The sequence below is a fragment of the Quercus robur genome, chromosome 10 (genome assembly GCF_932294415.1).
Source record: "Quercus robur chromosome 10, dhQueRobu3.1, whole genome shotgun sequence".
Taxonomy (NCBI): domain Eukaryota; kingdom Viridiplantae; phylum Streptophyta; class Magnoliopsida; order Fagales; family Fagaceae; genus Quercus; species Quercus robur.
The window spans coordinates 37,664,175-37,736,263 of record NC_065543.1 but is presented as its reverse complement, the minus strand read 5'-3'; the positions used below and the strand labels follow the sequence as shown (position 1 = coordinate 37,736,263).

The following is a 72,089-nucleotide window of genomic DNA, read 5'->3' as shown; positions in this document are numbered from 1 at the left end:
GGTGCGTTTGGTTTAATGTAAATCGAATTCCGAGTAAAAAATGAATGCAGGAAAAAGTGAATTTCTGTAAGGAAAATAAAATCCGGATGTTTGGTTGTGCAATGGAAAATAGTCTGGAAAACGATTTTTGGTGTTTGGTAACATTCTAAAAATGCTATTTTCTTACAAATTTTTCACATATTCTCAGCCATTTTCTTAGCATCCAAACAAATTTTATTACAGAAAATTTCAATATATACACTTAACACAACCAAAAATCAAAATAAAAACATTGAGTAAGAGGAAGAAAGAGTGAGATCGGAGGGAGAAAGAGTGACAGATTGAGGGAAAGAGAGATAGATCAAAAAGAGAGATCAGGGTGGATGGAGGATGGCGGCACCGATGAGCTTTGGGTGGATCTAGATGGCGGTCGAGAACGAGAACGATGGCGAGAACGAGAATGAGAACGGCAGCGCCGATGAGCTTTGGGTGGATGTAGATGACAGTTGAGAACAAGAACGATGGCGAGAACGAGAATGAGAACGGCAGCGCCGATGAGCTTTGGGTGGATGTAGATGACAGTTGAGAACAAGAACGATGGCGAGAACGAGAATGAGAATGGCGAGAACGAGAATGAGAACGGCAGCGCCGATGAGCTTTGGGTGGATGTAGATGACAGTTGAGAACAAGAACGATGGCGAGAACGAGAATGAGAACGGCAGCGCCGATGAGCTTTGGGTGGATGTAGATGACAGTTGAGAACAAGAACGATGGCGAGAACGAGAATGAGAACGGTGGTGTCGATGAGCTTTGGGTCGAGAACGAGATCGGTTTTGGGTGGTGACGATCTAGATGGCGGTGCCGATGAGCTTCCAGCAGTGACTATGATGGCGACTCCGATCTTAGGTGGTGACGATCTGGATGGTGCTGCCAATAAGCTTCCAGCGGCGACTCTCTCTCTCTCTCCACTTTTTCAGTCTGTAAAATGTTGTTTGAAGGTAAAACAACTATGGTAATGGTTTTACGGGTGTGAGGGGGTATTTTACGGTTAAAGTGTAAAACATTTTCAGTTTGACCATATTTTTAGTTAGTGCCAAACACACACAATGGTGTAAAATGCTTTCCGGAATTGGTTTTCATGTGAAACAAATGCAACCCAAATTACAAAACACTCATTATAAATATCGAGAAACTTGGAATTGCTCAACCTTTTCCCTTGTCTTTAGTACAATTATACATGTAGCCCTTATGCAAGTTGGATGGCGATGACATGTCCTTTTTTTTTGTGTGTTAAACGTGTTTTTTTTTTTTAATAAATTTTTTATTAATATATTATTATTATTATTATTATAAGTAATTGGAAAAGAAAGTACTCAAAAATTTTAGAAAATGAAAGTCTTCAAACATAGGTTGAATCCTGGCTCTCCCATTTGTTTGTATAGACTTTAAAGAAATGAAAACTCACTTTGGATATAAAACTTTTAAGTATTTAGAGATGCTTATTTTAGGATAGATTACATTGACCTCCTTTGAAGAAATGACATTCTTCTCAATATTTCAAGAAATGACACTCCCATCCTTGAAATTTCAACTCTTAGTTAGAGACCACTAAAAAATTCAGCACTTAATTTGTAGTTGTACACTTGATCAACCAAGTTTGAAAACACATACAACATCTTTGTCATGAGCATATTGTCGACATAAAAACTTGTGTTGTGTGTGATAAAAAATCAGCGTGTGAAAGTTTAAGACCTTAAATTTAGGAAGGGGCAAGGCGGTATAGGTATACATATGAAACCAATCAAGCAAGTAGCATAGCTAGTGAACACAATGCCTCGAAATTGATACTATCCTCCAAAGAGGTACTTAACACATAACAAACACACCACCGCGCGCGCCCCCCGCCCCCCAAAAAAAACTACATCACGTCAAGTGCAATGTGTTTGATGATCACCTTTTGTAAATTCATGATCATTATCTTTTTATTTATTTATTTATAATCAACAAGAAAATACCCTATTGCTCGGTACAATAGTAGCAGCTCTTTCTATCAAGCAAATGAGAATGCTATCTACAATCATAAGAGTACGCTAAGTCCTCTTTAGAGTTTCTAGTGAATGAGTTTTGACTCGAGTTGCAAATACTTTAGTCACATGGCTAATTGCCTACCAAACACTCACACATGTGGCCAACTTCAACTTAAATTAATTGTGGATATAACATATAAGTGCAAGTCTAAATCACAACATGTGTACTAACAAAGACTAGTGTAGTGTGGCCAAACAAGGTTTCTTTCTCTCTAAAATACTCTCTTTTTGGATTTTTCATTTTCTATGTTGTTGTTTATGTAGTTTTAACAAAAGCAAAAACACACACCAAACTAAGGTAAATGGAAAACATTAAATGAAATTAAAGCATACAATAATATACATAGACTCCAAGGATGATTAATACAGAATGAAGTGCAACCTAAAGAGTCAATGAAAATATTTCCAACTTTAGATAGGAAGTATTAAAATAGTAGACATGAAGAATGATACTCAATTCTTTGGACTCTTTTCTCACCCACCTAGTGTTGGGTGTACACGTGTGAGTAAAGTCCCATATTAAATAATGATAAGAAAAATGAGTGGTTAATATAACATATCTGAGCACATACCCATTGAACTTAGGCATTTTGGGTTAAAGTGGATCTCTATATGTTATATTAATTATTAAAGGAAGCTTCTCAAGATGTTTATCTCTCCAACAACTAGCGTAGGTTGCGCAGGTCTTGACCTGTGAAGGTGGGGATGCATTGGTCCTAGAACGTCTATGTACTAACTAAGATGAATTAACATTCCTTCAAATTGAGTTAACAACCTTTAATTGCTTTTAACCACTCACCTAATAGAGGCACATGATCTCATGCCCTAAGTCGAGTGACTCTATTCTTAGACTTCACTTGAAGAAATTTGGACAAGGGTGTCTGTTAGGGTCATTTGTATCTAGTGTTGGCAATTGCGTTTCCAAAACCTTACTTTTGTGTATTTGAGTTGTAAAATTTAGTGTCTTAGAATGTGTTTGAAGACCAACATTGAAGACACAAGAAACTACTCAAGATTTGCTGAATCTACTGCCTTGACTGCAGCTCAAAAAATAGAAACTTGACTCTAGTCAACCAGTCAAGTTTCTATTTTTTGGACTTTTCATTCTACTACCCATGATGACCTAGTGACCTAGGAATTTGTGCACTAGGGTTCCAGAACATTCAAAAAGCCTATTTAGGTCATCGTATTATAAATGAGAATACTATGCAAGTTGGAGAAGTTGTTGTGACATCTGTGGCTGTGCACCAAGTTGCATCTCTAGTCTTCATTGAAGATCCAGGGTGTTATGAAGACATCTTCACCAAGACTGCTACATCAAAGAGTTGATGTGGTGTGTTAGGCATGAATTGGGTATCCGTGCATTGAAGAGATTTATGAAGTAGAAAAATCAAACTGGGTTGAAGTTGCGTGTGGTCACGAGTAAGTTATTACTGTAAGCAGCAATACTAGGATTGAATTATATTCTTGTATTGTAACAACTTCCATCTACATAGTGAATTTATTAAGCTGGTGGTAAGCTTCAAACCACAAGTTGAGATTTTTCTCGTCAACGTTTTCCCCATCGTAACTATATTATTGTGTTAAATTATTTTCTATTGCACTAAGATTTTTGTGATATGATTGTGCCATCATAAACTAAATTGGACCTTTACATAATTAACGTAATTAATTAATTTGGGTAATTGGTTACTTTAATTGGGGTATAAAAATTTTCCAGTAGTGTCCAACAACACTGGCCACAATGGTGGAAAACTACGTAGTCTTAGGACTACTTTACTTCCTGGTGGAGGTCCTAGAGAGGGTTGGTAATTGATATCTAAGCTTAAAGTAATTCCGTTTATTATTACTAACACTATAATGGTGACAAGTAGGCATAAAGTTAGATTTATCTTGTTTACTAGGAGGGGATCTAGATATGGGTTTTGTAATTTGAACTTCATTTATAGGTCTTTTACTCTTGTATATCCTAACTAGATTAGCCATGACTTCCTTACTCCTATTAGCTATGGATATGTCTTTAGGAGTGGAAAACTTTGAGGTTGATAGGGTAGATGATCCTACCTCAATATATCCTAGTCCAGACTTATTAAAACTAGGGTTTTGAGAATTAAGTAGTTTATCAAGTTTAGCACCAGACTGCTCTCCAATTTAGTCCTAGGCTTATCAAGCTTACTCTATAATAATTCAACCTTATCTACAAGAGAGGCATTTTGATTTTTATAATTTTCAGATAACTTCTTAGCAACTTTACCACTAATGCCTCTTTTTAACGTTTGACCTCATTTGATTTTTCAAAAAATTTCTTAGATAATAAAAGTTAAATATATGCAGTTTGAAGGACATTATCTTCATCTAATTCTTCATTAGAAGATTCGCCATAGTTATTTTCAATAAAGAATTATTCTCATTCCAAATGGAGATAATAAAAGCCAGAAACTTTTTGTGATACCCCAATTTGATTGATTGTATGATGTGTGTGTGATGAGTCCCACATTGGGTATGTACTGGGTAGATCTGAGCTTTATTAACAACTATAAGGAGCTTCAATTGTGACTAGTCCTTTTGAGAAATAGCACATATGTGGCTAGTGCTTTTTCTTCAATAATTACATATGGTATCAGAGCCGGCTCGGTAACCCCGTGTGGGCTCGGAGACACTACCCTACAAAGTGGGCCCTAACAAGGACGTTAGAGATTTAAGCAGGGGAGATTGTGATGCCCCAATTTGATTGATTGTGTGATGTGTGTGGGTGTGTGATGAGTAAATTACGCAAAATAAAATCAATTAGGATAAGGTTACTTACCTCAACCCAAAGCCTATGATTGTGTGATGTGTGTGGGTGTGTGATGAGTAAATTACGCAAAATAAAATCAATTAGGATAAGATTACTTACCTCAATCCAAAGCCTATTCAAAAATCCTTGCAGTTTCCCAAGACCAATCCAATGTAAACCTTTTAGCAAACTAAATAAAGAATTTACTCCAAACAAGTTTGTCACTTAGATCCTTGGACCCCAAATCTCAATGCCATCCAACACCACAGAGACAACAAGGCAAATATGCTTTACACGTGAAAAGACTAAATCCTTGGAAACCTTCAAATAATTGGTATTGGCTTTATCTTTTATTTATCAATAAGGAACCTTAATGACAAGTCAGTACTGCCCATAGTGGCCAACACACATCTAGTTACATTGCCCTCAATAAGAATCATGGAATAAAAGTGATGTGCTTTTAGTGGTGAAATTTTGCTTGATTGGACATATACTGGTTGGCTTCTTAGATAGGAGAAAAGATGAGGAAGGGGGGGGGGGGGGGGGTGGACGGCAACTCCTCTTAGAAAATCTTTAGGCGTAAAAAGCAAAATCCATAGGGTGGCTAGGGTTTACATGATACAATTAGGGTATAAATATTGCTAACTTCAATATCAGAAATTACTAAATTACCCCTAAAATAAATCTCCTTTTTATTTATTTTTTGGAACCGGGTATTACAATAGATAAATTATGGTTAAGATAGAGGTTCTATGAAAGACCTTATATCAATGCTCAATTGATTATTTATGGAGATTTTGAAATTTCTTTTTTGTACAAAACTTGAGGAAGAAAAGATATAGTGATATACGCATATGTTGTAAATTAGTTTTGAACTTACGAAGGATTGGAACTTTGGATGCACTACTTAATTTTGATGTATAGAATTAAATGGATGCTAGCATTCAATGGTCTATGGTGAATCTCAAAATTGTAATTTTTGGAGACTAATTAGGCCTTGGACTTTTGTTGAAATTAATAATTGATGGAAAATCAGTTATTGGGGTTAATCTAAATGAATGGGCCTTGGAACTTTTATTCATATTGAAAGGAACTTAGAGAGCTATTTAGACTAGAGATATGTATATCTTTAAAGAATCTTATATTGTTCGTAATATGGTTGTTCTTAAACTATGGGTAATTGAGTAAGAGATTTTATAGTAGTATTGTATTATGCAGTGGAAGCATCATGGCTCCATTTGCTTTGGAAAATTTTTTTTTTCCTTAAAAATCTTGGGAAGGAAAAGTCTATGCATATGTTGTGAAATAGTTTTGAACTATGGTGATGAGTGATAAATTTGTATAGATTGATACAATTGTGGCTTTAGAGTAGCGCAGTGGAAGTGTGATAAATTGGTTCAATTTAAGATGAATTCAGAGTACTGAATTCTTATACGTGGGGGAGATTGTAATACCTGGTTCCAAAAAATAAAAAATAAAAAGGAGATTTATTTTAGGGGTAATTTAGTAATTTCTGATATTGAAGTTAGCAATATTTATACTCTAATTGTATCATGTAAACCCTAGCCACCCTATGGATTTTGCTTTTTACGCCTAAAGATTTTCTAAGAGGAGTTGCCATCCACCCGCCCCCCCCCCCTCCTCCTCATCTTTTCTCCTATCTAAGAAGCCAACCAGTATATGTCTAGTCAAGCAAAATTTCACCACTAAAAGCACATCACTTTTATTCCATGATTCTTATTGAGGGCAATGAAACTAGATGTGTGTTGGCCACTATGGGCAGTACTGACTTGTCATTAAGGTTCCTTATTGATAGATAAAAGATGAAGCCAATACCAGTTATTTGAAGGTTTCCAAGGATTTAGTCTTTTCACGTGTAAAGCATATTTGCCTTGTTGTCTCTGTGGTGTTGGATGGCATTGAGATTTGAGGTCCAAGGATCTAAGTGACAAACTTGTTTGGAGTAAATTCTTTATTTAGTTTGCTAAAAGATTTACACTGAATTGGTCTTGGGAAATTGCAAGGATTTTTGAATAGGCTTTGGATTGAGGTAAGTAATCTTATCCTAATTGATTTTATTTTGCGTAATTTTAACTACTGAAAATTGTTTATAGTTGTTACAATTTTATTTCTATTGTATACTGATTTCAAGTAAAGAATTATCACAAATATATCTGATTACTGAATATATGACGTATTTTATTTAATTGTTTTTTAGCTATATTAATTTAAAGTAAAGAATATAGAAATATCACAAATAGATTTTGTAGGAACACGATTTTTAACGACCCAAGAATGACATTGGGCTCGTATGTAATGGGCCCGAACAATATAATTTATAGAGAGTGGGCTTGAAAGACTGGACATTGGTTGCCGGACAGCGGTCTGGTCATGATTTTTATGGGAGCTCATACGAAGGTAAGTTTGGCCTAAATAACTAAGCCTTACATCGATGTAGCTTAGAGGGTTTGAGTCCTCGGACTTCGTCCGAGGAGCATTATATCCTTCCCATTCTCCTTTTTGTAGGATTTTTTATCCTCCTCCCCCCCCCCCCCTCGGGGGATCCCTCTCCCTTGGCTTTCTTTCCCTTTTATACTAGTGTTTACTTCCCATTTAGTGTCCACGTGTAAGTTTTGCTTTTTGAGGTATAGACTCGTCCTATCAATCCATACATTCGAGTGGTTGGGGGTGGTTGGGAAAGGTTAAATAGCATGGTCTGGAGTATGGGCCTGTCAGATGCAGGGCTCCATACTGCGGTGTTTGCAGCTTTCTCCCTTGTCTTGTCCCTGTACTGAGTTTGTCCTTTTCTTTAGGCGTTTTGTGAGGTGTTGAGCGTGAGATCGTCCTCGGCAATAGGGCTCCTCGGCCTGGGCTTTGGGTCCTGAATGTAAAGTGGGCTGGGACCTCAGATTTCGGACCCCACAATAGCCCCTCAAAATCCTATTGCCCGACTTTGTGGTTAGGAAGGAGGGTTTTGGTGATGTTAGGCCCAAACCATGACTTGCCCAGCTCTACATTTCATTAATGTCGGGGTTTCTTCGTTTGCATGGGGGGCGCGCCAAATTGTGAGACATCCCTCTAGGTTTTCTCACGCGGCGTCCTCGACGTTTCAGTGTCCGAGGCGCGCCATTAATATGTTTCCTTCACGAGGTTATTCAAACCTTACGGTTGCAGATGGTGTTGGAAATTGTACTAAGACCGTCTTGTCTGTAGCACTTCTTGGAAACCTGCATGGATTAAATGCCACCAGTTTGCCCTCTATATAAGTAGGATAGGGGGTTACTCCCCTTACATATAAACCCTTCGGCCCCATCCCAATTCATAATTCTTCAGCCATACTCACAATCTCCATCTCCAGTGCCATCCACCCTTAGAGCAATATGTTTGAGGCACGGGTGGGGGTGAAGGATCTACACCCGCTTCAGAGGCACCGAATCCTTCCAAGACTCAAGGTGGTGCGGTCTGGACAGGGAAGACACAGACTCAAGATAATCCTCCGTTTGGTCAAGGTGGGGATGATATCTCTACCTCTTTCAGTCAAAATCCGAAAGCAGGGACTGGTTGCATCAGATTCTTGGTGCAACAGCAGTAAGGTTTTCCGTCATCAGCGCCATCTGCTCTATCGCGAGCGTGGCTAACATTGAGGCTCATCAACTTTCTACTCCCTGCACCTTTTCTTCAAAGGTGCTAGCCCCATGTTAGGTTCTTTTGCTGCCTGAGTTATGGGCATGTAAAAGTATTGAGGAATGGTTTCCTTAGACAACATTTTGGAACGGCTGCATCCCTCTTCTCTGCACCTCTTCTTCTTCTTTTTCTTCACTCCCTTGTATCTTTTCTTTTCGCTTATGTAGTTAGTTTTTAGTATAAGCTTATTCAAGCTCTTTCATTGTACGTTGTACTATTTTTTTGTCTTAATAAAAGATGAATTTGTTTCCTTCTAAATACTATTTTTTTTCTGCAGCAATTACTTTGTGAATGGGTGTGCTACATGTGTATTTTCCTTTAATGATACTTAGGACAGGAAACCTTGTAACAAAAAGCTATTAATTTGAACCTATTGAAACTATCAAATATAATAATACCAATCAATAGCAGATTAAACTTATGAGACTAACCGAGATAACAGCTGAGTGTACCGTAACGCGCGTGAGGTAGTTGTCCGAGAATAAGAAACCCAAAATAAACCATCCGAGAGGGTTGCCGAGTAGTGTGGAATTTTGGTTGTGTTTTCGATAACACCTGGCCTCTGATCCGAGGATCGAGGTATGATTGTATCGGGTTGTGTTCAAAACTTGTATTTTTTCTTTTAAGTAGTTGGTTTCCCCATAGGCTTGAGTCCGAGGACCATACAAGGCCTTGGTTCTGTCCAAAACTTGTATTTTTTCTTTTAAGTAGTTGGTTTCCCCGTAAGCTTGAGTCCGAGGACCATACAAGACCTTGGTTCTGTCCAAAACTTGTATTTTTTCTTTTAAGTAGTTGGTTTCCCCATAGGCTTGAGTCCGAGGACCATACAAGGCCTTGGTTCTGTCCAAAACTTGTATTTTTTCTTTTAAGTAGTTGGTTTCCTCATAGGCTTGAGTCCGAGGACCATACAAGGCCTTGATTCTGTCCAAAACTTGTATCTTTTCCTTTATTGGCCCCTCGACCAAGGTAGGGAGAGTTAGCTTGAGGTTGGAAGCCCCTAGGGCTGCCCGTGCCATTGGCACTGCGAGGTGTAGCCCCTAGCGGGAATTTATGTCGGAACAACAACAGCGTGTTGCTGGAAATGAAGGAACCTTCGCAGACCCTTGCTTGACAGAGGCTTGATCCCACCGCCACTTGTGCCAATGCGCAAGCCTTCCCACAGACAGCACCAATTGTAGGGACACGATTTTTAACGACCCAAGAATGACATTGGGCTCATATGTAATGGGCCCGAACAATATAAATTATAGAGAGTAGGCTTGAAAGGCTGGACATTGGTCGTCGGACAGCGGTCTGGTCATGATTTTTATGGGAGCTCATACGAAGGTAGGTTTGGCCTGAATAACTAAGCCTTACATCGATGTAGTTTGGAGGGTTTGAGTCCTCGGACTTCGTCCGAGGAGCATCATATCCTTCCCACTCTCCTTTTTGTAGGATTTTTTATCCTCCTCCCCCCCCCCCGGAGGATCCCTCTCCCTTGGCTTTCTTTCCCTTTTATATTAGTGTTTACTTCCCATTTAGTGTCCACGTGTAAGTTTTGCTTTTTGAGGTATAGACTCGTCCTATCAATCCATACATCCGAGTGGTTGGGGGTGGTTGGGAAAGGTTAAATAGCATGGTCTGGAGTATGGGCCTGTCAGATGCAGGGCTCCATACTGCGGTGTTGGCAGCTTTCTCCCTTGTCCTGCCCCTGTACTGAGTTTGTCCTTTTCTTCAGGTGTTTTGTGAGGTGTTGAGCGTGAGATTGTCCTCGGCCCGGGCTTTGGGCCCTGAATGTAAAGTGGGCTGGGACCTCAGATTTCAGGCCCCACAGATTTGAATATTGAATATTGAATATATGATTATATATATATATATTTATTTATTTATTTGAATAAGATATATTTTTGGTAGAAACTATGATTTCTTATATATGATTATGGATAATTTGACTATGAATTAACTCTGATACCTAACCAATGGGGGTTATTCATTGGTACTCTGATACCCAGCCAATGGGGGTTATTCATTGGTACTTTGATGCCCAGTCACGGGGAGATAGTGTGACCATAGTCATAAGATTGTTAAGAATATGAATTACGTTTAAACATTTGAACTATTTTGAGTCTTTAAAACTACATATGTGATTTTGAAAATGTTTGAGTATTTGAACTATTTTGAGTCATTAAATCTGCTTATGTATTTTTAGAACCTATTGTAAGTTATAGCTTTTGATATCTAAAAAAAACTGACTACTTTCTAAACCATCTATGATATATTTGTAAGATTAAAGTATGTGATCTATTTGTAACTTATTATTTTAAGACTATGAAACTTCTTTAGTTATTTCTGAAAACCCATAGCATATTATAACTTTTGAAGGCTCATATTACATCTTATTACTTTGCAAATCTATTGCTTGATAGAACTTATTAGGATTTTGGGTTACTTATTGAGTTGTCAGCTCACCCCCCCTTTTTCCCTTCCAATTTCAGATTATGAAGAATAACAAGTTTTGGGAGTTTTGATGATTGTGTTGTGAGCGAAAAAAGAAGTTTAGTGATTTTGGGATTGGATGGTCTTCTAATAGTTTTATATTTATTGGCCAATTGGCATTATGTACGTAAGGTTTGGATTTTATTCCTATTAAATTATTGGAAATCTATTCATAAAGAAATTGTTGAGGTATTTCGGATTTAATTGATTTAATTTTTGAGGATAAATTTTAGTTGTTAAGAAGGCCTTGCACACTTGTAGGATGCTTACTTTATAAGTGTGCGGCAGTTGTCACATGCCTATCTTTATAGTTGGGTTTGGGGCGTGACAATTTAATGGTATTAGAGCCAGCCCAGTAATCCCATGTGGGCTCAGAGGCACTACTCCACAAAGTGAGCCCTAACGAGGACGTTAAGGATTTAAGTGAGGGAGATTGTGATACCCCAATTTGATTGATTGTATAATGTGTGTGGGTGTATGATGAGTCCCACATCGGGTATTTACTGGGTAGATCTTGGATTTATTAACAACTACAAGGAGCTTCAATTGTTACTAATCCTTTTGAGGTATAGTGCAGATGTGGCTAGCACTTTTCTTGGGTCGTTACACTTTTCTTTCTCATTACTAATTAGTACATTTTTAAGATCTTTTATTCAGGATTACCTTAATGATTTTACACTTGAACCTTTTATAATTGGGAGTTTGGGACGATCTACCCGAAAGGGTCTATAATTTGAGTACTCATGGCATTTAATAGCCAAAGCATTTTTCTTTACCTTTATTTATTTATTTATTTCTAGAGTCTTTTCTAGCTATAGAATTATCAATGACAATATGGGTCAAAAATCATACTTTAGAAAATATTCCTAATTAAGTGTACCTAGGCTCTGATACCACTTATTAGGTTTGGTTAAAATCCCAATTTATTATGCAGCCTAAATCTTTAATTAATTACTAATTAGCTCAATTATGAGTGGGTTCCAGTTAACTTAGAGAGTAAAGTCTTTTGTAGTCAAATAGAAGATTTAGGGTTCAATCCTCGCTTACAACAAAAACCAATTGGTATCTTGGTCTGGTGATAAAGAACAATTATTAGGAGTAGGAAAAAATCACAAGGGTAACCTACCCCAACTAAGGTAGTCCGCTATATGAGAAGGAGTTCACAATCAATAACAAACCTTTGTTACCTAGCTAGACTCTACAACCTAGTAGATAAACTCATTATCACAAACCACAACAACTTTAGAACTTTGAACTTCTAGTACATGGATCCCTTCATTAACGACTGAACTCATTGGGTTGAAAGCTCTGTAATTTTAAGAGGAAATCTCTCTTCTAAATAGGATAGAGGCTGTATTTTTCTCTATGTAGCACTAAATTTCTGCCTCTCTTACCTCTTGGAAGCTATGAAGCACGGGTGCATTTCCGGATTCGGGTGCGGGTGTGGGTGTGGGACTCGGCAATTTTTGAAAAATTAGGGTGCGGGTGCGGGGATTAAAAATTATTAAAAATATTTTATTTATATTTTCTATATATTTTTACTATTAAAATATTCTTAAAAAACACATTACTATGCCTTGATTCAAAAAACAAAGAAAGAAGAAGGCAAGAAACACAACAAAACACCAAACAAAAAAGAAAACACAAAAGAAGCAACAAATATTTAGAATAAAATTGAGGAAGGATAGATTTAGAATGTTTGGGTCTCATTCAAAGCCGATTTCGGCTGTTCCGACATGATTCAAGGTTGATTTTGGCTTGTTTCAATCGTTTCGGTCGTCGGCTGATACGACCTGATTCGGCCGATATGGCTTGATTTTGGCCGAATCAGCCCGATTTGGCTTGAATAGAAGCTGAGTTGGCGCGAATCGAGCTAAGTCGACGTGAATCCGTGAAAAAATAAAATAAAAAAAGCATTGATGCGCGGGTAGCCGCGTCGGACGCCGCACCCTCCCAGCTGCGTCTGTGCTTCATAGCTTGGAAGTTGTATTTATGAGGCTTTACATAGGTGTTTTAATTTTAAGTAGGCTTAAACTAATAGCCAAATCCTGTTTAGATATGGAATCGCAAAAAATAGAGTCTACGAATCTTGATCAATCAAGGATCAATAGATATAATTGAGGGATAGTTGGGCTTGCACATAAATGACTTCATCGAGCTGCTTCAAGAAAAAAAAAAAATTATATTTTACAATGAGATAAATACTTCAATAATCTTGAAATTGATTACGTGGAAATTGCCATGGAATGAACCAAAACTAAAAATCTAACACCAAAAAAAAAGGGGGATTTGACTAACCAAAATTTTTTAAAAGGCAGACTTATTGAGCTCATTGTGAATACTTGCCCTCAAAATACAACATGATGCTATTTTGATGTGCAGCAGCCAATCTAAGAGGAACTTGTTTTAGGTTCTATTTATGGGCGGATAATTTTTATTTTTATTATTTTTTTTAACAAGCATGCTGCATGTGTCAACTGCTTTAGCATTTTTAAAATTCTTTTCTTACCATAATTGCAATTCTCATTTTTTCTTGGACCAATTTCTAATCTTTGATTATTCATATATCAAATAGAGTAATGCTATAGTTACAAACTATTTTACAACATCTTTACAAACTTTTGATGTGGCTAGCTTTTTTATTAATTTTTATCTAGACCCACCATTAGTATCACTTTTTCATTTACCAATAACTATTCACCACATTAGCTGTTTGTAAAACTTTTTGTAAAAAAGTTTTTATCTCTAGCATTACTCCATCAAATATATCTATCATTCTAGTGAAATTTTTTTCCAAACAATATAGAAAATTTTACTACTTCAATTATCAACTATGTTTAGTTATGGTTTTTCACACAACATTTATGTTGGCTTTATTTCATGACAAAAAGGGTTGTAGTTGCATTAATTTATTTCCTTATATTTTGTGGGATTTAATTGTAATGAATTTAGTCTTAAGTGGTGAAGATTTGATCAAGATAGTTGAAGGTCACATGAGGAGCACATGTCGGAAGCTTAAAAGTCAGAGTGTTTCATGATTGATCTTGCGACATGGCCAACTCGCAAGATGACCTGCGAAATGCACTGATAGCTGGGATTTTAAGGGGGACTCTTATACCCTTCACCTATACTATATATACATTCATTATCCACAAAATTGAAAGGAGGCTATTCAGAAGAAAACACTAGAAAGGTTTTTACAACACTCACCTTGTTGGAGAGAGTTACTCATCCTCAAGAGAGAAATTCTTGTACTCTTTTCTCTCCCCTTTCCCATTGTTATACCTTAAGAGGAGATTTGTATCTAAACACAATCCACACCTTTTTAGAGTACTGTAGAGAGTGTTTTGGAGCTTGGAAAGCATTGGGTGTTTGCCAAAAGAAACTGGTGAGAGGCTTGGCGGTGCAATCGAGCGGTATTGCAGAATCCTGATAACTAGTGAAGACAAGACTCCGATAAGTCCGTTGGTATCTGGAGCTTGGAAGGCTCAAGTATTTTGGGTAGATTAGGCTTGAAGGGTCTTTTTGGTATCCTAGTACTCCAACTTATTCACTAGTGGATCATTTCGACTTGGAGGGTTGCAGAGAAGTTTTTCGCTGAGTTCTTTGGTTTCTTTTTCAAAAACATATCGTCATATTATCTTGAGTTTGCTATTCTTTTACCCATTGCCTTTTCCATTTTAGCATTGCACTTATTTGTTCATCCATGCAATTGTTGAATACTTTGATTGATTAATTTGCTAATCACGTATATTCCGCATTAAGTTTGTTAAGTATAAAATTAATCAAGCTGTAATTAAAATTGGGGGTCTAAACAAGTAATAATAGTTTTACACTATTTGAGCTTTCACAAATCATAACAAACTACATTAATCAGCCTTTTAGCCAAGCGTTGGGAAGAGTGAAATTTCACACCAAATAATAATAAAAAGAGTGAGTGTTAACATTATGTAGTTGAGTCCAAATTCAATAGATTGAATTTTTGAATTAAATAGCGTTCCTATATATTATATTAAAAAAAGATGAGAGTCTCCCTAATGTGATCTCTCCCCTAAGTTAACAAATAAGCAATTAGCAAATAGTAAGTACTCCTTGGGGCCATGCCAAGTACAATGCAAATAAAATGTAAGGTTGTAATCTCTATATATACCTTGCAATGCATACATATACAAAGTTGTATTTGCTTCTTTTCTGAGATTCAAGTTAGTATTTGCTAGTTTCTCAAAAAAAAAAAAAAAAGTTAGTATTTGCTAAGTAGATGATACAATCTTGGACCATCACGGTTGACGTACTTTGATGTGGGTTGCAGAAACTTTTATTGAAATGGACTTTCAAGAGTTGTCAACATCACAAGGCCCAGTGTAGTGCATTTAGCACAGAGAAAGTTCATATTATTGGACAGACTACACATGTCTATGAGAATGATATTTGTTTCAATGTACCAATGCCAGATTAGCTACTTAATTTTCTTTCTTTTTTTTTTTGGTAGAAAACTTAATTTTCTTTCGTCTCATAGGAGGATGTCACTTCATTATTTGTTATCATAGGACCCCCAGTACTTAATTTCGCTGTTATAGCTGAACTGTCTATTCCAAATCCAAGTCTTATATGAAATTATGCATTTTTTGGGCCCAATGCTAGTAAAAAAATATAAATATCAGACTAGTTTGTAATTGTACAATCATGCACAATATTGCTGAGGACATGGTTTTTTCTTCCCCCCCCCCCCCCCCCCCCCCCACACTTTATTTAATGTGATAAAAAGTAAGATAGCGATTACTGCACTTGTTGTCATAATTGTTAGATCCACATTCCCAACGCTATTACACGTGAATAATTTATTTCCTATTGGCAAATTGAATAATACCATCCTATGGTACACTCTTAAATCGTAGAACTATCTTGTGGTATTAAAAAAAAATAAAAAAAATACCATCCTTTAATTATCTCTCAAAAAAATAAAAAAGTTATAGAACTATTTTGTATTTTATTTCGTGACACTTTCCTCTATTATTTGTTTTGCGAGATATTTTTACTAACATTATTTGATAATGTAATAAATTCAACAACATCTAGTACATAAGAATTAAAGAAAAAAAAATTTCTACCTCAAAACTTAAGCCTTGTGAAAAAAACAAACCCAAATGAGGACCTGATGAAAAAGGAGGGAGATCTTATCCCATTGTGGGTTGATGGTCAATGTGATCAGTAAACAATTAAAATGGGTAATAAAAGACATTAAACTACCAACTTTTATTATTATTTGTAGTGAATCATGTAATTTGGTTGGATGTATTTAATTTTAATATAAATTTTGATCATGTAAGGCGGGATAGAGTGTAGTGGCTATTAACTCCTCCCTAGGTCTCAACTGCGAGTGCCGCTCTGATGTTGAGGAATTTATAGGAATTTGGGCACTCTAGAACTCTCAGGAGACTAACCTGGATATCCTCTCAGTCATTACTCAGAATATCCATGCATTAGTGTATTTCACTTATCCAGCGTTTTGAGGTGTGAATGGAAAGTTTACGTAATTCTTTTGGTGAAGTCATGAAGTATACGTAGGGATTATTCTTTTGAATTGTATTTGAACCCTTCTTTTATTTTTTATTTTTTATTGTTAGTCAATTATTGGCTGATGCATGGGGTGTTTAATTACTACCCTAGACTCTGTTATTTCAATTTATACAATTAAATTTCCTTGTTTCAAAAGAAAAAGAGTACTCAAAATGCTTTTATAGGCTCCATCAATCTTTTAACAAGAATATAATCGATGCCACAAGTCATATCATATGGTGTTTAATTATTGCTTTGACATTTTTATTCTCTTTCATATCCATTAGAGTGATTTATTCTTTTATTCTCGTAGCTATAGCTACAACCAATAGCACTAAAAAGCGACAAACATAAGGTACAGAATATGAACAAACACAAGGTGTTACAACCTAAAAATTATCCTAATAAAACATCAAAAGAGTTTATATATATGAGACACAGCGTGAAAGTGGAGGAAGGATTAGTTAACAATTAGATCTTAAAACAAATTAAATATTAAAGTAGAAATGCGGCTGTAGACACCCCATTTTTTCACCTTCATTTAACCTCTTAAGTCTTACCAAGTGCAAAATAGCTGTCATCAAAAAAAAAAAAAAAAAAAAAAAAAGTGCAAAATAGTTATCTTATAACATAGGGGCAAAACTGTAATTTTGACCGTTATATCTTCCAATGCATAATTGAAAACAAATATCAGAATTCTAACTATTAAAGCAATATATTGTGTGCTTAAATCGGATCATTGAATTAAACATTATAGTCGGATAAAGAGACACATGCGGTTATCACTAATTATTTTTTTTAAGGGAAATGTTAGAATCACTAATTAATTATGATTGGTCTATAAAAAATTTAAAGAAATTAATTACATGGCGTAAGTTGATTGGATTTCCATGGTAATAATTGTTAGTTGATTGCATGCATGCTATAAGATAAAGCCAATGAGATTTAAACAAAAGATAAATTATTTCTAATTAATTAAGTGTTTAAAAGCGAAAAATATTATACAAAATGAATATGCACTTTAAGTGATAAAATTTAGAATTTAAAGTAAAAAGAACTCTAAGAACTCATCTAAAAAAGTCAAAGCCTTCAAATTAAAACTTAAAGGATCAAATGAGGGGGGATCAATCGAGTTCAAGTGCTAAATCAGCACTTGAACTTCCAGATTCCCCCCAGATTTCATTTTTCATAGTGAATTTTACGATTCTAGATTGCATTACACAATCCTATCTGCAAATGTGCATAAAAAATAGGCCATATAGAGTCCCAGACTCATCATGACTCATCCCCAAGGCCCTTTACTCCCATGACTAGAGAAGACCTCATCATTCACAAAGCATACTAAAATCCTTTGGTGATATTGAAATGAGCCACTCAGGTGATAATTTGTATATGTTCAAGGTTTTTGGGGCCTTTTGGAGGGTTATAGAGCTTCCTAAAGATCTAGGTGGCACCCCTACTGACAATTGAAGTGTTTGGGACTCACATATGTAAGTTTAGGGTCTCTGAGGTGAAGCCTGTATACACAGCTTTGAGCTTGTGCACGCAGCCTCGCCTAGAACCCTACTTTTTTGACATCATTGTTATATTGATTTCAAGTGGATATAATTCACTCTTTTTAAATTGAAATTAGGTAAAATTTATGCCCATGTTGAAGCCCTAGAAGTATAATTTCCAATGAAAAAAAAAAATCTCATTAAAAAAGATATTGTAGTGAGCAAATATTATTTTTCGACATCATTTCCAAAACACTTTTGAGTTGTGAGTATCTCCGAACTATTGAGAATACTTCAATTACCTTTGATTGACATATGTCAATTTCCTCATTGGCACCTTAACCAATACAAAATGAGGTGTATACATATACAAATATGTTTATGCTTTGATTGTTTTGGCATTGATCAATTTTGTTGGCAAAGAACCTTACATAATTTTGAATTACTTGGCTTCCTGGAATTGGAACTTAATGACATTAGATTTCACTTGGAATTTAGTTCTAGAACTTGTTAACTTAGAATTTTAATTCACTTTCCTTCCGTAGTTCACAATTACTAGCATATTAATCAATACTGAACCACAATTATTTTGGAAACAACGTCATATAACTCATCCAAATCCATAACTAAGGTTGTCCATGGGTTGGGTCAGATAGGGTTTGTCGATTGACCCGCACTCGACCTAATTGGATCGATCGAGTGAATAGAAAATGGACCCACAACTGACCAAATGTTTGGGTTAGACTCGGTTGCTTGAGTCATTGGTTGAGTGGGTCTGAGTTGTCGTGTAATTTAGGGTCTAAAGCAAGAGAAGAAAACTGAGAAATCAACCCAAAGAATAATATAGAAATCAAAACCCAAAAGGAAACAGTGACACAGAGAAATCAATCCAAAGAAAGTAGAGAATCAAAACCCAAAAGAACATAGAAATCAAAACCCAAAGGACACAAACCTAAACAAAACCTACATAAATCAAATAGCACAAACAAGACTTCCAATCTATGAGACTGCAGTCCCTTCCCTTGCCATCACAAGATTAGTTTGAAAGAGAGAGATAACACTAAACCGGCACTACCACCACTCTCCTCCCCCACCATCACAAGATTAGTTCTTTTTTTTTTTCTAAAAAAAACTTTTTTTTACTAACCCACCATCAGATCAAAATGACATTTCAAGCAGATTAGAGGAGGCTTCAAGAGTGGGGTTTAAGCGAGTCGACGATGGCAGTGGCAATATGGCCAACTTGACGATAGAGGTAGTAAGAAGAGGGTTAGGGTTAGGGATTTGAGAAAGAGAGAGAGAGAGAGTGAAAATTTTGTTCTAAAAGGCTGAAACTGAATGGGTGAATTTTTTATTTACTTCTCATGGGTTGGGTCGGTTTCTACAAGTTAGAAGTTGTGGAACTCAAACTTGAACTGAAAACTCAAACTTTTAACACTAATAGACCCATACTTGATATGTTTGGTCATTTCGATCCACCTGTGGGTCTTCGGTTTGGATTGGATCTGATGGATGGGTCGGGTCTGATGGGTCGATGAACAGCCCTATTGATAACCCACCAAATCGAAGCTTGACAAAACTCTTGTTAACTGATGCATCCAAATTTATGAGCACGTGAACCAACTTCTCATTGACATAATTCTTCGGTTAGTTACCATTGTCTATGATGATTTGCACAAAATATATTCCCATTCCCATTAATTTTCACTTGGAGTTTTGAATTTTTGGTAAATAATACTGATAGGCCAAGAATGTATTGATCCTTTGTGATGAATTATCCAATTAATTAGCCAAGTTAATTAATTAATTCAATTAGCATGCAATATGCATGGTAGCACAAACAAATCACCAACTAAGTTAAATGCAAGGAAAAATAAATTTGACATGGGTGATTTGTTTACGAATTAGGAAAACCACCGAGGCAAAACCTCACTGAATGAATTTAAGGTCACCACTCCCGAGAATCCACTATTATCACAATAAGCGGTTACAAGTAAAGGAATCTCAGTACCTTATACCAACCTACAGTTGAACCCTTATCCCAATACCCAATTGGACTTGTTCTGTAGTGACAATCTCTCCTTTTGAATACATGGCTCCCAATACGTGACTAACTCCACAGCAACCCTTTGATTGTTGTAATTGATTTGCAGTAGCTTCACATAGAAATACTAATAAGATTTTCAATGTTGGTGCAAAAGGCTTTGATTGGTTACAGAACCTAAAGGCGTACAAGAAACGCAGTAAGAACTCTTTATTTTGTAGGAGGAGGCTAGGGTTTCAAAAAGTAAACCTTATGAAGCTTTCTAGGGTTAGGTTTTTCTTTTTCTACCTCCTTTAAATAGGAGCTTAATGGGCTCTCCTATTCCAAATAGGTTTACACAAACTTTGGGTTTTCCTAGTCCGATAAGGATTATATAAACTCACAAATCTTGAGTTTTCCTAGTCTTATAAGAATTATACAAACCCATAAACAAATAGTCTTGTAGAATAAAAATGTTGCTGGCTATAGTCTAGATCCTGTAAGCTCGATAGATCGAGACATCTGTCGAGTTTTAATAAATCTTGACACATCGAGCTTCTATCAAGGAGGTATAGAGATCTGTAGATTGTACTTTTCTTGAGCGGTTTTTGAGTAATATTCACGTCTTCAATTTAACCACTTGTAATGATCATCTTGAACCTACTTAGATTTACCCAAATACAAGTAAAGTGCATTTTGTCAAAGGATATGCCAAGTATATAAAAATATGTCCCTAACAATCTCCCCCTTTGACAATCCGTGACAAAACCACAAGAGTACATTGAACGTCCTAGAATACATTCTACTCAAAATTACAAAATAAATAAGCCTAATCTAAAAGATCTGAACCTTAGAAGTTGCTACAAGAAGAAGGTTCAGAATCTTGACTTGGCTTTAACTTGTCTTTCCTAAAAGTCACTAAACAAAACACATCAAGGTACCATGTGAAAAATAATGACAAGTTAAATAAACAAGAAACATGTGTATAAAGAGAGAAAAGAAACAACACATGTGAGATAAAGAGTGAAACACATACATCATCATCAAATATAGAAATAACACATGATGTATGTAAATGGTTACAAAACCAAGAGATACATAACACAAAATATATATCAATATCAAAGTGTATCAAACTAACTCTCCCCCTAAGTTAGTTACGTCAAAAACTTTCTTCCCTTTAACATGAAGTTCTCCCTCTAAGTCTATTACTCCCCCTGAGGAAAGACATTCAATTCTCAAATTTCTCTCCCTTTTTGACACGATTGTCAAAGGGCATAAAAAGCCAAAAGACTTGACCTAAGACAGACAGAAAATTGAAATAGAGGGAACGAGGAGAACAAGGAAAAATAGACTTACAAGAAAAAAGAAAAACAAGATGCTATGGACACAAAGAAAAAAAATGCAAGACAAAGAAAAATGAAATGCATGCAATGGTATCTCGATTGATCTAGGAGGTGTAAAGAATCTATCGAGCAACCAGAAGATTTCTTGATGGATCGAAGTAGCTATTGAGAGGTATCGAGAATGCGATAAAAAGCAACTAAAGAGTCTCGATAGATGACTAGTTGTCGAGAGGTGTCCAACAGCTGTCGAGATTGCTTAAAAACAGTTTTTCAAGAAGAGAAAAACACAGATATGAATGCAATCAAGCATGCTATACAACCAAGGATCCAAAAACATTTTAATCTCTCAAAAACATCTTGCAATAAGAAAAATGATAAGCATAGAGATCCAAAACACACACACACACACACACACACACACACACACACACACAACAAGTCTAACTAATTTTATATTTCAAAAACAAGTTAAGACAGTTTAGTGAGTATACATTAACACATGTATTTCTTGTGATGGCCAAATCACATTATACCTGCACATGTATCAAGAGTAGTACAAAATATTGTGTGTTGTGTGTGAAAAACATCGCAAGATTGCATAATTGTCTACATGTTATGATGATTTGAGATATAAGAAAATCACTTTAACTCACACACAATCATAGCTGTTTGATGGGGACTATCACCTTTGAGGTACATCTTATAACTCCCACATTTCCTAGAATACATGCTTGCAATCATATATAAAGCATTTTGATCTTTTTGCTTTTTATTTTTTTTTTGCATATTTTTCTTTTAAACAAATCATGCATGAGCATATAAGAGAGGGAAAAGAAATACCCAATTATGTTAAGTATTTGACATTCCACTTTTGCTATGCCAAAGCATACAAATGTCATTTCATGATTGGCAAGCAACAATGGTGAGATGATTATTTATGCCTTTCTCTTAGGATTTTCTAGTTCTTCTCGTCAAAAAGAGTGATACGAGTGTTAAGTATAAGAGATTCCTTTACCTTACTCATCACAAACACAAGTCACAAAACTCACTTGCTTAGTTGTGCATAGAGATACTCATCTAAGTTACAAATGATACAAAATTTATAAAACTTTATTTCAATGGCCGTCCAAGATACACAAGTACCAATGTACACATAGCACACACTGTTTTTGTATTTTTCTAATTTTTCAATTTTTTATTTTTATTTTTAAGAGAAACAAAATAAATAAAAAACTAAAAACAAATAAACAAAAATATTTTAAACAAAGCAAAGCATAAAACTAGATGCAAATGCATGAAAGCATGATTTCAAAAACAAATAAGAAATCAAGAAAGAAAGTCCAACTTCAGATAGAAAGAATTAAAGTAAAGGACAAGCAAAAAGATAATTAAGTCTTAGGATCCTTTATCACCCACACAGTACGAGTCCTTAGCCGTGAAGATGAAAAGACACGTGTCCTAGTATGACTACTAAAGGACATAGAGGAATTAGAATTCCCCTGAAATTGAGTCAAAAAGCTCAAAGTTTTTAGTAACTCACCAAGAATAGGTACAGAGCCTTTAGACAAAGGATGAGACCTATTTGACACTGGCTTATGAGGAAACAACTTAAAACAATTAGGACGAGTGTGACCAAAAACACTACAATGGTGACAAACATGAGTAGTTTTCGAACTACTATGCATTCTAGAAGGAGGTCTAACCTTAGAGGTTGACAAAGACCTTAATTTAGGACAATTTGGCCTAATATGACCAACAATATGATAATGATGATAAGTGGGGACAAATTCAGAATTTTTATTCAACTTAGGAGGAGTTTTAGACATAGGTTTAGAAATTTTAACGTTAACATCAGAATTTTTACCCTTGTCTATCCTAGCAAAATTAGTCTTAAACTCTTCATTATTCTTTTTAAATGGAGGAATATAAAAATCTTTTTCTTTTGAGTTAGGCTCAACAACAAGTTTGACACTAGTTAATTTTTCAACTTCAGTTTTAAATTCAACTAGTTGCTTTTCCAAACTTTTAATTTTGTCCACCTGAGATGAAATTTGATTTTTAAAATTCTCATTGAAATTATTGGCTTCATCCAATTTTGCAATCAAATCATCTTTTTCAAGTTTGACCTTTTTAAATTTAGCTTTTAATTTTGTAGAACATTCAAGAGATTTAATACAAAAATTATAAAGCTTGCAGTAGGCATCTTGAATATCATCATCATCATTCAACATAAGATCATGCAAATCAAAACAATCAAGAGTTTTCATGACAACGGGGGTCAATGGATCACGCAACAAAGATTAACCGTAATTAGAGTGTGCTTGCTCTGATACCACTTGATAGGCCAAGAATGTATTGACCCCTTGTGATGAATTAACCAATTAATTAACCAAGTTAATTAATTAATTCAATTAGCATCAATACATGTGGTAGCACAAGCAAATCACTAACTACGTTAAATGTAGCGGAAAATAAATTTGACACAGATGATTTGTTTACGAATGGAGAAAATCATCGAGACAAAACCCCATCGGGTGAATTTAAGGTCACTACTCTCGAAAATCCACTATTATCACAACAAGTGGTTACAAGTAAAGGAATCTCAATACCTTATACCAAACTACAGTTGAACCCTTACCCCAATACTGAATTGGACTTGTTCTGTAGTGATAATATCTCCTTTTGAATGCATAGTTCCTAGTATGTGACTAACCAATGATGTATGGATCCCAATATGTGACTAACTCCACAGCAACCCTTTGATTGTTGTAGTTGATTTGCAGCAGCTTCACGTAGAAACACCAATAAGATCTTTAATGTTGGTGCAAGAGGCTTTGCTTGGTTACAGAACCCAAAGGCATACAAGAAATGCAGCAAGAACTTTTTATTCTGTAGGAGGAGGTTAGGGTTTCAAAAAGAAAACTTTATGAAGCTTTATAGGGTTGGGCTTTTCTTTTTCCACCTCCTTTAAATAGGAGCTTAATGGGCTCTCCTATTCCAAATAGGTTTATACAAACCTTGTGTTTTCCTAGTCTAATAAGGATTATACAAACCCACAAACCTTGGGTTTTCCTAGTTCTATAAGGATTATACAAACCCATAAACAAATAGCCTTTTAGAATAAAAATGTTGCTGACTATAGTCTGAATCCCGTAAGCTTGATAGATCGAGACATTTGTCGAGCTTTAATAAATCTCGACAAATTGAGCTTCTGTCGAGGAGGTATCAAAACCTACAGATTGCACTTTTCTTTAGCAGTTCTTGAATAATCTCCATGTCTTCAATTTAATCACTTGTAATGATTATCTTGAACCTATTTAGATTTACTCAAATTCAAGTAAAGTGTGTTTTGTCAAAGGATATGTCAATTACATAAAAATATGTCCCTAACAAATACCAAAAATGGATGAAATGTATACTTGCCATTAAAAATAATGCTAATACCACGAATGGTCAACTGGTTTGCAGTGTTTTACATCCTATGGGTATTATGTTGCAAAAGCAATGGCCACTTTCACCTTGCGGGTGTTTATCATGAAATGACACTTCCCAAAGAGAAGAAAATGGCAAAATTTGGACTTTTTTTTTTTTTAAAGTGAGTAGGAAAAGAAATTAATAACACTGTTAAATAATAGAGTCTCATCATATTGTTGTTTTTATTCATTTTTCCCAAAACTTGCGAAAATATTGACCAATTATTGGTGCATATGGCTTTTTTAAGGCATGAAACCCGACATATCGCCACCCCAGATTTGACACATGGTTGCACAAAAGAGTAGCTTGATTGGCTAATCCTTTGTGACCATTCATAAACTTCCACAGTTCCACTCAAGCATGACTTTAACAAAACTCAAATAGGAAACCATACAATCCAAGCAATTGTTTAATTTGCAGAAACCGATAAAAATGCAGTGTAGATTGTGATATGAAAGTGGAAGAAAGGTGTATTTGTATTTCAAATAGACTAGTCAGACATCAGAAAGTTTACAAAACTTTTTTGGTGAGAATATGATGTAAAAGAAACACTAACAAACAAATATGAGAAAGAAATAATGGACATGGGTGATCAAAATCAAACGATGATCTTTTTATTTTACTGAGATGAGATATAATGAATCATAATCCAAAAAAGGTTATTTTTTCCATAGAGAAATAACTAACTTTTAAAATATAACTGTTTTACAGAGTGCAAATGGAAACTTTTTTTTTTTTTTTTAAATTTTTCTTTCTTATTTCAAAAGGTGCCAATTGTTGTCCTTAGTTGGTGGATGAATCGTATCTAACAGGAATTACGTGTAATCCGACAGCAAACTTGCTTTGAACAAGGGTAATCGTATCTAACAGGAATTGCCATGGCCCCCCAAAATTTTGAAAATTTTCTAAAAAATATATAATTATTTTAACGTTTACAAAATTTAGCCTACAAAAATAAGAGTCACTCCCCCCCAAATATTTGAATTAGTCCAATGGTTCTCTTAAAAAAAATAATTGGGCTAATAGTTTTTTTTTTGATGGGAAGACTCTGCTTTTATTTATTCATTACTAAAATAGTGGCTTACATCCTGAGCACACGCGAGCTCAATTTGGCTAGGAGTTTCCTCCAACCACACCACGAAGTCCCCAATATGTCTTGCAAATTGGGCTAACAGATGGGCCGGCTTATTGCCCTGCCTTTTTACATGAGTAAAAGAAATAGAACGAAAATTCTGGGATAACAGTAGAATACTAGTGACAATAGTTTCAATGCAGGTTGGTGCCTCTGTGGTTCCTCCAAGCATCTGGTAAAGGCCTAAAGAGTCAGTTTCACATACAACCTCCCTAAATCCCATCTCCCACGCGAAAAGGACCGCTATCTCCATTGATTTTGCTTCAGCTTCTAAAGTGGCCAACGGAGCTGGAATCCTCTTACTCATTGCTGCCAGCACATTACCTTCCTAGTCTCGTACAACCATCCCCATTCCTGTGGCATTTAGCTCCTTTAGCACAGCAGCATCCACATTCACCTTGTAGAAAGGGTGGTCAGGCGGATGCCATTTCACTGCCTCCGTTGGTCTGGGCGCTGGTACTTCCTCTGTTACAGCATGGTACTCCTGCATTAAGGCTAAAGCCCGTTGGACAATGGCTTTTCCGGGTCTACCAGTTCCTCCATGCCGGACGGAATTTCTGTTTTTCCATATCTCCCAACACAGTGTCATAGTAGTTTCCAAGAGTCCCGAAACAGCTACTTTGCTTTTCACAATCTGCCCCACCACATCCATGAAACTCCACCATGGTTCAATGTGAAAAGGGAGAACTAGTTTGCTATTTCCCCATATATCTTTGGCTTTCTCACAAAACCAGAACATATGGCAATTAGTTTCGGGTTCCTTTCCACATTCACTGCAAAGATCATCCTTTGTTATCATTCTTTTCTTCAAGTTCACTTTATTGGCAAGGATATCTTTGCAAGCCCTCCAGGCAAAATTTCTAATCTTATTTGGAGTTTTCATGCCCCAAACCCGTCTCCAAATTTGCTTCACCTCTGTGTTATCCGAGCTCGCCCCTTCCCTGTTCTGTCTACTATCCTCCATTATTAAATGATAGGCACTGCGAACTGTGAATTTGCCCTTCGCTGTGCAAGCCCAAACCAGCTTATCCGGAGGTAGCCTTGTGCTAAGAGGGATGCCTAACACCATATCTGCCTCATGAGGCCAGAAAATTTGTCTCACCAAAGGCACTTTCCACTCCTTTTTCTCATGATCAATGAGTTCACAGACTTTGGCATCGGCCTCAATGGAGTTTTTTGGAGAAGCTACCTTATATAAGGATGGTGAAGGCAGCCACTTTTCAGACCATATCTTGATACTGTGTCCATCTCCTACTCTCCACCGCATCCCCTTATTCACCACTTCCTGTGCTGACATTATGCTTCTCCATGCAAAAGAGGGATTGTGACCAATCTTAGCTTGGCTGAAATTACTGTCCGGGAATTACTTAGCTTTAAACACCCGAGCAAACAGAGAGTGTGTATTTGTTTGGAGTCTCCACCCTTGCTTTGCTAGTAGTGCTTTGTTGAAACCCTTTAGATCACGGAACCCCATTCCCCCTTTCTCTTTTGGTTGGCACAACTTTTCCCAACTCATCCACGCAACCCTTTTCTCCTCTTTCTTCTGTCCCCACCAGAACTGGCTAACCATGCTAGTTAGCTCATCACAGATTGAGTTTGGGAGCTTGAAACAGCTCATTGTATAGGTAGGGACCGCTTGTGCCACTGCCTTTATGAGAACTTCTTTTCCCGCCGTGGAGAGCAACTTCTCCTTCCAGCCAGCCAGCTTCTTGGCCACCTTCGCTTTTAATTGAGCAAAAGTATTGGTCTTGGATCTACCAATTAAGGAGGGTAGACCTAGATAAGTTTCATGTTGTTTGATCACTTGAGCGCCAAACATATTTTTGATTGCTTCCTGGTTCTCCCTTGGAGTGTTTCGACTGAAGAAAAGGGCTGTTTTTTCCTTATTCAACTGCTGACCCGAAGAATCTTCATACACCTTCAAAATTCTAAGGATCTCAGAACTTTCCAACACAGTTGCTCGGCTAAAGATTAGGCTGTCGTCTGCGAAAAATAGATGCGAAACTTTTGGACCCCTCCTACAAGCAGAAACACCTCGCAGTTTCCTATTTTGCATAGATTGGTGAAGCATTGCAGACAACCCTTCTGCACACAGTAGAAAAAGATAGGGGGAGAGTGGATCCCCCTGCCTTAAACCTCTTGAAGGTATAATCCGCCCCATTGGTGTACCGTTAATGCGGACTGCATAAGTAACTGTGTTTATGCATCTCATAATCAGCCCAACCCAACTTTCTGCAAAACCCATCTTCAACATGATCTGCTCCAAACATCTCCATTCAACCCTGTCATAGGCTTTGCTCATGTCGAGCTTCAAAGCCATTTCCCCTTCTTTGCCATTCCTTTTCTGACTGATATGGAACATAGTCTCCGATGCTACCAGCACATTGTCTGTGATGAGGCGCTCTGCAACAAAAGCACTCTGATTCTCGCAGACCAGGGTAGGCAGTACCTGTTTCAGCCTATTTGCAATAGCCTTGGAAGCAATTTTGTAAGCTACATTACACAGACTTATTGGACGGTATTCAGTTACTAGTTTGGGGTCTTTCACTTTTGGAATTAAAACAATATGGGTTTCATTGAAATTCAGGGGGGTAATTCCTAAATTCAAAAAATCCAAAACAGTTTTAGAGACAACAGCACTTACAGTGGGCCAAAATTTCTGATAGAAAAGAGGCGGCATCCCATCTGGCCCCGGAGCAGTGGTTGGAAACATCTGCTTCAAAGCTCTCTCAACTTCCTCCACCCGGAAGTCCCGTGTCAATAGAACATTGGTCTGAGCAGAGACTTTTCTGTGAATGGCACTGATAAGCTCTTCTTTTACCTCTGGGTTTGAGGTTGAGAAAAGCTTCTTGAAATAACCCACAAATGTGCTTCCAATATCCTCTACTTCATCCCTCCAGACCCCTGTGTCATCCATAACTCCTAGGATAGTATTCCGTTGGAATCTACCCGAGGCCTTTGTATGAAAAAATGACGTGTTCCTGTCTCCCGACTTAAGCCAATTTATCCTGCTTCTCTGCTGCCACATTGTCTCTTCCATATCAAGGAGTTTATTCAGCTCATCCCTTGTATTTTGCAGGTCTGCCATAACTGTGTTTGACCCTTTTTGACTTTCCAGGCTCTCAAGTCTATTCTGAAGAGCCGCTATTTGTTTACCCACATGCCCAAAACAAGTTTTATTCCATACCGTCAGTGCTAAACGACATTCTTCCAGGCATCGAGAAAGGGTAGATGTAGACCCACTGCATTCGCCCTTTTCCCAAGCACGCATAACCACCCTAGCACAAGATTCCTCCTTAACCCACATTTCTTCGAAGCGGAAGATTTTAGGACTTCTTTGCTTTGACTTACAGTTAGGTACCTCCTTCAGTAGTAAAATGCAATGGTCAGAGCTTGAATTGGCCTTGTGGTGTAATTGAAAGCCTGGGAAACGCCTAGACCATCCAACCGAGACCAGGGCCCTGTCTAGACGTTCCCGAATCCATCCTCGATTGCCAAATTTTCTGCTCCAAGTAAAGTCCTGCCCTATGTATCCCAAATCACGGAGTTGACAGGTGTTGATTGCTTCACAGAAACTTGCCATCTGACTTGCAGGACGCCTACTTCCCCCTTCCTTCTCTCCATCATGTATCAACTCATTAAAGTCTCCCACACAGACCCACGGTAAGGAGTTGCCATTGGATAAACGTTTAAGAAGTTGCCACGACTCCATTCTCTTACTTGTTTCCGGGTTGCCGTAAAAACCCATAAACCTCCATTCTTCCGAATCGCCCCCCGGTTTGATTATGGCATCAATGTGGCTTTCCGAAGCGGACTGTACATCAACAATCAGCGAAGGTTTCCAGAGAAGCGCTAATCCTCCACTCCGTCCGACACTAGACACCACAAAACCTTGGGAACGTTGAACCCGCTCCTTCACTTCCTCCATTTCTGAAACAGAAAGCTTAGTTTCAATTAAAAAAATTAAAATGGGATCTTCAGAAGTCACTACCTTCTCAAGAGCACGAACTGTTCGGCGGTTCCCAAGCCCCCGACAGTTCCAGACGAGCGAACTCATTGCTTCCGGCGGAGCTGACCTGCAGCCTCCGCCGATCCCATATGCTTGGCCATGAGCTGACCCATCTCCACCACCTCTCCTTTGAACTTGCTTCTTTTCTCAGATACGACATTCTCATCAAGCTCTTGTAACACCCTTGATTTCTTCCTTTTACCTCCAATCTCAACCAGTGCTTTGATTTCTTCCTCACCTTGTAGTCCGACTCGAGGAATCCGTTTCCATGTGCCCAGATTTTCTCCGCTTTGTGGTCCCGTGGTGTGAGTCTCCTTTCCTCTCACTGGATCTGTTTTCTCCTTACCCACTCCTTCATCGAAATAATAATCTTTTTTCTGGGACTGCCCTAAGTCCGTAGCTCCTTTTGTTGGACTTTTGATACATACCTGGGCCGGGTGATCTGCTCCCAATAAACTACCTTTTCCATCAATCGTAGGTTTATTGTTCTGGGCCTCACTAGTATGAGCTGAAGCCTTTTGAGGGCTAAGGTATGGGCCAGAATATGATGAGCCCATTCCCATATTTGTTTGGGCCGTATCTCTCAGTTGTGGGCCTTGATAAGAGGCCTGTGTGTTTGCACTGGTTGGATTAAGCTCCTTCAATCCCTTAGATTGCGTCTGCCGTTTTAAACTTTCCTTATCTTCCCCCTTAAAAATGTCAACGGCATTTATGGCCTGATCTAACTCCCTTAACTGCTCCTCAAATCTCTCTGATCCCGAGAGACTTGGCGTCAAATCTTCTATTACCATATCTGAAACGGATGGTGGTTTCCTTGGTGGCGTCGCAGCCGCTCCACCGGCTGGCAAGTGTTTCTTCAACCAAGAGCCCTGATTCATTTTTGTAGGCTGGTGATTATTCGGTTGTTCCTTCCTTCTTTCCTCCGCCTTCCCCGGTGTTCTCCGCTTTGGCGCCTCCGCCACCTGCGGTCTTTGCAACCGGTCTGAATCGGCTCTTAACCAGGGCCCAAATTGTTTGTCTTCCGTCCCTAGAGACTCTCTGCTACTGATCCAGAGAGGGCAGTCCCTATCATCGTGCTCTAGGAGTCCACACCAGTAGCAGAAAATGGGTAGCCTCTCATATCGGAAGTCCACCCAACTCGCCTTTCCACCCCCCATTCGCACTGTCCGTCCTCTGCAAAGTGGCTGAGTGATGTCCACTACTATCCTGACGCGGAGATACTTGCTCACACTGAAACCTTTCTCACCTACGTCCACTCTCTCAATCGTCCCCAATGATCCGATAATCCGTGCAGCCACCTCTTTTGTTTGCATCCTCATTGGTAAGCCATGAATCTGGAGCCAAAACGGGACCTTATCAAAACTAATAGTAGAAACAGAGTCCCCTGGCTCAAACTTATGGAGGATCACCAAATATTTATCGAAAGACCACGGACTAGCCCATAACACTCGTTCCATGTCCTTCTTATTTTGAAAAAGAAACAGCGTTGTATTGTCTCCAGCATCTTGTACTTCGAAGTTCTCCGACGTTTTCCATATCGGCTTGAGAGCTTTAACTATTGCTTCCAGATTAATGCGTCGCTTGGTTAAAAACTTTGCAGCCAGGATAAAACCTTCTGCAACTTCTTGATCGTCCAAGTCCACCTCATCACCCTCTTGTTCTGAGAGTTTTAGGTTCTCGCATTTCTTTGCTAAATCTTCCATTCTGTTCTGAATAGAGAAAAACAGAGGAAAAAGAAAAAAACCACACCTTTTCTACCACGAAGGAGAAACTATCCTGGTCTAGGACCAGCGCCGTTTTTCACCTCTCGGTTTTCTATAAAGAAAACCTAGAGAGAAAACATCTCCACAATTGGGCTAATAGTTATAGAGACATAATTTTATTTTTCACAATTTTATTTTTTATTGTAAAATGTAATCTTATATCTATTAAATATTTAATAAAGTTTGACACCAAACATGTTTAGATTTATCTTTTTCAACCTGATATGTGGTGATTAATAAGTCATTGACTCATTAAAAAAATCTTGTCATTAAAACTACACATGAAATGTCTTTTTAGTTGCCACATAATGACTTAGAGTAAGATAACTTCAAATATGTTTGGAGCATAACTTATTCCTCCAAATTTTGGATTATTCATGTTTTTGAAAAAAAAATAGTTCAATTGAAAATTTTTGTACTTACCTTAGTATAAAATTTGATAATTTGTATTAAAAATGAAACCTTTTAAGAATTTCACTATGAAAATGGTAAGAATGAATTTTATTTTATGAAAGATCGCTATCAAACATAATTTTGCTTGAAAATACTAAACTCTTTTTTTTTTGTTGTTGTTGTTGGGTGTGTGTATATAATAGCGTGTGTTTGTATATATATTGTGTGCGTGGCCGTCTTGATAAATATATTAGTGCTGCAACTTGGCCACCCCAAACAAAAATTCTTGGTTTCACCCCTGGTTTAGGGCGATAAGTGTACATTCACATAATTTATGGGGTAAGTATAAAAGGGATCAAATTTTAGGAATGTAAAACGTGCATTCTCATAATTTAGAGGGATAAATGTAAAATGGGGTATAATTTAGGGGAGTAAAGTATGCATTCTCATAGTTTAGGAGGAAATATGTAAAAGATGTATAATTTAGAAGAATAAAGTCTAATTTCCCCTTATAAATTCATATTACTTTAAAGATAGTGATCTTTACATTGTATTTTACAAGGGAAGAACCATCCAAAATATAGGAACTGATATTAATCTATCTCTTTCCTACAGGAAAAAACAAAAATAGGGGATAGAGGAGATGAGGATCAATCTATTGAAGTTTGACAAAAGAGCCCATTTAGCAATATTATGGGTAAAAAAATTAGAAGAAGAAGAGAGTTTAGTAAAGATTTAGCTTTTGTAATTGAAATGTCAATAGCCTATTGGGGTTTGGAAGTGTACTTTTGAAGTTGGTGAATCACATTCATCTCACCTCCTTCACAAAAGAATAATTTATAACCCAATTCTTTAGCTTTTGAGATTGCAAATAAGGCTGCTTGAGCTTTGGCTTTTAAGGGGTTTTGCTCCACAATCATATTCGTCCCATTCACAACTTCTTGCTTTGTCTTCACCTGCAAATTCTCAAGAAATTAAGTGGTCAGTGTAAATTATATTAATTGGGGAGCTTAAATGCATGCGGTCTAGTAATTCCCTTTGTTCTTGTCCCTGATTTTGTTTCTTGTCCTAAAAAAAGGATCGCAACCGACTGATTCAAAAAGCATGAAGTTTTCGTCTCATCTTTCAACATCCTTTGACTGTTTGTTGGGTTGATGATCAGTCTAACTCACTTTTGAAATGGAATTGAAGTTTATTTCAAAGAATCTAGGTCTAGGTCAAGATGACTAGGCCTATATGATTCTAGTTATTGGGAAATATATTAATAGGCGCTCAAGTGTTCCTTCCTTATCTCCACAAAAGATGCATTATGTGTCTTATATATGTATTCTTTTTTGGAGTTTTGACATTGTTAGAATGATCTACCTTGCAATCTTCTATTGGAACAGAAGATTGCATGATAGATCATGCAGATTACAAAGAAACAATAGAAGAACTAGGTGACACTAGTGTGGTGCCGACTCTATGATCCTCCGACAATTAAGTCAAGATAGTTTTTCTATACTTTCAATGAATAGAGATTCAGGTTTTTCTCATAATTAATGGGGTTGAATGTGTTAAGTTATGATTTTCACATAACATTTATGTTGGCTTCATTCCTTAACAAAAAGTGTTGTAATTTCATTATTTATTTCCTTGTATTTTGTGGGATTTAATTATAATGAGTTTAGTATTAAGTTGGTAAAAATTGTTTAAGGAGTTGATTTAGTGACTTGGCTTGCAACTGTAGCACCCACGAAAGGCCATGTGAGAAGCACATGTGAAAATTCAAGAGTCAGTGCATTTCGCAAGTATCTTGCGACTTGGCCAACCTACGAGATGACTCGTGAGATGACTTGACAATTGAGATTTTAAGTGTGACTCTTATACCTTTTATCCATATTATATATACCCTTATTATCCACAAAATTATGAGGAGGCTATTCAAAAGAAAACTCTAGAGAGGTTTCTACAACACCCACCATTTTAGAGAGAGCTCTCAACCAATTTATCTTTCTTAATTAAATTGTCAATTTTTCCATACATTTCTAATCTTTCCTTTCAAAGGAGTTTCCTCACAATTTCTTAAGAATTGCATTACTTGATATTCAGATTTTGTAGAGAAATTCCTAAAAGAGTTTGGGATCCAGAAAATTTTATCCTCACTTGGGTTTATTGAGACGTTTTTTAGGCATAAAAAAGAAAAGAAGATAACAAAGTCATTAAATTATAGACCCTAAAAATGAAATTAAAAAAAAAAAAAAAAAAAAGGAAGAAAACAAGATAAAGAAAGAACAAAGGTTGGCATTCAGTATCTTCAAAGGGAAAATATATAACTAAGACCTTATAAAAGATCCACTACTGAGAAGTCGACACGTGTGGAACCAAAAGTACGTGACGTTTAAGGTTGGTGTTGACATCCAATAGACATTACAAAGTAACCTAGTCATTACCTAGTAAATTGATAATGAAATTTAATTTTAATATATATTTTTTTGTGGTTAAATACATGTCAGTTGTGTATCTAGATGATACAGTGAGAAACATGGGATGTAATAATCTGAAACGAATCAAAACCCACCTGTAGATACTCATGTATACATGAAAAGTACAAAGATAAAATCAGAAGTAAACATAAAAAAAAAAAAAAAACACTTGGACAACCTTTCTCGGGGTTTCCATTTCTCTCACTGTTCCTATTTTATCCCATTTGGTACCCTAAACAAACAGACTCTTTATGAAAGTTGGTTCATCCTTTAACCAAGACTAGAAAGAAAGAGAGAGAGAGTTCTTTAGTCTTAGTTTGTAAGCCAAAAAAAAAGAGAGAGATCATGGGGAGAGGAAGAGTTGAGCTTAAGAGGATAGAAAACAAAATCAACAGGCAGGTGACATTTGCTAAGAGAAGAAATGGGCTGCTCAAGAAGGCTTATGAGCTCTCAGTTCTCTGTGATGCTGAGGTTGCTCTCATCATTTTCTCCAACCGTGGCAAGCTCTATGAGTTCTGTAGCAGTCCTAGGTATAACTCTCTCTCTCTCTCTCTCTCTCTCTCTCTCTAAATATATACATATATATGTGTGTGTGTTTATGTATTATGATATATGTTTATATATATGTTTGTATGTGTATATTTCTCAACTTTGGATTTTGTATGCTTAATGGGTGTATGTGACCTGTTTTTTTGCAAGATCTGTGGTTTATATGAAGTTAGACATTGCCATGGTGCAGCTTGATGATATTATGGATACTTGTCCTTTTCTTCCCCTAGACCCTATCTCTTTTTTGATTTTATTGAATTGATTGGCTCAGGTTTTGATCTGTTTTTCTGTGTCAGCTTTGATTGATTTTGCATTCAAGTGAAAGTTGAGTTTTTTATGATTTTCTCTCTTGAAGATCTAAGCTTTTTTTGTTCCATATACTATCTTCTCTTGTATTATAATATTTTAGTAAAAAAAATTATATACTAGCAAAGCATCTTTTGAGCTTTTAGTAGGGGATTACTTCAATAATTCACAGATCCACAAGACCCTTTTCAGTGAAGATGTGAATCCCTCTTCGTTATCTTTCTCTCAAAATGAAATCGGATCAGTAGTGGCCCTAATGGAAATGATCAGTTGATTCTCAGATTGAACTTGTTCTTATCAAGTTCAATAACTAGGGTTGTTTCCTACCTTTAAATTTATTAAGTTGTTTAACTTATTGATTATGAAGAATAAAGCAGGAGTAACTTAACTGAAATAATCATTATTTAGAGTATATAACAAACCATTAACAGCACTGGTTTACTGTTATGATTCGGTGCCAGGGATGTGACGTTTGATGTGTAAGTATGCTGCACTTTGTGCTGCAGCTAAATAATTTTTTATTGAGAGACAAGGCTGTCTGTTTGCTTTTAAGTTGCAAATTAAACAACCCTTGTAACCAGTGTAGAATGGTTTAATTTGATGTGTAATATTATTATTAATATTATTTTTTAAGGAGCTGATAAAGCTAACTTTAGTTTTTATTTCTCCAATATTAATTGTACTCTTCAAATAACTTTAGACTTAAATCCAAATCTCAAAAAACCATATCCACAATTTTTAACTTGAAGACTTAGAATTACAATTAAAAAAAGAAAAGAAAGAGGAATTTGACTGCTGCTGTGTGTGTGCATATATTTTCATGATATAATAGTAATCATTCTAACACAAAAGAGCTATTAAGTTACATATTTGGTGTTTAACGATTTTCCTTTTTTTTTTGGTTGAGAAAATAAAGATTGCCTTTTTTGTGCTATTGAACTTTGGAGTTTTATGCATATATTTTCATATTATAATGCTATTGTCATCCTTCCATCTGATCGTATAGCACGAATCTAGCTATAGGTAATGAGGTCACTAAAGATATTTTATTTTTCAAATTAAAAAGAAAATAGAAAAAATGAAAAAAAAAAAAAAAAAAAAAATCACATGAGGCTCGCTTTCCAAGTATGTTGGAGATATATGGCAATGAATCTGTTAAAGGTTTAAGAAGAAAAGGTCATAAAAAATTTGTCTTAGTACTTTAAAATGGGGTTTCAAGTTTTATGGGGAATTGTTAAGGGTCTTGTAACTTAATTTTTTGCTCCTTCATAATATTTATTATGAAGATATTTAAGGTTCAAATCTCTCATCTTTCAACTATTGAATTGTGAAAATAAAAATAAGAAGAAGTTTTCTTGAGTATTTTCTTTCTCAAATCTCAAATGAAAGTAAAGTTTTGGAATTTATTTTTTGTGAGAAAGGCACTTTTAATGAACTTCTTTTACTATATGAATAAATTAACAACAACAACAAAAACAACAAATAAAGTCTTAATCCTAAAATTTTGGAGTCCGTTATAGATTCTCAACATATTATTTAGGGTTGGTCATATATATTTTTTTGTCTTCATTCTACTCTATCTAATGTTATATTTTTTGTTACTCCCTTAATTGATATGTCATTTTTTATTATATCAACTAATGTGATTTTTGGTCTTCCTCTATCTTTTTTCGTTTCCTCAACTTGTATAAACTCATTCTTTTTTATTGGTGCATAAGTTGCTCTCCTCTACACATAACCAAACCATTTTAAGTAACTTTTTCTTATCTTTTCATCAATAGGGACTACTCTTATCTTTAAGCAAATTTCGTTATTTTGAACCCTATCTTTTTGTGTATTTCCAACTATCCATCTTAGCATTTTCATTTCAGATATACTCATTTTATGAATACACTGCTTCTTAATCGTCCAATATTCAGTTCCATAAAGCATAATTGGTCATATAGTAGTGGATTGAGCCTTGTTTGTTTTTCTAGCGTTTGATTGTATTCTTGAATTTGCTCCGAAAAGAATTTTTAGGCATTTAGCTCGTATGATTTTTTTAAAAAAATACTACTTTTGCATGGAATTAAAAAGAATGTTCATATTTTCTTGGTCAACCAAAGATATTTTCAATAGACCAGAATTTTGGGTCACTATAAACAGCTGAAAACATGAAAAACATTTTCTTCTTATACTACATTTATGATATAGCCCATTGCATTCTCAAGCTCATTGTACTCTAAAAAACTCAAGCTCATTATTATGTACTTTATTTATGATATAGCCCATTGTACTCTAAAATACTCAATTAATATTAACGTAGACAAGAATAAAACTTAAATATTAAATCTTACTTCATAAAAGCATTTTTGTAAAAGAATGAATTATAAAATATTCATATTATCGCTGAGCTTTTTATGATGCTATTGATATACATGATATATTGAACTTGTTCAAAGATCCATGAAGGTACTGGTTCCGTGGAAAATGTTTTAAAGAACGTAAGACAGGATGACAGTTTGCTATCCTGGAGCATGAGGTGAAATGCAGTTTATAAGATACACAAAGTTAATACACACTCTACACTTTATGGTTAAGATATCTCATGTTGCACAAAAGAGCCTACAAATAGAATTCTCACACACAATTGATTGTGAATACTATAATGAGCTTGAGAATATCTAACAAGCAAACAATAGAAACAAAGATGAGTAGAAAGAAAAATAGATACAACCTCACTCAAGAGATGAACATGAAATTTTTAAATGATTTGATAATAGCTAATACACACAGGATGTAGAGGATGAATTCACCATATCAAGAAGGTTACAAAGTGTTTAATCAAAATGCACTTTCAAGTTATAAAATAACTCTAAAACTCTCGCAAACTAATTCAATAGCACTCTAAAAAATCAATACACAAACGGTCTTGTCTCACTTAAACAATAGACAAACACTTGTTACTTTTCAAAGGAACTCACTCCATACTTTTCTACGAGTCCTCACATCTCCCTATATGCAAATACTCTTGGCTAAATCCAACTACATTTATATTACTGTCTATTTATAAGACTTCAATATTTATTTCTTTAGTTAATTAAAAATACAATTTTTAGTGGACTGGTTAGTTCTTTAACAAATAATAGACTTTCCTTCCACTTCAAGAAAAACCCAAACCAAGTTAAATTAGGAATTTGAGACAATTTCTAACAAATCACCACCTTAAATAATCTTACTTCTTTTCTTAAGAGTTCCTTCTTAAATGGTAGAAGATGTTGGTGGCTTTCATAGTATAAGATTTTCTTTCTTCTTAAATGATGCATGATAGTTTTGTTCAACTTATGCATTAAGTATGATGTCGTGCCCTTATTTGTTTATTAGCCATTAATGATGTCGTAGTTTTAAATTTTCTTTTTGATAATATGTATAGTTTTGATTTTGGTGCTAAACTAGATAGATATCAATTTGCTAAACTAAAAATTCTTAACTCATCCCTTTAAAGCTTAAGAATAGATCTATTTTGCACGAGTTAAACTTCACCCTCAAAGGTAACAATGTATATATGTTGACAGGAAGCTAGATTTGTATAATGAGATTGAAGTTTAGATTTTTCATGAGTGGTACTTGTCGGAAGCTTCGCCAGGATTTTAGTTATACTGATTCAAGAACTCAATAATAACTAAATGAGCACAAGAGTTATGCTAAATATTTGAGTGAATGAAAAAAAAAAAAGGAATGATGGGTTGGTGTAATTTTTCTTTTTGAACATTAGATAAGCTAACTTTGTTGTTAGTGGTACTATTTTGTGTGTGTCTATATATATATATATATATATATATATTTAGACAGTGGTCACATTATATTCGTGACGATAAGTATAATGAAATGTATAATAACAAATGATGTCTAGGATTTTTTGCTGAGATTTTCTCTCAATTTTTATTTTCTTTATTTTTGGAGTAAAAGTTCCTCCCAAATTTAGAGTCGAGGTATTGAGCAAGCTTTGGCTCATGATTTAATCCATCTTACTTGTCATGAATAAAGAATTCACAATCTTCCTATAAAAAACTAAAAATAAAAATAGAGTTGTAGTTTACTGATGATATTGATAATCTTTTCTCTCATCTCATACACACACATACATACATACATATATATATATATATATATATATATTATCTTTCATAGTTTTATTTTCTTTTTTCTTTTTTTTCTTCAAAAAATCTCTTAGTCTCTCTCTTTTTTCTTTTTCTTTTTTTTTTTTCCTAAAAAAAAAACAATGATTTTGATCTTTGGTTATCTTTCTTTCCCTTATTTTATTTAGCGGTTCCTTCATTATTCATAGTCTTATTTTTATTATTCCCTATCTTTTCTCCACAAGTCTCTTTAGTATCTTCTTAATTTATTTTGTTTTCATGACGATTTTGACCTTTAGTTTGTATGTTATTTATTTCCACTTATTAGCCATTCATTCATTACTTATTTACCTTTACAATTTCTTTTTTCACATTTCCCTCACAAATACCTCAATCTCTTTTCTATCTTCTTCACAATGATTATGTTCCTTTTTAGATTCTTCTGTATAGATAATTTCCCCCTTGTATGTAACTTCTTTATATAGTTGTAGACTTGTAGTTACGTTGTTGGAATTGGACATGGATACAATCATTTCTTTATAATAATTGAAATAGGAATTAACTTTCTATGCCACACAATTTCAATGTCTACTTTTTAAAGAATTTCTCCATGTACACATGTAGATGATGAATTAAAAATTTCCAAACATCAAATGGGTTTATGAGTAGAATAAAAAGAACTTAGGTTTATATGCATGCATATAAACATTTTCTTATTATTTTCCCCTTCTTACCCAACAAGTAATGATGAGTGTTGGATTGAGTTACATGAATATGGCCGACTTGATAATTGTGTTTTTGACTATATTGCAGTGAATAAAACTTCAGTTATTTATTAGTTCTTATAATGTTTTAAAAGAGATAAAAAGGGTTTAAAATTCCAAGTCTTGAATGAAATGGTAGTTGAATTGAACTTGTTAGTCTTTGAAAATAATATATAACACCATTTGTTTTCTATTGTTCAATGCGACCAAATATTTCACTACACTTAATGCACTACACCTAAACCTAAAGTACTCAACCTAAGTTTTTCCTACAATATAATAAAAAAATTTATCTTTTATTGACTCATTTTTATATTGCTATGTAATTTTTAAAAGCTCACATTTTTTTCATCATATATATATATATCAATGTAGTTTTTGTTACTTGTTAGTTAAAATAAGTTAGAAGACACTACTATATTAAAATTAAGCAATTCAATATTAATTTTTTTTTATTAAATCACTTTTGGTCTTCAGTAAAAAAAAAAAATATATTAATTACTTTTTTTTACAGATTCTTTATTTGACGTTGTATGTATTAATATATATTTAAATATGTATCATATATAAGCCAAATGCCTCACCATTAAAATATATATTCCTTGGAAAAAGGAGAAAAGGCATTATGGTTTCTAATGAGCTCTAAGTCAAATAGTACTTCTTCCTCCTATAAGAATGAGATTAAGGCTGAGCTCATTGATTTAAGGCCTTTTAAGTGTGTAGGTGATATACCAATTAAAAAATACAAAAAAGATAGGGGAAAAAAAGAAAGATAACATATCAATGCTAGGTAAACAAACCTACATGCATGAAAATATTATCTCAAAAAAAAAGAAAAAAAAAAGAATACATGCATGAAAATAATAACATATATATCATAAGGTGTGCTTAAAGATAACTCAGATAAGTTGCTTTTAATAGGTTATGGTTGAAGCTCCTTAAGTGAAGCCTAGATGACATCCAGCCAAAGATGAGTTAGCCTTTCATGCATCTTTCTGGCAAAAGGTCAACTTAAGATACCAAGTGTACATAACCCTATCCTCGAAGTTAGGGTTGCACTCTATATTTCATCATTTAAACCTCCAATCAGTTCCAACTTTTACCTTATATCATAGACAACCTTGGAGAAACCCATAAGCATTTTGACATTGTACCTTCCTATATTGCATATATGCCATCTATCCCTCTTCTCTGGTAAGGTGCACCATCGTCCTTTAATGATAAGAAAATTAGACATTTCAAAGCATAACTTAGGCAGTTAGCTTTTCTAATTTGTTACTGAATATGCATTACATGCAAATTTGTTCTTGTGAGCTCCATTGCAATTGGCATCCCCTTGAAGAAAATTCATAATCCCAAAGGAGCCTACAACCTTATAAAATTTTGAATTGATTGCTTCAATTCCACATTTTCCTCTCAATTTATTTGTTGATTTATTACAATCTCCTAATTTTCTCCAATAATCAATACCTTAATTTAGTCTTCAATCATATAGAAAGTATAAACTTCCAATACCTTTCACTATCAACAACTTTTACTTGAAAAATCAAATGTATCTAATAAAGGTTACTGTACTAGCTAGAGTTCACCCAGGTGTACACTAGGCTACACTGGGAGAATATATTTCATTTTTGTAGGCTTAACTTTGAGCACTAGAGAAGAACAACTCCTATATATACATAGTTAAACCCACTATTATCCCAGCTAGCTAGTTAGTTTAAACAGTACTTAACCTTGATGATCCCCTCAAAAAGTAGAAAAGAATATTTGTGGAAAGATATTTATTGCATGGTGGCATGCAATTGGTTGCAGTGCAACGTGCAGTTGGAAGCTCACAATTTCCTTGTCTTACCTCATATCATATTTATACAAATCCTGATGAAAGACATGTGATGGGGATTTAGTAATGGGATTTTTAGTGGCTCATAATAAGTTCTCAACGTCCTATAATGTAATAGTTGTGTGGATGACTGGACGTGGTAAAGGATAACATCTTCTTATACCAAAGTTTATACTGCATCTTGATTAATTACTTTATAACTATTCACAAAGTTCATTCTTCTTACTCCAATTTTATTATATACTCACATATATTGAGCGTCTTGCTTTAAAGATGTAGTAATTAAATGGTATTTTTATTTATTTATATATTGTAGTGATTTGTAATTTTAGCTAGCTGTTAAACAAATGGACTCATTCTGATTATTTTTTCCTTCCATCTTAGCATGTTGAAAACACTTGAAAAGTACCAAAAGTGCAGTTATAGTGCAGTGGAAGCCAGCCGACCAATTAATGAGACTCAGGTAGCTTGAAGTTTTCTCTCATGCCTCTCGTACTAAAGAATAAAGATGACATCATCATATGGATCATACACATGATATTGTTTTATAGAATGCCACTTATATTTGGTGGACTCTACAAACCTGTGACCTGTGAGACTCACATGTTGTGAGAGGAAGGTTTCATGAGACAGTCTCCTATGATAATTTTTCCATAATAAGATATTTTTATCCAAAAATTATCATATTTTACGCACACTATATACATGAGTTTTTATGCATATTCAATGTGAAATTTGGCCCATATGTATGTTCTTTTGGAGAATTTTGCTTGTCACGACAAAACTTGATTATGTTCATTATGTTCCCAAGCAGAGCAGCTACCAGGAATATTTGAGGCTAAAATCAAAAGTTGAGGTTCTACAGCGAGCTCAGAGGTAATCTACAGTCGTTAATTGTGCAGATTGATTAATGCCTTTTATTGTGTTACTTGGATATTATTCTTTTGAGTGTGCCCAATTTACTAACCCAAAGAAAAAAAATTTGTTTAACTTAAGCTGCAAGTTATGTGTTGATATTTGTTTACCAAACAATCTGTACAAGCAGCAAGATTGAGTAGAATTTATTTTGAATTCTTGATCTTGAACGTTGTAGAAATCTCCTTGGGGAAGATTTGGGCCCATTAAACACAAAGGAGCTGGAGCAACTTGAGAGTCAACTGGAGACATCCTTGAACCAAATTAGGTCAACTAAGGTAAAGAATTTTTGTAACAACATATAGCTCATGTATTCAGTCAGTTAATAAATAATTACCATCTTGTCTATCAAAGTTGCTGATGGGCTGATGCACATATTGAAGTCACAACTCACAAGTGCACCATCATGTGTCAAATTTACGAAGAGTTTCAGTTTAAAAAATTTCCTCACAAGTGGGCCGATGAACTCTAGCTAAGCTGGTATCTTTTACCCTTGTAAATCCTAGGTAAAAGGTAATGTGGTGATTCAAGACCCATAGAATATGTATGTAAACTTATCAATTAAAAAAAAATCCATATTTGGACATTCGTTTTAGTAAGATTTAAAATTACATTGCCGTGTGAGTGGCACATGCTATGACAAGTGGAAGTGCATCTTTAACCAATTGGATCTAAAGAGAACAAAGCTTGACATTAGTTGTCTCATATATATTTCACCAACTTTTTTGTTGGATTTTAGACCTTTAGAAAATACAATTTGTTTAACCTAATATAATAGTCAAGTTGTTATTTAGGTCAATTATGAAAATTTAGGTTAAAAAATAATAAATTATCTCATACACAGTGAAAAAATAAAGAACACTAGTGATATGATGACCAAAGAAAACCAATGAAATCGTTCGATTTCAAGGTAAAAAACCTGGGAATGATTTAACCTAAATATTTCACAAGGCAACAATTCACTAAATAAAATGGAAGTTTTTATAATAGATTTAACCCTAAATCTAATGCTACCTTTTGTTGTACTTTCTCACGTGACCACACACAGTTCTAAATCCATAGGCCTTTCTATTCTAAATTTGTTGCACACAAACACTTCTGGTTGTGACTTTGAGATCTCCACTCAAAACTTTAGATTATCAATAGTAATTGATCTTGTTGCAGCAACTTATCTTCACTGGTTCATGCAATATCAATCTAATCTCCAGTAGATACTTGTTGAGTTAGAAGGTTATAGAACCTCATAGAACCTCACAAATCTCATAGGAGTAACTCACAAGTCTTGAAAAATGCGTATTAGGGTTTTTCTTTTATACTTAGCAGTGTTGGACTCAAATCCTAAATGTTTCATGGGCACTCGATCAGTTGAGCCTTACAGTTTCTGAATTCTTCTTTCTACAGCTTGAATGTTCTTGAATCTTGACTTAAATCAACTTGAGTAATGTCTAAACCTATTCTAAGACATAAATATCTTATACTAGACATGTTATTGTACTCGGTTTGCCAACATACATAAAATTAGAACCTAAACATTAAATCCTAAATATTTAGAATCTAACATTTTTCACTAATAACATTATTGCACCATAAGAGCAACTCTTCATTTTAAAAATGGTCCATTTTGTCTATTGTGAATGCTCTTACAATTCAATTTAAATTTCAATTTTTTAATGAAATAAAGTTTAGAATAGATCATTTGATGTGGATATTTTTAAAAAGTAGTTAAGTAAAATAGAAAAAGTATGTTCTTATCCTAAAATAAACATAAATTTTTTCACAAGTTAATGTGAATACTCTTATGATTTAATTTAGATTTTACAAATCTAAAGATATGTAGTTTGCTACGTTATTTAAATTTTTTAATAATGTGGCAATTTATACACTTTCAGATTTCTATGAAAGGGATAAAACTCATTTTAACTTGACACAATCTTTAAATGTTTAAGTTCACAAAGAAGAATAACAGAAAAAGCCTAAGAAGACATTTAATTTGTTGATAATGATTTTCATGTTACATTGTGAAGGCTAACTATATAGACTTCATAAAACTTTTTTACCAAGTAAAAGAACTTCTAAATTGATTGTAATTAAATTCTTCCCATGCACCCTAATACTATTACAGATAAGGAAATAAACACATAATATCTAAGTATATGAAAATTAGATAAAAATATATAATAGAAAATTAACAATTAATAAAACTGACTTGTATTGTGTCATACATCAATCTTAAAAGCTCTTATGCAAGTGAGATTGCAAAAATAACCAAGGCTTATCCTGGCAAATCTTGGTCCTAAATTAATTTACTCACCAAAGCTTCGGCTTAGGCTCTTAGCTGAAAGTTTCCATGAATTTTGGCAAAAGTGAGTAGGTTGAAGCTGGTATCAAACCTAACATTGCTGTAGTACTTGTGGTAATTTTAGAATCGTTTTCTGCCGTTCACTTCAAGCCAGGGTCATGTGATAGGCCAGTTTTCCTTTCCATAAACCTTGACAATCTTGTTTTTGTCCTTATAAAACCAAATTCGATAAGGACATCTTTCCCTTTACTGACATTGTTTTGACTTCCTTTTCTGTTGCGTTGGTCACGTAAGACTTGCCTTAGTGAGCAACTGAGTGTCAATTTTTTGTTGAACCACAATAGGAAAACATTTTAGGTAGAGTTAATTACAAAACTTGTCTGAACTACTTGCTCTTCACCAACCTCAGTTTGAGCAGCTTGGTTGAGTGATTTGAATAGTTGGCTCATGGCAGCCTGTTCAGCTTGGTTTGGACTCCAATGTAACCCTGGCCAGTTTCTGTTTCTTGTCGGCATTGTGTGAACCTAAACGACTAGATTTTATATTTTGTTAGATAATTGTTAAATGATTAAAGTCACAATTTTCTAATAGTTTAAATTTTTGGAACAAGTGATAATTTATCATGATATCAAAGTAAGTAATCTTGAGTTCGAACTCTGAATCCATTCTATTTTACCCCAATTTAAGGTGATTATCAGTTCGAACCTTATCTCTATTTTACCTCCCAATTGTAAGTTAAAAATTGTATATGTTGAGTATCATATATAAAGGAGAATCACTTAAGAGGAAATCTGGACTCACATGTGTAAAGAAGAGTTGAAATAATGTTTATATAATCAAATTTACCATCTCGTGATAGCTTGTATGTTTTGGGGACAAATGGTAATTTGTATTAGATATTTATCTTATTGGTAGCATTGGGTGCATGATGAAATAGTCTTTTCTTCAGTTCAAATCTAAAATTACATTTTCTGATACTACACAGTTCTGTAATGCATTTGATGAGATCTTTTGACTAGTTATTACATGTTTTCCAGACTCAATATATGCTTGATCAGCTTGTTGATCTTCAAAATAGGGTATGTGTCTCAAAACATGTCTATTTTTTATATGCTTCTATGCCTCCCGCTTTTGATATATACTGCCCCTCATTTTGGTTCAGGAACACATGCTGGTGGAAGCAAACAGATCACTTAGGAAGAAGGTATCAATACAATGTTAAATTTTGTTTGCAAATATGAAAATAGTAAGCTCAAGATAACAGGTCATGACTAGGCGATTTGAACTACTCGAAATTTGTATGACTAGCTATGCTGCTGACATTTTTTCTCAGTTTATCTTCTCCCTTAATCTCTTGCCACTCTAGCTAATATATGATAGGCTTTCAAAGAAAATGCATGCCATGAATCTTCTCTACATTACAGTTGGATGAAAGCAATAATGCACAAGTTCCCCTTCGACAAGCATGGGAAGCTGGAGGCCAGAGCATTCAATATAGCCAGCTTCCTCCTCAATCAGAGGGGTTCTTTCAACCTTTGGGAGGCAATTCCACACTGCAAATTGGGTACCTTTGACCCTCTTTAATATCCAGTAATTCATTAAGTATTATTATTCCTTCCATACTTGATACTATTCTCCTTATATTTTTTTGAAATTTCATTGGTAACAGATACAATCCAGTAGCTTCAGAGGAGATGAATGTTGGAGCTCCAGCACAAAATGTCCATGGGTTCATTCCTGGGTGGATGCTTTAGCCTGGATCTTCATAATAAATAAAAATTGGTTGTGGTGTTAAATGCAACCTGTAATTATCATTGAAGACAATAAGTGAATATTTGGAAGTTGTAAGCAGGACATAAAAAGACAATTACTGTTTCATAAAAACAAGGAAGCAGTGTGACATTTGCTTGCGATTATAGAGAATTGTGAGCACTTAAAAAGTTTCCATGTATAGTAATTTTGATGTTTCTGTCAAAAAGTTGAGCATAACATTGCCAAATCTAACCAAATTGTAAGAATCAAATTTGAGGTGCAAAAAGACAAAGATGAAAGGGTTACTATTGATACCCGGAGAGTATACTCTCTCCCTCTCATATAGGGATAGGTCTCACCTATTATAAGGTCCACCCCATGTGAGAGGGAAGAAGTATACTCCCAAACTACCTAATAAATTTTTAAGATGAAAAACTTACATTGTACTATTGAAAAGAATAAAGTTTAAGGTTATTTAAATTTTGTCCTTTAAAATTTAAAAATTTGAATTGTGATGCCTAACATTATATAGTAGTTTAATTTAAACTTTTCCTTCGCATCTGGGCACGAGGTGGCCATCATATGCCACTTTAGCTTATCATGTGTTTCAGTTAGGCAAACCAAATTATGTAAAGACAATTAAATAACTCAAAAAAAACTTTTAAAAAATTAAAAATATAAAATATAATAACTTCTTAGGATTTTTCTTGGCATGCAAACATAAAGTCAAGAATCTTAGTTGACAATCACTTTCCATAATGAAAGAAAAAAAAAAAGACCATTGATGTTCAAGCAAAAGAATAACAAATATTAATGAAATATTGAAAAGAACCAATAAGCTAGTACCTAATAGTACCCAAAAGCAAAAGAATGCATCATCACACCATTTTCTTTGAAAACACTCACTTACCATTTACCCATTCAAGATGAGCTCTCAACCAAAGCTTGGATAAGCAATGTCAACCAGTATGTTCCGTCTCTTCCAATAAATCTTGCCGACCGACCAACCATCAATATCAAACTCATCAACCTCGTCAAGTAAAGTAAACCTATCTTAATTAGTGGACAATAAAGAAAGGTGAAACTCATCAAGTAAGCAAACGTAGGATGCGTTCGTAGCCTACATATAGACACTCAATTCTTAGAATCTCTTCAATAATCATTGGGATACACCTATTCTTCAGACAGTTAACTTAACTCTCTTATTCTTATTCATAACATCCTATGCAAACTGATTCCTAGACATAAAAACCGCAAAACCCGTTGTGTTTAAATGAATATCAAACTCTCCAATGCTGGATTAATCTCATACTTATGTCCAATAAAGATCAGGTAAGCATGTTGGTATAAGAAAAACTGAAGATAATTGCTGAAAATTGTGTTAGAATTATAGTTAAATGATTAAAATTACAACTTCCTAATAACTTAAACTTTTGAGAGAATCGGTAATTTAACATAACATTTGAGTAGGAGATTCTAAGTTCATGGTTAAGTGATTAAATTTAGCATTTCCTAACAACTTAAATTTTTGAAAAGAAAAAATGTTAATTAAACAAATTGAGCCTAAGGCATTGAGTCATTGAGTGTCGTTCAACACTTTGTGTAGGTGTCAAAATGCCAACTAAGAGCCTCCAACCTTACTGGGTTTTCGATTTTTTATAACTTTTAGGATAAATTCAACTTGAGAATTATTTTTTTAAGCCATTTTGGGGTTAGATAATATTGCTAGTTTAAATGGAGGTTGCAGAACATGGTGTCTACACCTGCGAAGGTGGTCCAAGCATAAGTTAAGGTAAGTAAAAATGCGACAAATAAAAGAAAAAGAAAGAATACTCATTAGGTTGAAAACCTATAAAAGCAACCTAAAAATGTTAGGGTGAAAGTAAAAAAGAAGAAAAGAATCAAGCAAGGGGTAAGGTGGGCTCACAAAGAGGATTCATCCAATTGAGTGTGCATTTAAAAAATAATTTATAATAAAACAGGTGTTGAATTCCCATTTTTATCGTGCCCTTTAGAATTACCTTTTTTTTTTTTTTTAACTTTTTCATGTCTTCTATTCTAAGAGAGTAAGAGTCAAATCAACAATAAATTCAATAATTACCCAACATTGTGGCTAATGCTTCCGTGTTTTTTGATCCGTCAGTAATTAGTGTGTTTTTCATGTCTTTAATCTCCCTTCATAATTGCTTTCAATCCCTGTAACTTATTTCTAATCTTTAAACATCCTCGTGACTTTTGAATTATTAACAACTTTGATTTGATGGTTTGCAATTTTTGTGATTGTTTGCATAGTTTGCGTGCAAGGGACTGTAAAGCGATTGATTGAATCACATTTTTTTTAAGGTTACAATTATAACTTAATCCACGTTTGAACAAATAAGAAAATCTATTAAAATAAAATCATCTTTTAGGAAAGTAATTAACTCTATCGCTTTTACACTTTTGTAAAGGAAAACTATTGTTTTAGCAAAGTAATCGACTCCAACATAAACATGATCAAATCCTCTTACAAACAAAAACAAAGTTGTCTAGTCAAACGTTAACCAGAAAGTTAATGGTAATTATATATTTTAAAGCTTACCGACACTAATCACACCATCTTTACAAATGGTAACCCCATTTATGAATTTTCTTACCAAAATAAAGTGATAACATACTCATTACACAATAAAATGTCTAGAAAATAGTGTATAGGTTTCTAAAATTGATCCCTTTATTTATTTATTTATGTATTTCCTTCGATTACATATAATTATTAGGCACAAGTAAAATTAATGTAATCCTAAACCCAATCTTTAATGATAGGCAGAGTTAGAAAAGTTCTGACCCAAAAATTCTGGAAAAGCACTTGAGATGCCGCTGGTCCAAAAAGGGCAGTAAATAACTTTATTGTTATTTTATGTTAATTAGAAAATTCTGAAATTGGGTCACGATATATTTTTAAATTCATGTCAGTACCATTCCATAAATGGAAGCTAAATGTCGAAGACTTTGGCAGTGCTTTTCATTGAATTAGCATCTATAAAGTCCTACTATTTTATTAACTAATCCGAAATGGGTGCTTTTTCTGGTGGAGAGTTGTTGGCGATTGATGCCCCCACCCATAACTGTATATGAGAAGTTTTACAGGTGGTCATCTAGTTTTGGTTATTGTAGGGTGGGTGAAAGTTTTAGAGAAGAAATGAAACAGCAACAAAAGAAGAAAATAGATGAAAATGGCAGAATAACAGTGCCCTGGGTTGCTTACCTCACTCTACAGAATGTGAGGGTTTTTATAGACGAGTGTGTGATTGGCTTTGGTGGGACTCCGTGACTTGCTAGTTTGTCATCCCCTCAAAAAGAGTGTTAGGGTCATATTTTATGTAATTGGCATATTATTTGACAAAAATGCATTTTATTTGTAATTAGATAGTTTCTAGTGTGTTCAAGAATATCATGAAGTACTTTTATAAATGGTAACAAGTATTATTATTGAAGACATGAAGAATATTCAAGAAACAGTACCAAAAAAAAAAAAAAAAAACTAGAACAGAAGATCTCGACACCTAACTCGATCGATACCTTCAATCTATCGAGATTAAATGAACCTTGATGCCTAGCTTTACACCTCTCAATCTATCGAATTTCGTGGATTTTGAAATTTCATATATGTTTTCAGCCTATGATGATTAGGAGGTGTTTGGTACATGCACTTAAACAACAATTTTCAGTTTTTAAATAATATTACACGTATTTCTATACATTTTTTCACCTACACGTATATCCAAAAAATACAAACAATGTTACTAGAACAATATTACCAAACAAGCCTTAGACTTTTCTAGGGTTTCGTGCTCTAAGTTTCTAGAATATATAAAAGCAATATTTTATAGCCCTCGTCATACGCATAAAGACTCATATTGAGATACATGCTTTATAGGAGCTATTGATACCTTTTGTGCACCTTAGAGTTTTGTACCAAGTTGCTTTCAGATCTACAAGCGTAGATTGAAAAACTCTGCATCAAACAATAACAATCAAGTTGTTGTATTGTTAGTCATGTATTGGGATTCGTGCGAAGAGAAGTCTCTACAAGAACAAATCTAATTGAGGATTAGAGTAAATGTTCAACTGTAGGTTGGTATTTTGAGATAAACTAGTAGGGTAAAATTCCTTATTCTTATAATCACTTGTTTCTTGATTAGTGAATTTTTCGGGAGTGGTAACCTAAAATTCACCCGTTAAGGTTTTTGTCTGCAAAGATTTTCCCCATCATAATCAAATCACCATGTCAAAATTATTTTCAATGCATCTAATTTAGTTTGTTGATTTGATTATGCCTCCACGTGATTTGCATGTAATTTGAATAATTAAGCAAAAGAACTAAGGTTGAGACGTTGAGGCCAAGAAGAGGCCTAAAATAGGTCATGGCTACTGAGGCTAAAAGAACTGAGGTCTAGGCAGTTGAGCTCGAGATGAGGTCTAAAAGAATTGAGGTTGAGAGGAGTCCGACGCCAATGAGGCCAAGATAAAGTCGAAAATAGATTGTGACTATCATAAACACCCTATTTTATACCCTTATGACCTAAGCTCCCGCTCCTTAATGACGAAGTCCTAGAAATGTCAATTTTTAATAGCTCATGACCAAGCAAACCATTTAATTGGAAGATTTAAAAAATGGACAAATACCCAATAAAACCCTAGACTTACACACAGGTTGGGATATGAACATGGTGTGCTTTAACCTAAGCATGCATATGAACAAGGTGTGCTGTAATGGTCAATGATATGAATATGAATGAGATTCCGTTTATGATGAGTAATGATATGTTATGAATGATGAATGCATGCCTAGGATACCTTCATTAGTGGATTTGTAACAACCGGAAAATTTTCAGAATACAAATTTTTAAGAAGTCAATTTTTATGAGCCTAGAAGTTATAAAAAGTATGTTGACAATAATAATAATAATAAAATAAATTCTTTTATTTATTAATTAGGCAGGTTGTAAAACAATAAAAGCAGAGTTGGCTATTTTGTTATGGGAAAATTTAGATATTGTATTTAGATTTTCTCGGGTTTTCTTTTTAAAATTCAAACATGTGTCTTTTTTTTTTTTTTTCTTTTTTTTAATGAAATAAAAGTGTATTTTTAGATAAGTAATCATAAGACTGAATTTTAAAAAATGAATCTAAAAAACAGCAGCTAAGGTATTGTACGTATTTTTTTTTTGGAGAGAGTTTCAATTTATGGTGTCTGCTCCTGATGATAACTCTTTATCATCAGACTAAGACACTAATTGGTTTTTGATGTAAACGGAGGTTGAATTCCAAATCTTTTATTCAACAATAAAAAACTTTACCAATTAAGCTAATTAGAACCCATAATTACTGTAAATATGTTTCGTCCTTTGTTATTGAGCCTAAAAACCTCAACATAGTTATTTATCTTTTTCCTTCTTACCTCATATTGCTTCCTTTTCCTTTGAGTGCCGCAATGCACGTAGTCTCTCCATCCCTCATTTTGCCGACTTCTCTACCTTTGTAGTATCGTGGTAAGACTCCCAACTTTTTCTATCATTCAAGCTCGCTCTCGTTCCTTCACTCCTTGAAAATTACGCATGATTTTGTCAAACTTAATCATTATGAGAAAACAAGTTGGAATTGTACGGAATATTAATATTGCATGGGGTATTTTAGATGGGTAAAGTGATTGTAGTTATTGGCTTGGAATCATCACGGGTTTTTATACATTTAATGTATTGGTGGCGGCACACCAAACTGTGTTCAACTATTTGGATTATCAATATATAACATCATAATTAAGGGTATGTTTGAATAGAACTTATTTTGCTAAAATTGAAAACTGAAAACTAAAAACACTGTAACAAAATAATTTTTAAATGTGTGAATAGTGCCGTGGAACCTATTTTTGATGAAAAAGTTGTTAAAAAGTGAAATTTGTGGGTCTGTGAACAGTACACGAATGCACTGTTCACGGACGCACTGTTCACGAACAAAAAGTCAACAAGTGCGGCTACAAAAAAAAAAGGGCTGAAATGCGTTGAAAGCAAAACGTGGACGCAAGAAGCCGAATCCAAACAGTCACTAAGTGCTATTAAAACTACATAAACATCATATTTAATTGTCTCTATCTCTATACTCATTGCTTGAGTACCTTAATTAAACCTCATTATATATTTAAGAGTCATGAGCAACCTGAATTATAAATCCTTAGGCGAAACTACAATATTAGTCTCTCAAGTTTACCCTATGTACGCAATTGGTCCCTCAAGTTTTCAAAATGAGCAATATAAGTCCTTTTACTAACTGCCATTAATGGTGTTACTTATGTGGCTAACGGAACAATGATTTGACATTTTGTTTTAATGATGTGGCATATTTTTAATTAAAAAATTACAAACTAAAATTACACATGAGAAACATTATTTACCAAATTAAAAAACTATTTTCTACCAATTGTAAACACCCATGGATGACCTCAAATTTGCACTCACCTTCTTCAAAAAAAAAGAAAATACTAAAATATATTGTTACTAGGATTTGAACTTTAATGCTAATTCATTAAATGAGACAGATTCATTAAATTAAATGCGTGTTTTCATTGACTTTTGAAAATTAGAAACTGAAAATAGCCTTTAACATGTTTTCAGTTTCCTTCACAAATTGAGTTTTGAAAACAATTTTTGTTTTCTGTCCATTTTGGATTACCAAACAAGTTTTTTAAGTTTAAAAAATAGAAAATTGTTTTTGAAAACAGAATCTTAGTTCCTTTACCTTCTTTCATGCTCTCTTTTTTTTGGGTTAAACTTTTTCATGCTCTCAACAAACTATTTCTTACCCTAATTACTATATATATTGGAAAATGCTAACGAATGCTCTTAGAAAATTGGTTAATAATCCATTTAAAGAAAGTTTTTATGGGAAAAAAATTAATATTTTGACAGTTTTTTTCATTTCACATAAAAGTAATGTCAAAATTTTCTTAAAATAGATTATTAACCAATGTTTTAAAGATACTTGTTAGCATAAAGAGACTAAAAAAAATGAAAATAATTATGACAAAAAGGACAGCCAGGCGTGAAAAACTAATGACGACCAAACGCACTTAATGGTGAAAACATTGGACTTTAAAAAGAAAGGCATGTTGCTGCCATCTCAGTACAGACCTTTCTTTTTCAAACCGTATTTTATACTTGATTGGCCAATGACAAAGTGAACTGTGAAGGTTGAAAACAAGAGACAATATATACCTTTACTTTCTCTATAGAAACAAAGAATGGACTGGATTGAGCTGGGCTGGGGTGAGGTGAGCCGCAGCTCACGTTAAAATATATATATATATATATATATATATATTTATATGTATATCAATAATACTAAGGGTTTTATTAAGGGATACCAAAACATAGTATTTTTTGAGAGACAATTATAACATATTGTTTACTTTGCAACTCGAACCTTTTTCCTCCCTAAATTTTCAAGCACTTTGTACATGAAGATGTGCCAATTTAGCTACAAAACAGAGCAACACATTCTAATTAATGTTTTTACCATTTATTCAACCAAAATATCCTGTATTTTTAAACTTCCTTCCTGAATCTTGACGGAATAAATCCCACATTAGATGGCCTTATGGCCTTGGGTGCGAAAGGCAACTCAAACTCAAGCACTAATGGCGAGGCGGACAAGGACTTACCACTAAACCTCTCACCAGGGTTTACTTGTTCCTCTGGTCGTTATGTAGACAGGACAGTATAATGTGCACCAAATAGCTCGTTTTAGTGTGCATGTATATGTGGTCTATGTTAGGTACTTTACATTACAACAAAATAGAATTGCCTCATATAAAACATCAAGAAAGCTTTTATTTCGTCACTAGCTTCTTATGTCACTCAATTTATATAATATCATTTTTAACAACTCAGGAAATTTTGAACATGTTATATCATTATTTCATTTAAGGAAAATTTCAACATAAAAAGGTTATCCTATACCCACTAGGGTATATGGTACTCTTGAATCTTGATGCATATGCTTCTATGAAATTTAAAATCTCAAATTCATACTACAACCACAATAATTCAAGAAAACCTTCAAGCTAAGTCTAAAATTTTCCCGTTGGAGAAGCCACCATCATGGCTCCCAATTTTTTATTATTATTTAATATCTAATGTATAAATTAAAAATATTATGTGTCTATATATAAAGATCACATTATCATTAGTGATGCCAATTAGTTAAATTAATTAGACATTTACAAAATTGTAATGGATGTTGGGAATAATGGAGTAGGGAAGAACATATCAAAAGGCTTTTAGGAGTGTAGTCGCCGCCTTTAAGAGTTGAATTGCCCCCACTACAAAGAATTTGCTAAGGATTACAAGCAATTAGTCTACAAGATACAACAAATCCTTAGTATCTAGATAGCAAATCTATAAATACTCAAAAACTTCTATGAATAATGTATTCTGCAGTAAAATGTGAAAAATTGCAAAAAATAACTAAATCTCTCCTCCATTTATAGAAGCATTGAGGATTAAGTGAAAAGGCACAATGAAAGGACACTAATTATGTGTTATACCCTTTCAAAAAATAGTTGGAACCAATTCTGACAATTGGGCACATGATACCAATCAAATAGATTAATAAATCTCGTGAAATTTTGTAGAAAAACACATTGTTTCAATCTTGCTTGATACTCGCTCGATCGAGTTATGCAAAATTTCAAGTTAGAGAGGTTTGTTTGTCACTCGCCTAACACTTCGATTTGCCCAACTCATAGAAAGTGACTCATAAAGAATCTTGACTAACAACATGGTCAACCCAACTCTTTAGAATTTCAAATAAAGGCCCATAAAGAGACTCGCCTCTCTCTCTCTCTCTCTCTCTCTCTCTCTCTCTCTCTCTCTCTCTCTCCACTGAGATTTTCTAGAAATATTTTTCCTCGCTCTCAGAATTGGATTTTTGTGTTGTCCAACTTCTAATATTACAACCTATGTATATGTATCAAAATATACAACAATCTCCCGCTAGGTTATAATATTCATGTTTAGTTTTTAACACGCAATGTCATGCATAAAAGATGCTGTTATTCAACTTTAACCTCCTCTTAGTATAGGAAATTTATTGGGTCCTTCGAGAGCAATCGTCTCATATGAGAGGTGGGCCTCTATTAATGTAACTATTTCAAATTTTCAATAGAGTTAATGGTGACTTGATTTTTACACCAAAACTCTTTAGAGCAGTCACAGTGAGGTTGCTAAAATGACTAAATAGTCATTTTAGCAACCCAAACACTGAAAACACACTATACAGCAAGGTTGTTAATTTATCTAATTGGTATAATATTTTGACTCAATGCTATAGTGAGTTGCGACAAATAGTTTTTTAATCACACATGCTTAGCCTCTCCCACACGTGACTCACTTTATGTTTCAACCCTATCTCTCATCTCATTCTCTTCATGCAGAAACAAACACAAAGCCTCATCTCACTATCTCTCTTTCACGCAGCCAAGGATGCCACCATCAATTTTCACTTCCCCAGCCCAGCCCTCTCTCCCCTTTGCCCAGCCCTCCCTCCGCCTAGACCCCTCGCCCTTTGCCCAGCATTGTCTCTTCTCTCTCCTACGCCTAGACCGAAGCCTCCTTTCATTGGGTCCATGGATTTCTTTGGGTAAGGTTTTGGTTTGGGTTAAGGTTTGGTTTTGGGTTACGGTTTGGTTTTGGGTATTGCATATTAATCGGAGAAGGGAGTGCTCCTCACAGGATCGGCGATGAAGCATTTTGGTTCATCGACTGGCAGGTCTGTTTCTTAACTTTTCTTTCATTTTGAATTCATAGATAGTTGCATACTTGCTTTAACTCCATGCCTGATCAAATTTATCAAAAGAAAAAAAGAAGGAAAAGATTGTTGATAGTGCAACACAAAGCTATTAATTTTGATTTGCTGTTAATTTTGATTTGTTGTGTTAAGAAGTTTATTTGATTTGCTATTAATTTTGCATTTAAGAAATGGACTAACTGTTTAAGAGCATTTTTTTATACACTTATGAAAATTAGTTCTCTCAATGAGCATTTTTTTTTTCGGGTGAAGGAATGGATAACAAAGTGATCCGATTTTTTTATGTACTTAGAAAACTCATTGTCTCATTTTATAATCTCATATTCTTGGTGATTTGGGTGTTTTGTAGGAGTGTCTTTAATAAGTAGGTTGTGTCATTATCTAGTTATGGACTCACATGGTGCCTTGCTGTTGTACGCTAGTATCATAGAAGGGGACATTGATATTGACTCACCTTCTTTAGGTGTATCCCAAAATAATCCAATGCTTGTTTCTAATTCTTCACCTAAAGTTGAGATCATCACCACTAATAAAGGGAAACGGGGTATCAACTTTAGTGTAGATGAAGATAAATTACTAGTATCGGCATGGCTCAATACTAGTCTCGATCCTCTGCATGGTAATGAGCTGAAACAAGAAACTTTTCGTCAAAAAATTTGGCAATACTTTTGCAATCACAGTGCAGCCGGTACCACACGCACTCCTATCTCCCTATCAAGTCGATGGGGAATCATTAATAAGAAGACAAGTAGATTTTGTGGGTTTTTGGCTTCACTTGAAGGTTTGCATCAAAGTGGCACAACTGAACAAGACAATATAAAAATTATATTGCAATAATGTGCCTTGTTAGACATTCACCAATAGTTGATGTAGATACTAATCATGTTCTATTTCTTTGGATTTTTTTAGATTAAAAATGCAAAGGCTATGTATTGAAGCACTTACAAAAGAGATTTTAATTTTGAACATTGTTGGCTAATGTTGAAAAACCAACCAAAATGGACTATGCCTAAGAAAAAATCGAGAATAGTGTTACCTCCAACTCCGGATTCAATACCTATTGCCGAGGGGGATGACGTGTCCATACTTGATGACACTACTACCTTTGAGAGACCAATAGGTAGGAAAGCCGAAAAGGCCAATCAAAAGAAAAAAAGCTAGTGAGAAAGATGTTGGGGAATATTTGGCGAAGAAGATGAAATGTATTGAGGAGTCACAAGAACAAGAAAAAGAAAGTCTTCACATCAAAGCGGAAATGGTTCGCTTGGAAGAGTTGAGGGATAAAGAGAGAATTCGATTAGAAGAGTTGAGGGATAAGGAGAGGGTTTGATTGGAGGAGAGAAGAATTCTAATGGAGGAGGGACGAATTAGTATTGAACGGGAAAAGCTTCGTATCCAAAGTATGATTGAGGATGAGAGAATTATGAATAAAGATACAAGTAGCATATCCGGAGCACAAAAACTTTATTATGAACAATGCCAAGATGGAATCCTTGCAAGACAAACTCAAAGTAAATAGTTTGGTTTGCCATATGTAAATGATGTCTTCGATAGGCCTTATTTTGGTAGTAGCTTATTTATAAGCATTGGTGTATTTTGTTATGTTAATATGAACTTTTCTGGTAGATCAACTTCAATTATGTTAGAAAAAGGTTGATGTATTTTGTTGTGGTAGATCAACTTCAATTATGTTAGAAAAAGGTTGATGTATTTTGTTGGGGAATATCAACTTTGTTATGTTAGAAAAGGGTTGATATATTTTGTTGGGGAATATCAACTTTGTTATGTTAGAAAAGAGTTGATGTATTTTGTTGGGGAATATCAACTTTTTTATGTTAGAAAAAGGTTGATGTATTTTGTTATCTTATACTATATATAAAAAAGGAGATGTTATTTATCATGAGTTTGGTCTCTCACTCTCTCTCTCTCTCTCTAGGTTGTTTGCATCTCCATTGGATGATGGGTTATGTTAGAACTTGTGGTGAAATAATTTGAACCATATTAGTGATACAAGAGCATCTAAGCTTGTTAATTGGAATATGTTGTTCTGTAGTTTTCAAAATAGGTTGTTTAATGACCTTTGTTATTCAGATTTAGAATTAAATGTTTTAATGATTTGAATTTTGAGTTCAAAAACCTTTATTGTATGGTGTCCATAATATATATATATATATATATATCTATATATATATATATATATATATATATTTTATAACTTGAGTTTGGTTGTACAACAAATTAACATATTTTTAATTTTATTAGTACACTGCCTGCATGCCTTGTTTTATCTTTTTGTCCTTATATCTATTTTCATTAGAGTTTATTACTTGTGCAAATAAAATTTTTCCTTTCAGATTTTGGCTTAAAGGTTGTATCCATGGGTCGCTCTTTGTTTCACAAACTTCTTTTTGATGACTCCGATGAGGATGAGATAATTAAAGAAGTTGTCATGGATTCGACATCACAACGTCAACATCATCGCTATATCAGGTGTAACCATTTGGCAAGCCATGAAAGGCTTCATCTCGACTTCTTTGCCGACTCACCAATATATCCTGAGAAATTATTTCCGAGGAGATTTCGGACGAGTCGTTCTCTTTTTCTGCATATTCAGGCTACGTTTGGCTCAACATAAAATGTTTTTTGAGTGTAGAATATTTTCAGGTGAAAAATATTTTTTAGAAATGAAAAGCATTTTCAGGTGTTTGGTAGCATTCCAAAAATTGCTTTGGAAAATATTTTCTAGTGTTTGGTTATGTTCTTGAAAATGCTTTAGAAAACACATTTTTATCATGTTTCTCACATCCTCCTAGGATTCAAACAAATATTATTACAGAGAATCAAAATATATAAACACAGAGAAACAAAAAAAAAAAAAAATCAAAATCACAAGACCAATCGTGAGAGAGGGACAGAGAGAGAAAGAGAGAGAGAGAGATTAAGTGACAGAGAAAGAGATCAGTTCATAGGTGACTTGGTGGTGGCGACGGTAGTGGTGACATGGACACGATGGGCCGATCTAAAGGTGGCGACTTGATCTAGGAGTGGGTCGCTCACTGGGTGGTTCGATCGGAGTGGGTTGCTTACACAGTGGAAAAATCGGCTCAGGGGTGGGTTGCTCATGGCGGTCTGATTGGCTCAGGGGTGGGTCGTTCACTGGGTCACGGACTCACGGTGGTCTGATCTATTTTTCGATGGCTCTTGCTCTCTTTGTGCTCCATTGTAAGTGTTCTCCTCTCTTCTTACCGACGCGGAGGGGAACACAGCAGCGTTGCTCATCGAAGTGTGGGGTGGACCTCGGACTAGCGTCGGAGTGTGGGGTGGAGCTCTATGTCTCTCTCGTTGGTGCGTAGGGTGGAGCTGAGGTGAGCTTGGAGATGAATTTCGGACCGTGTGAGGAGTGTGTGAGAAGTGAAAAATTATGGAAATGGCTTAAAGGTAGAATGAGTCCTGAAATGAATTTACGGGTCTAGGGGCCGAATTTTACGGTCAATGCAATAGTTTTCTGTTTGACCAAATTTTACATGCGTAACCAAACACATGGTTGTAAAATATTTTCCCAAATCCATTTTCAGCCGAAACAAACGTAGCCTCAATTTAAGCTAGAAGCTCGTGATCCTTACTTTAAGCAAAAAAGAAATGGTAGCAAAAAGCTTAGTTTGTCTTCCCTTCAAAAGATTACTACTACACTCAGGATGATTGCCTATGGAGTAATTTGTGATTTTATGGATGAATATGTGTGGATTGGAGAAACCACTGCAATGGAGAGTTTGAAAAAATTTGCTACAACAATGATAGATATTTTCTCTGAGGAATATTTGAGGAAGCCAAACAATGAAGACATTGGTAGATTGTTGGCCTATAGCAAAAGGCGTGGATTTCCAAGTATGTTAGGTTCAATTGATTGCATGCATTAGAAATGGAAAAATTGTCCAACTGCATGGAAAAGTCAATATGGTGGTCATATTCGTGAGCTCACTATTATTTTGGAAGCAGTGGCATCATATGATCTTTGGATATGACATGCATTTTTTGGGTTGCCTGGGTCAAATAAGGATATTAATGTGTTACAGCAATATCCTATATTTTTCGAGCTAGCTCAAAGACGTGCTCAGTCGGTTAATTACTCAATCAATGGTAATGACTACATAATGGGATATTACCTTGCCAATGACATACATCCAAAGTGGTTAACATTTGTGAAAACAATCCCAGCTCTACAAGGACAAATATATATATATATATATATATTTGCAAAAGCCTAAGAGGCATATAGGAAGGATGTTGAGCGTGCATTTGGAGTACTAAGCACGATTCGCAATTATTTGTGGACCTACACGATTTTTCTATCCTGAAACGCTCCAAGAGATCATGAAAGCGTGCATAATCCACCATAACATGATTGTTAAAGACGAGCAAGATGAAAATGAAGCGGTAGACTTTGATTATGAACAAATTGATGAAGTAGATAATCCTCCTATACAAGTGTCACGTGAGCATGCAAATGGATTTATGGCATTCATCCAAAGTCACGAACACATTAAAGACCAACAAATTCATTCTCAATTCCAATCAGACCTTATTGATCATTTATAGCAATTATATGGCGAGTCATAGGAACTTGAGTGTGTGAGTTATGGCATGCGAGCTTTTATTGTAATTTTATGTGAGTTGTGTATGTGAATATTTTTGTGGCCTACATTGGTAGTTTAGTGTTGCTAAAACTGCTTAAAGTAATATGTTTGCTAGGTTGATAGTTTTTTTTTTTGTTTTTTTTTTTTTAATTTTTTTTTGAGAATGTGCGAGGTTGATAGTTGATAGTTCAATTGGAGCAAAATGATTTATGTGATTTATGTAAATAGTGTTGACAGGTTAATAGCTAGTTCAATTGGAGTATGTATGAGATTGTTGAGAAATTTTTCAAATGCTTCGAGTGCGGGGCCCACATGATTGTTCAATTAAAAAAGAATTTATTAAAAAAAGTTAGGTTTTAAAAAATATGCTCCCTACGTTCAAATGATCGATTGAAAATACCATTGAAAACAAAGAATAAAGAAAACATAAAGAAAGAATAAAAATATAATAAAAAAGGATATTCAAATGAAAAGCTAAAAATTTTAGATGTTTTGATGTTAAGTGTATTGTAAATTAAATTGTTAAAATAGATAAATTAACTTTTTAAATTGCTAAAAGCTATCATTTTTACCTCCCTTTACGTGAATGCTCTTACGCCCCATCATCGGAAATATTTGCCGTCATCTAATAAATTGATTACTATTTTTGAGAATCCGTTTTATTTAAGACTTGCCGTGTTTTAGACACAAACAAGTGAAATGAAATCCATCATAGCACAGTCACTAGCTAGCAGGTAAAAGTGTAAAACTGTGACAGTAATATGGCTTGCATGAGTGGGCCATCGACTTCAAGCCATTCACCAAAATCACCAGCGACAACATTTATTACCATACCAAGGAAATGAGATAGGTCAACACATTCATACCTAATATGATAACTCATCGAAAAAGTTAAAAAAACTACGTACAAAGTTAGGTTATTTTTAATTACTATGCCAATACCAGCAGTTAAATAAATAAATAAAATTTTAAATATGCTTCGCAATAGTAAGTCAGAATTTAATAACTTTGATTGAATTCAACAACAAAATATGTCTGTAATTAAAATTTCGTCCTAACTTTGCAAAAGAAGGTTCCTTTAGTTTTCTCAAGAAATAGTAAGAGCAACTCTATCAGCCCAAGCAAAATCTTGCAAAATACAAAAAGTAATTCATTTTACACATTTTTGAGCAAAAAAACACTCATATCAATGGGTGTAAAATTATACATAAATACACAAGTGTTACAGTAACCGTGCATATATGCACAGTTATGATAGCTTGTGCATTTAATATTTTAGGCTGTGTTTGGTTGCTGGAAAACTTTTTCCGGAAAATACATATTTTCCGGAAATGCTAATTTCCGGAAAAAGAAAATGTTTTCATGGTGTTTGGTTGCACTTCAAAAAATTTTCCGGAAAATATTTTCTGCTGTTTGGAAAAGAAAGGAAAACACAAATTCAGAAAAACACAACCCACAACCCAGGAAAAAATCGCGATCCACGGCGACAAATTCAGGCCGACGACCGCGCCGTCGATTGCGATCCACGGCGCGATCGCGATCCGAGATCGCGATCCACAGCGCGATCGCGATCCGAGATCGCGATCTCGCTGCGTCGATCGCGATCCACGGCGCGATCGCGATCCGAGATCGCGATCTCGCTGCGTCGATCGCGATCGCGGATCCGAGATCGCGCCGTCGATCGCGATCTCGATCCGGCGCGATCTCGCGAACGCGAGATTGCGCCGTCGCGAGATCGCGACGTTGATCGCGATCTCGCCTTCGCGAGATCGCGCCGGCGAGATCGCGATCCGCCGGCGAGATCGCGATCCGCCGGCGAGATCGCGATCACGCGATCTGGGTTGATTTCCATCTCCTTCTCCCTCGCGCGCGCGCTCTCTCTCTCTCTCTCTCTTTTCCGGAAATCCTTTGAAGTGAAAATAGAGCCGGTAATTGATTTCCGTGGTCAAAGGCTAATTTTTTCGGTCAACGGATTTCAATTTCCGGAAAATAGAATTTTCCGGACCAACCAAACACACCTATTTTTCGGAAAATCATTTCCGGAATGCGTTTGAAGTCGATTCAAACGCACCCTTAGTATTTTTTGATAGTATTGGGTCTGTGAGAGAGAGAGGTAGTGAGTGAGGAAATAATAAAAAATTGTAAAATAATGAATATGTTATTAAATAGATGTATAGAATAAATAGACTGATGTAAGTGTTTTGTAAAAATAAATACGTAAAATAGAAAGAGTAATTTTTTTGGGACATTCTGGCATTTTACCCTTAATTTTTAAAAAATTTGGCAATATGCCCCTGTTTTGATACTTGATTACCTTAAAATCGAGTTTCAATTAAATACTTGATTTGTAGAAAATCGAGTTATGCCCGATCAAACTTGAAAAAAAAAAAAAAAAATTGCATGGAACTCGAGTTCCTAGAAATCGAGTTCCATGCAAAAAAAAATTTAGTGTGATCGCCCCATACAAGGTTCAAGGAGCCCTATAGTGGCGTTTTTAAGCCCTATAGAGGTGTTTTTAACTCCTATAGCAGCGTTTTTCTACAATTTTTTTTAAATAACTGTGATTACCCTATACCAGGTTCAGGGAGCCCTATAGTGGCGTTTTAAAACCCTATAGCGACGTTTTCCTACAATTTTTTTTTCTAAGTGTGATTGTCCCTAGCAAGTTGAGGGAGTCCTATAATGACATTTTTTAGCCCTATAGTGGCGTTTTCCTGCAAATTTTTTTTTCTAAGTGTGATTGCCCCATGGCAGGTTGAGAGAGTCTTATAGTGGCCTTTTTTTTAGCCATATAGTGACGTTTTTAAAGTCCTATAGCGGCGTTTTTCTGCAATTTTTTTTTTTTTAAGTGTGATTGTCTCATGGCAGGTTGAGGGAGCCCTATAGTGGTGTTTTGGAACTCGATCTCCATAAAATCGAGTTCTATGCATTTTTTTTTTTTTTTTTTTAAGTTTGATCGGATATAACTCAATTTTAAGTTAATCGCATTTCGAAATAGAGGCATGCACTTATATAGTTTGCAAACAAATGCATATTGCCAATCTTTTTGCTAAATAAAGGCAAAAGGCTAGATTTTCCATTTTTTTTGTGCAAAATAGATGAAAAGATTGCATAAGTCGATCCGGTAACTCTAAAATCTTACTGAGAGGAAAAAGAAGTTAATATAAACAGATACGGAAGAACAGACACTGATTACCCATAAAGAGGAAAACAGACACTACAGGATATACGAAAGTGATTCAAACTACATGGATTTCGAGAAGCGCCGTAATGACTAGTGAGTGTTACTGTTTTCCGATTTACAAAAGGACTACGAATCTTGAATGAATCCCAACCTCAACAGTAAAATGGAAGATATAGGCCACATCAACATCGAAATGGAAATTATAGGCTACTTTGGGGGTACCAATTTGACTTTTCAAAAACGAAAAATATTTTTTTTAATCTCAATTTGACTTTTCATTTTTATGTGCATGAAGTTTGTGACATGACATTTACAATGGGCTTTACTTTCCTTTTTTGTATAACAAAAATTACATAGTTTACTTTTTAAAAAATTATATACTGACATAAACTTAGATTAAAACCTTATATAATAATTGAAAAAGATTACACTTTCCTTTTTAAACTATACTCATTTATAATTATTTCTTTAAATTATGAGAATACACACTTAGAGCATTCACATCAGTTTGTTTGAGGTTAAAAATTTGCCTAAAAATAATTAAAAAAAAAAACCTCACGCATCAAACTCTTCAAACTAACTCCAAAATCCCTTCTCAAAAAAAAAAAAAAAAAAAAAAAAAAAAAAAAACTTCAAAATTTTGACAAGAAACAATCCTTGTTACTTGTGGTGAGATGCTTTTCCTCGCCAAATACCCAACTACAACCACCATCAGACCACCCAAAGACCTAGCCACCACCACATAGCCACCACCATTCGAACCAACATCAAACCACCATCATCAATGACCAAGATCCAAGGCCCAACATCAAACCTATTAGAAATGATGATGCTGAAAAAATCACCCGTGAGCCACACAGTCCTTACGCGCTCGAAACAATACCTGCACAACAAAAAGAGAAGACCTAACAGAGGGCACTGGTGTGGTGCCGGCCAAATACCCTCCAAAGGTCAAGTTAGAACTTTTCACAACTCTAGAATGCCAGAGCTAGGGTAAATTATATGTACCTTGGTTTGTGAGGGTCTCGGGGTTTTTATATTAGTGTAGGGTTGACATCTGCGCCTTGGTTAAGAAGGTGTTTCCTTGTAGGAGAGATCCTCTTTAATTTGCGTATTTTATGGAGTTCTTTCCTTATAGGACTCTCTTGATTAGGGTTGAGCGTGGTGCGTAAGATATTTCCTTATATGCTTATGCGTGTAAGCCAAGTAAGGTAATGTCAGACTCGTTAGGGGTTCTATTATTCCCTTCAGCTTCCTTCTGTCAACTTCTTACCTTCGTCTACACATTCTAGTCGTCACCTTTAGGTGTTTGACTCCCCAAAGGTGATGTCGTCAGCCTTAAGGTAGGGCTGTTGACCTTATCTTGTCGTTGCTCGGGCTTATAAACATGTGGGTGAAGCTGACGAGTTCGTTAGGGCCGTCACCTTCGTCTTAATATGGACGAGTTTATCAATTCTACAAAACTTCCCTTATCAAGAAACAACAACCATAAAACCCAAGCACCCTTCAATATCTCGGATAGCATTTATGGTTCTACCTTTTTCTTAGCAACTGGCTTTCATGTCAGATCTGAAAAGATCCACCAACTTGAAGAAACTGATAAAAAAACCCACTTCAAAAACTCACTTCAGATCAGAAACCCACTTCGAAAACCCTCATCAACAACCTAGATGTGATTCACTGAGTTAAAGAAGACCCATTTGTTGGGCTAAGATTCAATTCACAGTCCCAAATTGAGCTAAGTGTTGGCGTTAAGAGGCAAAGGCCAAGTGATGATTCCGATGTTGGTGGCAAGGAAGATCGCCGGTACAGACTTTACTGTGTTGTGGCTGTGCTGGGTTGTGCCAGGTAGATTTGGAAATTTGAATAGGATTTAAAAATAATATTTAAATGAAATAGTGTTATAGTATTGAGGTTGATGTATGTGTATAAAAACAAAGGATAGCTAAACTAAAAAAAAAAAGAATAGAGAAGAAAAAAAGAGAAAGAGTTTTAGGGATTAGTTTAGCTAAATATTCAAAGAAACTGATGTAAATGCTCTTACACCCCTCCCCCCCAAATTATTACCCATGCAACATTTTGCACCTCATCCTATGAGTAATTTTCTAGGGAAGTAAGTGTTGTTGAGCTTTGTGGAGCCTAGTTGTGTTTGATCCGGTTGATGACCCAACCCGATCCGAATAATGTTGCGTGGTTTTTAATGGGAGATTTACTGAGACTTAGTCCATAGAGCACTGGCTTAGGCTGACAGGCCCAAGCCGAATGTAAAAACCATTGTGAATCTTGTGCGCAGGATGTAAAAACTATTTTTGGTGATTAGGGTTTTGGTTGTTGTTGTCGTCGTCTTTTGAGAGATTGAAACAATGTAGTCGCACTTTGTATTTTTTCCCTGATAATAGTGAAATCCCTGCAACTTCGTGGACATAGGCAAATTGCCGAACCACATAAATATTGTCTTGCGCGTGTGATTGTTTTTCTTTGGCGTGTGTTTTTTTTTTTTTTTTTTTTTCTCACAGGTTGCGAATTTCGAGTTAATTCCCTATAACTGGTATCAAAGCCTAGGATTAGGTTTAAGTGGGAGCAATGGTAGAGGAAGCAGGAAAGGCGTCTGGAATAGAAAAGTTTGATGGCAAAGACTTCGTGTATTGGAGGATGCAGATTGAATATTATCTTTATGGGAGGAAATTGCATCTGCCTCTTTTGGGGACAAAACCTGAGACTATGAAGGCTGAGGAATGGGCTCTTCTTGATAGATAGGTATTAGGAGTTATCAGGTTAACTCTGTCTAGGTCTGTTGCACACAATGTTGTAAAGGAGAAGACCATAGCAGATCTGATGAAAGCTTTGTCTGGTATGTATGAAAAACCATCAACAAACAACAAGGTGCATTTAGTGAAGAAACTGTTCAATCTGAAGATGGCAGAGAATGCATCAGTAGCACAACATTTGAATGAATTTAATACTATCACAAATCAATTGTCATCTATAAAAATTGATTTTGATGATGAGATTCGTACACTGATCGTTTTGGCTTATTTGCCAAACAGTTGGGAGGCAATGAGGATGACAGTAAGTAATTCTATTGGAAAGGAAAAACTCAAGTACAATGACATACGAGATTTAATTCTGGTTAAGGAGATTCGCAGAAGAGATGCAGGTGAAACCTCAAAATCTGGTTTCGCCTTAAAACTTGAGACAAGAGGCAGAAGTAATGACAAAAATTCAAATCAGGGCAGATCAAAATCCAGAAATTCTAATAGGAACAGAAGTAAATCTAGATCAGACCAACAAGTACAATGTTGGAACTGTGGAAAAACAGGTCACTTTAGGAGGCAATGCAAAAGTCCTAAGAAGAAGAATGAAGATGATTCTGCTAATGCTATAACAGAAGAGGTACAAGATGCATTACTTCTTGCAGTAGACAGTCCACTTGATGATTGGGTTTTGGACTTAGGAGCTTCATTTCATACCACTCCACACCAAGAAATCATACAGAATTATGTTACAGGTTATTTTGGTAAAATGTATTTGACTGATAGTTCAGCCTTGGATGTTATAGGTATGAGAGATGTCCAAATATTGTTACCCAATGGATTTGTTTGGTTACTAGAGAAGGTTTGACATATTCCTGACCTGAGGAGGAATCTGATTTTTGTTGGACAACTTGATGATGAAGGACATGCAATACTATTTATTGGTGGTACTTGGAAAGTTATAAAGGGAGCTAGGATATTGGCTCGTGGAAAGAAGACTGGTACTCTATATCTGACCTCAAGTCCAAGAGACACAATTGCAGTTGCTGATGTAAGTATTGATACAAGCCTATGGCACCGTAGACTTGGTCACATGAGTAAGAAAGGGATGAAGATGCTGCTGTCAAAAGGAAAATTACTAGAATTAAAGTCCATTGATTTTGACATGTGTGAAAGCTGCATCTTAGGAAAGCAGAAAAAAGTGAGCTTCTTGAAAACTAGCAGGACACTGAAGGCTGAAAAATTGGAGTTAGTACACATTGATTTGTGGGGGCTTCTCTGGTTGCATCCCTTGGAGGTTCAAGATACTACATCACTTTCATTGATGACTCAAGCAGAAAGGTATGAGTTTATTTTTTGAAAAATAAATCTGATGTATTTGAAACTTTTAAGAAGTGGAAAGCCATGGTTGAGACAGAAACATGTTTGAAAATAAAATGTTTGAGGTCAGATAATGGAGGAGAGTACATAGATGGAGGGTTCAGTGAGTATTGTGTTGTACAGGGAATTAGGATGGAGAAGACCATTCTTGGGACACCATAGCAAAATGGTGTGACTAAGCGCATGAACAGAACTCTCAATGAGCGTGCTAGGAGTATGAGGTTGCATGCTGGACTACCAAAACCTTTTTGGGCTGATACTGTTAGCACTGCAGCTTACCTAATAAACCGAGGACCATCAATTCCCATGGAGTTCAGACTTCCTGAGGAGGTTTGGAGCGGTAAAGAGGTAAAGTTTTCATATTTAAAAGTTTTTTATTGTGTTTCTTATATTCATATTGATTCTGATGCTTGTAGTAAACTTGATACAAAGTCTAAAATATGTTTTTTCATTGGTTATGGTGATGAGAAATTTGACTATAGGTTTTGGGATGAACAAAACAAGAAAATCAATAAAAGTAGAAATGTGATATTTAATAAACAGGTTATGTACATGGACAAGTCAACTGTAGTGTCAAATGTTACAAAGATAGATCAAAAGAAATCTGAGTTTGTCAACTTAGATGAATTGACTGAAAGTACTGTCCAGAAAAGGAGTGAAGAAGATAAGGAGAATGTAAATTCACAGGTAGATCAGAGTACACTTGTAGCTGAAGTCCCTAGATCTTCTAGGAACATTAGACCTCCACAGCGTTATTCACCCACTCTAAATTATCTCCTGTTGACTGATGGTGGTGAGCCAGAGTGTTATAATGAAACCTTGCAAGATGAGAATTCAAGCAAGTGAGAGTTAGCCATGAAGGATGAGATGGATTCCTTGTTGGGGAATTAGACATGGGAACTTACTGAATTTCCAGTAGGAAAGAAGGCTTTGCACAACAAGTGAGTATACAGAATAAAGAATGAGCATGACGGTAGCAAACGTTACAAGATTAGATTAGTTGTTAAAGGGTTTTAGCAGAAGGAGGGCATTGACTATACAGAGATATTTTCTCCAGTTGTGAAGATGTCAACAATTAGACTAGTACTGGGAATGGTGGCTGCGGAAAATTTATATCTTGAGCAATTAGATGTGAAGACGGCATTCCTTCATGGTGATTAGGAGGAAGACCTTTACATGATTCAGCCAGAAGGGTTCATTGTTCAGGGACAAGAGAATCTAGTCTTCAAACTGAGAAAGAGCTTGTATGGCCTAAAACAAGCTCCTAGACAGTGGCACAAGAAATTTGACAGTTTTATGCATAGAATTTGGTTCAAGATATGTGAAGCTAATCACTGTTACTATGTTAAGTCTTTTGACAATTCTTACATCATATTACTATTGTATGTGGATGATATGCTTATTGCAGAGTCTAGCATTGAGAAGATTAATAATCTGAAGAAGCAATTGTCGAAACAGTTTGCAATGAAGGATTTAGGAGCTGCAAAGAAAATCCTTGGTATGAGATTCATTAGAGACAAGGCTAATGATACATTAAAGCTTTCATAATCAGAGTATGTGAAGAAAGTTCTCAGCAGGTTCAATATGAATGAAGCTAAACCAGTGAGCATACCCTTGGGTAGTCATTTCAAACTAAGCAAAGAACAGTCATCGAAGACAGAAGAAGAAAGGGACCATATGCGCAAGGTGCCCTATGCCTCAACTATTGGCAACTTGATGTATGTTGTGGTGTGTACAGGGCCAGATATTGCACATGCAGTGGGAGTTATGAGTAGATTCATGAGTAGGCTTGGAAAGTAGTATTGGGAGGCAATCAAGTGGATTCTGAGATATCTGAAGGGTTCATCAGATACATGTCTTTGCTTCACAGGTACAAGTTTGAAACTACAGGGTTATGTAAATGCTGATTTTGTTGGTGATATTGAAAGTAGAAAGAATACTACTGGGTTTGTTTTTATTCTGGGTGGTACAACTATATCATGGGCTTCAAATCTACAAAAAATTGTCACTTTGTCTACTGCAGAAGCTGAGTATGTTGCAACAACTGAAGTTGGAAAGGAGATGATTTGGCTACATGGTTTTTTAGATGAATTGGGTAAGAAGCAGGAGGCGGGCATTCTACACAGTGACAGTCAGAGTGCAATCTTTCTTATCACAAATTTTGCTTTTCATTCAAAGTCAAAGCATATACAGACAAAATACGACTTTATCTGTTACCTTGTTGAAGATAAGTTGGTAATACTTGAGAAGAATTTGTGGATCTAAGAACCCGGCAGACATGTTGACTAAGGGTGTCACCATTGAGAAGCTGAAATTGTGTGCAATTTTAGTTGGTCTTCTAGCTTGAGGATAGGAGGATAAGTTGCAGGGATGAGGGATTGTGTTTTGGAGGATTGCAGTTGATGTTAGTGATTGAACTAGTCTCCAAGAGGGAGATTTGTTGAGCTTTGTGGAGCCTAGTTGTATTTGATCTGGTTGACGACTTAACCCGACCCGAATAATGTTGCGTGGTTTTTAATGGGAGTTTACTAAGGTTTAGTCCATGGAGCAGAGGGCCCAAGCCGGATGTAAAAACCATTGTGAATCCTGTGCGCAGGATGTAAAAACTGTTTTTGGTGATTAGGGTTTTATTTGTTGTTGTTGTCATCTTTTGAGAGACTGAAACACTGTAGCTGCACTTTGTATTTTTTCCCTGATAATAGTGAAATCTCTGCAACTTTGTTGATGTAGGCAAATTTCCGAATTACGTAAATATTGTCTTATGCATATGATTGTTTTTCTTTGGCGTGTGTTTTTTTTTTTTTTTTTTTTGTTTCTCACAGGTTGGGAATTTCGGGTTAATTCCCTACAAGTGTGTATTATCATAATTATGGGGGATAAGTGTAAATTGGGATTTAGTTTAGGGAGATAATTGTAAAAGGGGGTATAGTGTGCATTCTCATAGTTTAGGAGGCCGTGTAAGTGTAAAAGACAATATATGGTATAGCTCATGTATGGTATAGCTCATATATGTACGATAGCGATGTTAGGACAATTACAAATATTAGTATATAACCTTACAAATTGAGGTGTTACAAATCACAAAGATGTA

At 35.2% G+C, this 72,089-nt stretch overlaps 1 protein-coding gene across 1 annotated transcript; it reads left to right on the top strand.

Moving 5' to 3' along the window:
• Nucleotides 1-34,822: 34,822 nt before the first annotated feature.
• Nucleotides 34,823-47,427, top strand: LOC126703389 (agamous-like MADS-box protein MADS2). The gene is made up of 8 exons (XM_050402347.1): nucleotides 34,823-35,188; nucleotides 42,620-42,698; nucleotides 43,050-43,111; nucleotides 43,329-43,428; nucleotides 46,487-46,528; nucleotides 46,612-46,653; nucleotides 46,874-47,013; nucleotides 47,119-47,427. Exons 1-8 carry the CDS (start codon nucleotides 35,004-35,006, stop codon nucleotides 47,201-47,203), a joined length of 735 nt encoding a protein of 244 aa, XP_050258304.1. The 5' UTR covers nucleotides 34,823-35,003; the 3' UTR covers nucleotides 47,204-47,427.
• The last annotated feature ends 24,662 nt before the right edge of the window (nucleotides 47,428-72,089 follow it).

Coding starts and splice junctions, on each gene's coding strand:
- LOC126703389 (XM_050402347.1), top strand. CDS start 35,004: ATGGGGAGAGGAAGAGTTGAGCTTAAGAGGATAGAAAACAAAATCAAC. Junction 35,189..42,619: donor GAGTTCTGTAGCAGTCCTAG/GTATAACTCTCT, acceptor CTTCCATCTTAG/CATGTTGAAAACACTTGAAA. Junction 42,699..43,049: donor GACCAATTAATGAGACTCAG/GTAGCTTGAAGT, acceptor GTTCCCAAGCAG/AGCAGCTACCAGGAATATTT.